Consider the following 62,569-nt stretch of genomic DNA (forward strand, 5'->3'; position numbering starts at 1 on the left):
AAATACCATATGATTCCACTTGTAAGAAGTTCCTAAAGCAATCAAATTTATAGAGATAGAAAGTAGAGTGACAGTTGTCAGGGGTCGGGGGAGTGAAGGGCAAGTGGAGAGTTAATGTTTAATGGGTACAGATTTTCATTTCAAAAAGTTCTGGAGATGGATGCTGGAGATGATTGTACAACAGTATGAATGTGCTTAATGTCACAGAACTGTACATTTAAAAACAGTTAAGGCTAGGTATAGTAGTGGCACACACCTGTAATCCCAGCACTTTAGCAGGCCAAGGTAGGAGGATTGCTTGAGCCCAGGAATTGGAGACTAGTCTGGACAAGATAGTGAGATCTTATTTCTACAAATTTTTTTTTAATGAGCAGGGTGTTAATGGCATGCTCCTGTAGTCCTAGGTACTTGGGAGGCTAAGGTGGAAGGATCACTTGTGCTCAGGAGTTCAAGACAGCAATGAGTTATGATCACATCATTGCACTCCAGCCTGAGCAACAGAATGAGATTCTGACTCTAAAAAAATTTTTAAGTTAAATAATAAAAATAAGCTTTTCAAAAAAGAGTTAAAATGGCTAAAAATGAGTTACAGGCATGGGGGCTCACACCTGTAATCCTAGCACTCTGGGAGCCAAAGAGTTGGAGACCAGCCTGAGCAAGAGCAAGACCGTGTCTCTACTAAAAATTGAAAGGCTGCCTGGGTGTGGTGGCAGATGCCTGGAGTCCCAGCTACTCGGAAGGCTGAGGCAAGAGGATCACTTGAGCTATGATGATGCTATGGCACTCTACCCAAAGTGACAGAGTGAGGCTCTGTCTCAAAAAAAAAAAGTTAAAATGGTAAAATTAGGCTCAGCACAGTGGTTACGGCGCCAGCCACATACACTGACGATGGCAGGTTCAAACACAGCCAGGACCAGCTAAACAATGATAACTGCAACAAAAAATAGCGGGGCTTTGTAGCAGGTGCCTGTAGTCTCAGCTACTTGGGGAGGCTAAGGCAAGAGAATCGCTTAAGCCCAACAGTTTGAGGTTGCTGTGAGCTGTGATGATACAGCACTCTACGAAGGGCAACAAAGTGAGACTCTGTCTCAAAAAAAAAAGGTAAAATTATATTATGTATTTTTAAAACCACAATCAAAAAAAAAAAGGAAAGAAAATTTCAGGGAAAACAGAGTAGAGCGTGTGGGAGAGGCAAACAACAAAACTTGTTTAATGCCTCACTGGTGAACTGTACTATTCTCTTCTCTGAAAGAAGGCAGAGTTTACAAAGAGACTTTCAAGAGTAGTGGTTTCTTTTCTTGTTGTTCACTGTTTGAGAACAGTATCTTCAATTAGTAATTAACACTTTGCCTGTGGCAGGGACTGAAGTCTATTTACAAAGGCAGGGTAAGCACTCGCTCTTCCCATAGTGATCCTGAGTTGTAGGCATCCAACAAATGTTTATGGATTTAAACGGACTGATTAGAGTCACCCTCAGTTATGTGACTTGACAGAGTCTTGAGCCAGCCCCATCCATGTCTAACCAGGGATGCAGTTGTCTTTTAAAAATTGAATTTCAGGGGCGGCGCCTGTGGCTCAAGGAGTAGGGCGCCGGTCCCATATGCCGGAGGTGGCAGGTTCAAACCCAGCTGCGGCCAAAAATGGAAAAAACACACACACACACACAAAAAAAAAGAATTGAATTTCACAGACTCTTACATACCCTTTATAGTGAGCCAGAGACTGAACTACAGGCGTTTGATATAGCAACTCATTTAATCCCAATAAACCTATGAGGAAGGTACTATTATTTCCCATTTTACAGATGAGAAAACTGAGGCACAGAGAAGGAAAGTTATACAGTTGTTAAGTGCTGGACTGGGGTTCTAACTAAAACAGAGGTTGTCCCTAAGCCCACACTACTAATCATTGCACACCTGACTCTCTTTTCTTGAAACAGTAATGTCAGAGATGGGACTTTAATGACCCTGAAGCTGATTTCAAGGTCCAGAATGGAGAATCAGAAGCGGGGGTGAAGATATTCCTTGATTATGATTCTGCCTCTCTATTCCAGCAATGTGGTTGGGCCCTTGACGGCTGTGTAGCCCGAGTAAGGGGTTTGAGGGTTTAAGGTCAAATTTTTTTGAACCGACGGAATTTCCCTCCAATTCTGTAGCAGCCCCTTAGTGACGAATCTGCTGCCTATGCCGCGGATTTTGCTATTAGTGGATTTTCTAGGTGATCAAGGCAGGGGAAATGAAACACCATTAATCTATCACTGAATGGCGCTGAGCCGAATATAAATCTTTTTTTCTAGTCCTTCTTAGATACGACGTGAGACGAATCTGCAACTCTGGAGTTGAAGCCAGGGGGCGGGCTGAGCGGCGACCATTTTTGTTTTGCGGCCGTGCGTTCTCAAAGCATCTTGACTAACAGGACCCCACAGAGAAGGCGGAGCCTATCAGAGAGCAGGGCGGGGCCTGGGAGACGTGATGATTCAAATGGACTAATGAGCTGGGCGTAACGGGCAGAAGTCGCCAATGAGCTGGCGTGTTGGGGCGGAGCGCACAAACACTAGTGGGTTTGGTTGCACGGTGGCTTTGGCGCATTTTCGGCTGGTTTGATTCATCCATTTTGAAGAGACGGGGGAGCGGGGGGCTCGTCTCATCCAGGGGCCCTGAACCAAGGAGCGGCGGAGTTTGAAAAGCCAGCAGCTCGGGGTTCGGTGGCAGCGGCCCCATCGGCCGAAGTTCGGGGGGGGTGGGGCGCCAAGCGCGCGGGGTGGGGGGGGTCCTGGTCTTTGGCTTCTCTACTCGGTCCTGTTTCAACAGCGAACATGTCGCGGCCTGTCAGGTCAGTGCGGAGTCCGAGGCCTGGAGCGGGTTGGAGGGGGTTGGGGGTGAGTGGTGGAGGAGTGGGGGACAGAAGCCTAGAGTAGGCCCTCCTGAGTGCCACGCGCGGCCTCCTCCCTTTCGGGGCCCGCGCGCGCCCTTGAGCGTGGGGGGCCTTGCTAGCGCGCGGGGGTGGCGGCTGCGCGCCCGTGCGCGCTTCCCTCCCCGCCCCGCGCTGCTGCAGGCTCCGGTCTGTTCTGCTGCCTCCCCCACCCGCCTCACTTGGAGCGGGCGGGGTGTCCCTGAACACCCTGGTCGGCCGGAGGGGGAGGGGTGTGAAGTCAGCGCCCCCAAGCAGGCCCCACCTCCTCGGGGCCGGCCCCTCGGAGCCCACAGGGGAGATGGCCGACTACTGCTCCCCACCTTCCGCGGGGAGGGGCGGCAGCATTCGTACTGCCCCTTCCCCCGCGACTTGCGTGGCGGTGGGAGAACTCAGCCGTCTTTCTCAGGCCGATCGCCGTGTTACATGCGAGGGGGGAGGGGCGGTTTTGCCACCCGGCCCCGCCTCTATCCTCCCGGGTCGCTGCAGGCCCCGCCTCCCGGATCGGGCCGGGCGTGGGCGGGACCCGTTCTTTTCCCCTTGGGCTAAAGTGAGAGTTCGGGCTGGATCCTGGAAAATTAAGGATTGCTGCCTCTCCCTTACCTCTGAGTTTTGAGAGAATTAACCCCAAAGTTCGCTTTTTCTCTCCCGACTAGAAAATGTCCTTCTTCGGGGAAATGCCCGTACTCAGGGAGGCGCGGGTTAACAGCACGGCCCAAATCCCGTGTAGTCCTCCTTCCACTCTTAACAGGTCGCGGGATATTTTTGTAACCCTCTCCTTCCCTGATTGTTAACCCTTAGACTTCATTCTCAAAATTTGAACAAGTTTGCTGTTCCCCCCAGCGTTTGGTGGACTCGCCCTTTGCCATCCTCCGGGCTATTGTATGGAATGTGCCATTTATGGAGGGGTGTGGTTTTGTCCAATCTGTTCTTAAAAAGGAGAGCTGTTGCAAATAAATACTTTTAATGTAAGGAATTGCCTACTTTGCATACTGTTTACTGAATAAATAGATAAAGGTTTAGTTTTAAATGTTGTCGTTTAGTTTTAAATGTCGTTTCCCATTCTTCATTACAAGTTTTGTGGGAAACGGAAGCATTTTAGAGTTTTAAGAAGAAGGTTTGGGACCCTGGAAGGGGTATTGTTCTACACGGTTCTCTCTCGACGAGATCATCCTTCTCCAACTGGGGGTGGTGTGGGACTGCATACCCTCCTATGCACGGGGTGGGAATGAGGAGAATGAGCTAGCTCCTTGACAGCGTTTCTGCCGTCCTATTTCAACTCCCATCTCTGATAACCCACAGTCTCTACCGGGAAAGTTTTTCTGGCAAGGAGTCTGAATAGTTACTTCAGATTATACTCTGGGTAAATTTTTTGGCATACAACTTGACCAAAGTATCCCGTTAACTCAACGTAGAATATTTTCTTTAGAATGAGGTAAAATAGGCAACATTATAATAAAGATTTCTTTTTTCTGGATTGGATCTTTTGTCTCTTGGAAGTAATTATTGTGTGATTAAATTAGATTATTTTTCTCTACCTTTCAAACTTCAGTTCACTGAGTTCTGATGACTTTATTATACTGACTTATCTGCGTGAATTTGTTTTCTCAGATAAAGGTATTGAAACACGAACAGAACTTTATTTACCGGAAAACTTGGATTTTTAATTTTACCATGTGGGGATAAATATGTTAAATACACTCTGGGGTTTTTTGTTTGTTTGGATTTTTTTGTTTTTTGGGGTTTTTTTGAGGCATTGGGAATTCTGCACAATTTTTTTTCTTACTCATTATGTTGTTAAAAATAATTTTAACCTTATTGCCCCTAATTAAAGAGTGAAGTTAATATATTGTGGGCTTTTTGTTGTGTCATTTTAAAATTATTTCAGAGTAAGTTTTCTGATGTTTTAGTCATAAAGTTTCTTTGTAACTATATTTTAAAATATGTTGTTAATATGTTTATGACCAATAAAAAAATATATATATTCATGATCAATGGTAAAGCAGAAATAATCAAAGTTGAGTTTGGTGGTTTGTTAAATTTTGCAGTTAAAAAGTCCTGACTTAGGGGAATGCTACGCTTCGGAGTGTAGTTGGAGACCATTACCTTAGGACCTTTAACCAAAAAATAGTGATAGACATTGACCTGATTTCAAAATGACAAGCCTTGTTTAAAAAAAAACATGTTAGAGAAAATATCAGTGTAACAGCTTATCTTCTGGGATATATTTCTGCCCTTAGGCCTGTGTATAATTTGGTTATTTTTCTGGTTCTCATTTTTACTGTAAATATTCATTTTTATTTTATATGAACCTGAACATTTAGAGAACATTTAGAAATGTACTGGTGGTGCCTTGACATTAATTTGCAAATTAATAGTATGAGAGACTTATTGGCATGTCTAGCACATTATATCTAAATAACTTTGTTCATACAAGATTGCTATATTTACTTTATACAGTGTCTGGCTTGTAAATGAGAGCTCAAATATTTTAGACCTTAGCTTCAAATAAGTGGCTTAAAATTACAGTTTTGGAGCTAGAAAGAAGTTTAGGCAAACTCAGTTTACAAGGAGATTTAAATGGGGACCTGGGCAAGTGAAGTGCCTTATATCATACACTAGCAGGTGCCAAGGTTGGGCTAGAATGTAAATTTCTTAAATCTCAGTCCTGGCTCATAGCGTCCCAACCCACCCCAGGTGTCACTTTACCTTCTGCATGATAAATATTAATGTTAATGTCAATCAAAGTACATGGTATATAACATTTTTAACTTTTAAAAGTTTTTTCATGTTTATTAACCTTATGAGGAAGGAAAATGCCATTACTTCCAAAAGATGAGAAAGAAAGCTCAGATTAACTGACTTGCTTAGAAAAGAAACCAGGTTTCTTGAAATTCAGCTTTGGTGTACTCTCCAGAAGTACCCCTCCCTTCTTGAGAACGATCCAGGTAGCTAAGATCAATCTCTTTGCATCTCTTTGAAATGTAAGCATACACAATGTCTTTTTATTAATACTTGTGATTACAAAAATCCTTTACTGTTGAAAGTTTAGATGTAAAAGCACAGGCTCTTACAGGTTGACATAAAATTATTTTGTCATGTTTACTACACATAATTAACATTGAGGATTAGCACCTTTCCCAGAATTCCAGGTTGCTTTCTTTTTTAAAAAGAGTTTGGGATGTGTTTGGATTCTGAATATTAGTATTCTTCCACCAAAATACTAGTTTCAAGAACACAGCGAAAGGAGAAACCTAAAATCCTGAAATTCAAGGTAGCTTGGAATTTGTTACCAAGTATGCACAGAAGGACACTGTGAAGTTTAGTATCCTAGAAAATATGGTTGTAGATGATCCTGGTTCATTATATCCCTTATTCTTTACTCCCAGGCATGTGTGTGGGTGTGTGTGTGTAAGAGGTGTGACTTATTAACCTTGTATAAAATGTATACATTTTATTACATGTCATTTTCCTCTAAAAAGACAATCCATTATGTAGACTTTGCCATCAGAGATATCTAACATAATGTACAGTGCTTGAATAATAGAGAAGTTAATTTTATAAGCACACTACTTTTGCTCAACATACATGTAATTAATTAAGCTAAAAATTATAATGCACTGTTGGCTGTGCACGGTGGCTCACATCTGTAATCCTGGTACTCTGGAAGGCCGAGGCAGGAGGATCACTTGTGCTCAGGAGTTAAGACCAGCCTGAGCAAGAGTAAGACTGTCTCTACTAAAAATAGAAGAAAGTAGCTAAGTATGGTGGCATGTGCCTATAGTCCCAGCTACCCAGGAGGCCGAGGCTGGAGGATGTTTTGAACCCAGGAGGTGGCTGTGAGCTATACTCATGCCACTATACTCAAACCCAGGCAACAAAAATTAGATAAATAAGAAGAAACTTGAGAGACTAAGTCCAGTTCCTTCAGTTTACCAGTGATGGATGGCTTTGAAACTCAAGGAATCAAAGTGTGGAGATTATAGCAGACCTAAATTTAAATTGCATGAATCTTAGCTATACTCTTTCCTACTAAATGCGTGTTTACAGTGTTTGATTCCACAGAGAATGCTTTATAAGTCCACATCCCTAGTTTAAAACCACTGGGGCCATTTTTTTTTTATCGGTTTTGCATGTAATTTTATTTCCCTTCATCCGTAATAACATAATCTAAATTTTGTCTTAACTGGTGGGTCTGTAAACACAGGTTTATCCATCACACTTACAGGCAAGGCAAATGTAAACGCTGCTGCTTGAAAGGGTCCTACTGTGGACCCTCTGGTCATCCAACCAAGGCACTGTGTTGTTCAGCCACTTTGCTGAATCTCATTCCAGACTTTAACTTTTGCATGGCTTCCATGATTTTGCCCTGTTTTCCATATAGAATGTGTCTTACCTTTACTACATTGCCACCACCTTTGGGACCCTGAGCCACCTGTCAGAACTGCCACTCCCAGAGCTGCTTTCCCTTTGTCTTTTCCAGAACTGATTTTTCCTTTGGGTAGCGTCTTTGAAACTTCCCATATGTGTTTGAAAATTTTTAGAAAATTCTAAATTCCCAAAAGGTAATGACACGTGTACTATACAGTGCTATATCATCACTAGTCTAGAGCGGTATTCCTATAATTATACTCATTAACTTGTCTAGTGAGACTTAGGAATTTTCACAATAAAGACTCTTATTATGTCACCCTTGTTAGAGTGCCCTGGCATTGCAGCTCAGCAACCTCAAACTCTTGGGCTTAAGCAATTCTCTTGCCTCAGCCTCCCAAGTACCTGGGACTACAGGCGCCCACCACAACGCCCAGCTATTTTTTTGTTGCAGTTGTTTTTTTTAGCAGGCCTAGGCCAGGTTCGAACCCACCAGCCCCAGTGTATGTGGCCGGCACCCTAACCACTGAGCTACAAGCGCCGAGCAACCACCTCAACCACCTCTTTGACCTAAAATTTCCTAGACTGGATGTGCACCACGTGTACTAAGGCCCAAGTTCCTCTTGTTGACCAGTTCGTTACAGTCGTTTGGATGGTCAACTTACAGGGGTTCTACTGTATTTCAAAATCATGTAAAAATTCTTCAAGCAAGGTATATTTAGTCCCCATTTCATATGTGAGGCCTAAGCTTGGGTAGATAAAATAACTGACATAGTTCATCTAACTACTAAGAGATGAAGCAAGAATTTGACTCCTAGTGTGGACAACCCAACCCAGTGCAGTCTTTCCCATGTGACACTGGCACAGGGTATTACTCTTTCTCATGGTGGTAGCACACTTTGTCTTCTCTGGGGTGGGGTGGGGGGGGGTTATGATTCATGAATTCATAATAGGTCTTTGTGGAGAGGACTAAATTTTAAGGTGAGCTTTTGGGGAGGCAAGGAAATGAGGAAAAGAACAATTTGGGGGAGAGGAATAAAATAACAAAGGGATTAAAGGAAGGTAATCTCTGACAGGAGGAAAAACTAATGGAATATTTACTGTGAGTCTGGGGGGAGGGTGTTGAGAATGTGTGTTTATACATTTTATAAAATGAGGGCATTTTCCCCTAAGTGAAGAGATTCTGAAGCCACCTAAAGGACAATACAAAAAAAATTACGGCTCATTTTACAAGAAAATTGATGCAAAAATGCCAACAAACTTGGCTAACTGAAACCAGTGAGTACAGTTAAGTCCTCAATGTTATGAATAGGTTCTTGGAAACTTAACTTCAAGTGAAATGATGTATAGCAGGTTCCCTAATAAGGCCATTCAGTTGTAACAGTGAGAAATTGATCTCATCATACACTTCATTTAAAGTTGAGATTTCCAAGAGCCTTACTGTATTAAAAGTATATCTTCTCAAGGTTTGTCCCAGGATTAAAAGGCTAAGAGAATCTATGGCATTTTAAAAACATTTGCCTGTCTTAAAGCTTGTTTTTAGATGGAAATTAACATTAAAATTAGGAGTTGATAAAACTTGCTGAAGTTACAGACTAAGGTAAGTTGGTTGAGTTTTTAGTGTTTTAAGTCTCAATTTGTGATAAAACTAATTTTGCAGGGGATGTAGCCTGGCACAGCAGAAGAAACCTAAGGTATCAGGACACTTGGGTTTCAGCCTCCTAAAAGTTTATACTAATAATGGGGACGTTGAACTCCACTAGAGTAATAGTACCTTGTGCTTAACACAAAGCACTTAATAGTTTTCAAAGCTTTTTCTTACTGGTTTCTTCCAGCTCTAAAAAAGACCACTTGTTAAGAAACAAAACTAATTTTGAATAAGTGGTTTGGGTTTTTAGAGTTTTTGATCTGTTTGTCCCAGAATTATAAAACAAGGTCACCGTGCTGCGTGACTAACTCAGGCATATCGTCCACGTTGTAGTCCATGTGAATGTTGTTCCTCTGGAGTTGTATTATTTACAGTCTACATAGCCAAATGAGTTACTTTGCAGTCTTTGATTACTTGAACTTAAAAATAAAGGTATGAGCATTCTGAAAAATGTTACATTTGCCTTTTTAAAAAATAGCTGCTGCAAAGAGAAATGTGACCTCATTTCTCAGTTCAAAAGTAGTTTTTTTGATTGAGACTAGCTAGAGACAGTATCTAAAAAACTCCATGCTGTACACAATGGGAGAAAGAAACCTTTGGTCAAGGTGGGCTTCCTTTTGTGAAAAATTTATTACTATTTAGATTTTAGGATCTAGAACTGATTGTTACAGGATTGTGTTGCCATGTTTTAAAACAACTAGTTATGATTATAGGTCTTTGAAATGCCTTAAATAACAGGACCACAGGCTGCCAAAGAGTGTTTCACTAGGTATCGCAATTTTTCAGGTGCTTAGTGCTTATCTGTTGTTTTTGTTGTTTTTTTTCTTGTAGAGACAGAGTCTCACTGTACCACTTATCTGTTTTTTAATAGTGTGCCTGTTCTGTGTACACTATCTGGGAAGCAAGGTTGATTTTCAGGGAGATTCCCTTTCCAGCTACCTTTGGTTGATGTGTAGGAGCCTTCATCTATCAAGATAAAATGACCTAGAAGATGAACTACTTGAAAAACTAAAAATTTGGGCAGTGCCTGTGGCTCAGTCGGTAAGGCGCTGGCCCCATATATTGAGGGTGGTGGGTTCAAACCTGGCCCCGGCCAAACTGCAACAACAACAACAAAAAAAAGCTGGGCGTTGTGGCGGGCGCCTATAGTCCCAGCTACTCGGGAGGCAGAGGCAAGAGAATCACTTAAGCCCAGGAGTTGGAGGTTGCTGTGAGCTGTGTGAGGCCACGGCACTCTACCGAGGGCCATAAAGTGAGACTCTGTCTCTACAAAAAGAAAAAAAGAAAGAAAAACTAAAAATTTGTTTGCCTGAGAAAGTAAAAGTCCACCCTGCTATTTTGGGGCTAGGATAATACGTGTCTTCCATGGACATGCCACAGCTATAAAGATTCATAACTACCACCACCACCACCACCCAGTGACTGCTGCTTTCCTATAGAGAATTTTGGGTCCCCAAGATCAGAGACTATTAGAAACTTGACTGTTCGGAATTATTTCAATTAGAATGAAGCTCTAAAGTCATTTTGGCACAAAGAACTAGGCTTGATTTACAACTTCAGAGCTTTAGATGAGGGGTTGCTATCCACAAAATTTCTCTACCTTCTTTCCCACTCTGTATCCAAACCTAGTGTTGACCCCTGTAACACAAAGCCAGAGTCTATTAAGACACTGCTTCATTATTATTTTTTTTTTTTTTATTTGTAGAGATAGAGTCTCACTTTATGGCCCTCGGTAGAGTGCCATGGCATCACACAGCCCACAGCAACCTCCAACTCCTGGGCTTAAGCGATTCTCTTGCCTCAGCCTCCCGAGTAGCTGGGACTACAGGCGCCCGCCACAACGCCCGGCTATTTTTTGGTTGCAGTTTGGCCGGGGCCGGGTTTGAACCCGCCACCCTCGGTATATGGGGCCGGCACCTTACCGACTGAGCCACAGGCGCCGCCCTGCTTCATTATTAATACCTTATTTCTAACCTTCTCCAAAATCCTATGATTTTTTTTTCTGTTATGTGAGATTCCTCAAACTTCTATAACGTATTTCTCTGCCGTAAAGAGTCAGTAAACCTAACTTTGTCAGATTCCAGGTTTGTTCCTGGTGATTAGGTACAACCACTGAGATTTCTAAGACCTTTTGTTGCAGACTGGGACTTGACTTGGTAATTGCACAGCTGAGACCCCTTCAGTCTTGCCTGTTTGCGGTTTCTCTGTCCCCATTTGCATAGGTTTTGCCCTAAACTTCTGCCCAGAAAAAAAATCTAGCCAATTTTTTTTTTTTTTAGACAGAGTCGCAGTCTTGTTGCCCTGGGTAGAATGCCGTGGAAGGCATCTGTCACAGCTCACAACAACCTCAAACTCTGGGCTTAAGCAATTCTCTTGCCTCAGCCCCTCAAGTAGCTGAAACTACAGGTGCCCACCATAAATGCCCAGTTATTTTTTTGTTGCAGTTGTCATTGTCATTTAGCTGGCCTGGGCTGGGTTCGAACCCGCCAGCCTGGGTGTACGTGGCCAGCACCCTACTCACTGAGTACAGGCGCCGCTTAATTAGCCGGGCTTTATTTTGTGGTTCTTGTAAATATTTTGTTTGAACAAAAAACTGTTTATCGCTAAAAAGTTTTAAGTACCACTGATTTAAATGAACTCATTTCCTTTTTAAAAAGTTTATTAAAGTAAAATAATTTTGTGAAAATACTACATTTTTATTTCAATAAGAATTTTGACAGAGCTGCACATGAGGTATTTCTGAGTAAGATGGAGAAATACTGGCAGAATAATAGTTCATTGTAATGGACTTTTGCCTCAGTAGCCAGACCTGGGGAGAGCTAATAGATTGATCTCATCCTGTCCTGGAACACTATTTCCACTGGTTCCTTTTTTTTGAGACATAGTCTCACTGCTATCCTCAGTAGAGTGCCATGGTGTCATAGCTTACAGCAACCTCAAACTCTTAGGCTCTAGTGATTCTCTTTGAGTAGCTGGGACTACTGGGCCCTGCCACAATGCCCAGCTATTTTTAGAGATGGAATCTCACTCTGGCTCAGGCTGGTCTTGAACTCCTGAGCTTAAGCAATCCATCTGCCTCAGCCTCACAGTATTCCCACTGGTTCCTTAAAGGGCTGTCTTCTTGACTTTTTTACTAATAACATGGATGAGGATGCTGATGGTGTGCTGATTAAATTTACAGACGACATGAAGTTGGGAAAGATAAATAGTATATTGAGATAACAGGGTTAGGATACCAAAAGTCTTTAGATTATGGAAAAGGAAGTTCTAGTCATTGGAATTGTGGTTTGAATTCTACTGAATGATGATGGAACAGCCCAAAAGGCAACTGAGATCTTGGATTGTATTAGAAGTATAGAGTAGAATAGGAAAAGGAAGGTCATAACTCTGATCTGCTCCCCACTTCCATTTTTTAAAAGCCTTATTACATTTCTGGGCACTGCTTTTATAGACTTGACTAAATCAAAAGCAGTATGGAGGAAAGCAACTAACTCATGAAGAGGGTACTTGAAATATGTCATGAGTAGGGCGGCGCCTGTGGCTAGAGGAGTAGGGTGCCGGTCCCATATGCCAGAGGTGGCAGGTTCAAACCCAGCCCTGGCCAAAAAAAAAAAGAAATATGAGTAAATGTTCAAAGGAACCCTAGTTCCAGGAGGTAGAATAGGTAGAACCAATGAGTAGATATTATAGGAAGGTTCCATGTCATTGTAAAGAACTGTTATTTGAGTTCTTTAGCATAGGCTGCTTTGGAGAGGTTCTCAGTCATTCCCTACTAGGGATATTTGTTGACAGGATACAAACTGAAGGTTGGATTTGATGGTCTATTAGCTCTAGTCCATATAATATTCTTGGTACCACTGAATCTTCTCCCTCCCACTACCATCAAACTTTAATAGTCTCTATGAATGCTTAAACTTGGAAAAGTGATTTTTTTTTTTTAATCGAGACTAAAATAGGAAAGATGTCACTCTTTTGTGACTATGCACAGGTCGTTTTTGTTTTTGTTTTTGGGGGGTTTTTTGCAGTTTTTGGCCGGGGCTGGTTTTGAACCCACCACCTCTGTCATATGGGGCCGGCGCCCTACTCCTTTGAGCCACAGGTGCCGCCCTATGCACAGGTTATTGACTATCATTTTTTGTAAAGGTAAAACCAAAGACTACTTTGGAAATCTGTTTTCAATCTTTTTTAAAGCAAAGGCTCTCAGACTTTTTTGATGGGATTTCAATAAAAAATAACATTTTATAGTCAGGTGCAGTGGTTTGTTCCAGTGTTCTTAGCACTCTGGGAGGCTAAGACAGAAGGATCTCTTGAGCTCAGAAGACCAGCCTAAATAATTGTGCAAGACCCCATCTCTCCCAAAAGTAGAAGAAATTCAGCTGAGCTTTGTGGCTAGAGCTTATAGTCCCAGCTCCTCAGGAAGCTGAGGCAGGAAGATTGCTTGAGCCCAGTAGTATGAGGTTGAAGTGATGACATCAGTATGGTATCACTGTACTCAACCTGGGGTGACAGAATAAGACAGTCTCAAAAAGGGGGCTTGAGTTCAGGAGTTTAAGACTAGCCTGAGCAAGAGCGAGTGCCTGTCTGTACTAAAAAGGAGAGGAAAAAAAAAAAAACTAGCCAGGTGTTGTGACAGGGTGCTTGTAGTCCCAGCTACTCAGGAGGCTAACAAAAGGACTGCTTGAGCCCAAGAATTTGAGTTTGCTGTGAGCTATGACACCAGGGCATTCTACCCAGAGCACAGAGTAAGATTCTGTCTCAAAAAAAAAAAAAGAAGGAAAGAAAGACATTTTACATTGTAATCTGCTGTACACACAAAAACACAAACAACTGGAACAAGTTCAGGATTATTTAGATACAGTTTGCTTGATACTTAACTTTTTCTCAATTAAAATTGCTGGTTATTCATCAATAAATGGATTTAAAAACCCAATGAGTTTTTGTGACTACAGATTGAAAAACAGTGTTCTATAGGATCTCATTTATCTGAAGAATGACATGTTTACTACCTAGGTGATTAGTAAAAACAGCTATGTTGGTTGTTGTGGGTTTCTTAAAGCTCAAAATTTGAAAAGCATTTTTTAAGTGTTTGTTACATTCTAGAAAATAGCAAGATGGGTTTTATTATTTCCCTTCACTGACCAGAACAGTGTAACTTGTTCAGGGTAAAAGTAGCAGTTAGCCCTAATTGGGCTAACCAATGTAGCAGATTGTTTAAAAGTCTTTAGAGTTTGTCTCTGGGCCTGTAGCTCAAGCGGTTAAGCCGCCAGCCACATATATATACCACAGCTGGCGGTTTCGAATCCAGCCCGGGCCCGCCAAACAACGACAACTACAACCAAAACGTAGCCGGGCATTGTGGCGTACACCTGTAGTCCCAGCCGCTTGGGAGGCTGAGACTAGAGGATCACTTGAGCCCAGGAGTTTAAGGTTGCTATGAGCTATGACACCACAGCACTCTACCAAGGGGGACTAAGTGAGACTCTGTCTCAAAAATAAAACAAAAAGAGAGTTTTGAGACATACTGTTATGGTCCATTATTTCACTTCCTAGAAATACAGTCGATGATGTCCTTTCTGATTCACTGTGCAAGTTTCAACTTGCTCAGCTTATTATCAGTTGCTGGAAGGGCTTCATTTGTTTCTGTCTGAGGGGATTTTGTGTTTCTTGATTTTTGTATATCTCACTTTCATAATGACCCATGTAGTTAAATATGTTTGTATCTGACAGCTTCATGATTCAGCTTTCCTTACCTCAAAGTATTGTATGTTACTAAAATGAATGAAAACTTTTGAGTATCTTTTTCAATGGTACAGGAACCAATACTTCTAAGACCTATATAGTCCTACATATTTTTTAATGGAGTGACTTAATCATCACATCCACATAAGAGTGTTAATTATGTGTTAAAAATTGCCGTAGTACTCGGGATGGCACAAATGATTACTTACAAGCAATGATCATTGTTATTTATTGGATAGTACCTGGCACTCATTCTGACAACAGTCTTGAGAGATGGGTATTGTTACTCCTGTTTTACAAGTGAGGAAACTGAAATTCAGAGAGGGGAAGTAACTTGATCAAGGAGGTAAAACTAGTAAGTTGCAGAGTCAGGATTTAATTCCAATTCAGATATAATGTTTTTTGTTGGTTTTTTTGTGTTTTTTTGGCCGGGGCTGGGTTTGAACCCACCACCTCTGGCATATGGGGCTGGCACCTTACTCCTTTGAGCCACAGGGCCACCCGATATAATGTATTTTTAACCTCTGTGCTAGGTTGCAATCTCATGTTGGCCTCCCAGTTCTAGTTGTTGATACCTAATAACCTGAATAGTTATTGGCATATAAGTAATAGTACAGTCACTTGTCACTTAACAAGGATACATTCTAAGAAATGCACTTAAGCAACTGTCATGCAAGCGTTAGAGTGTATACTTCCACAGACCCAGATGGTTTAGTCTGCTGCACACCTAGGCTATGTGGGATAGCCTCTTCACTCCTGGGCTACTAACTATATGTAGTATGTTACTGTATTGAATATTGCATGGAGTTGTAACATAATGGTAGGCGTTTGTGTATCTAGACATAGGAAAGGTACAGTAAAAATTCAGCATTATAATCTTTAACTGTCGTATATGCAGTCCATTTTTTACCAAAATGTCATTATGTAGTACATTGCTATATTTTGAAGAACTAAGAATGTTTATTTTCAGCTAGAAATAGAACCTCCCCATTCTCTGGGACTTAATATTACTCTTAATTGCTGGACTTCTTTCCAGCCTGTCTTCTCTATTTCCAGTTTGTATTGGAACAAGTTCATCACAAATGTATTTCAGGCCTCAACAAAGCAAATTTACAGGTGGTAAAAATAGTATGCTATTTTGAATAAATACCTTTAGAAGGCAAGACATAGTTTGGGAAAGAACCAAATTATTATAAGGAGTTTTGAATGGCCCTTGTTACCACAGATTAAATTTTTTCTTGGTTGAGCACAGTGGCTAGCACTTTGGAAAGCCGAGGCAGGTAGATTGCTTGAGCTCAGGAGTTCGAAACCAGCCTGACCAAGTGTGAAATCCTGTCTCTACTAAGAATAGAAAAAGGAGCCAGGCCCCATGGTGGGTGCCTATAGTCTCAGCTATTCTGGAAGCTGAGGCTGGTGGATCACTTAAAACCAACTAAGATGTTGAGGTTGCTGTGAGCTATGATAATACCACAGCACTCTACCCAGGGCAACAGAGAGAGACTCTGTCTCTCTCTCTCTCTCTCTCTCTCTCTCTCTCTCTCTATATATATATATATATATGAATTATTTTTTTCTTTTCCCTCTTTAAGATGACAATTTGATTTTGACTGGTTATTCTGTGTAATTTCAGTATTTACAGGTCATTTCTGTAGTTCTCTTTGTTGAAAACTAAGATAGAAAAAAATGTACTAAATAGTATCTTTTTTAATTTCTTAGGTTTAATGTTACAAGTAATTTAGTAAGTAGGAAACTTGTTTTCTTTTGTCATGAAAGGCAGTTAATTAAACATCTGATAGGCTGAAAATGCCAGTCTTAGAGACATCCTCTCTACTGGTGTCTTTTCCCATCCTAATGCTTCGCAAGGGTCACATCTACTTACTCATCAAACTTGTATCCTGAATTTGGTGTTCCTAATGAAGAAGAGACAACCTCTGTCCCCAAAAAGCTCACCGTCATTGGGAGAGACAGACATGCAGTATATTACATAGTATAAAAAAGGATGAAGTGTGTTGAAAGGAGGTGAAGCTATGTCTGATATGAGTGGCAATGATGTGAACATTCTAGGATGAGGAGCGAATGGACCGAGTGGTAAAAAACCACAGGATTGAAGGAATTACAAACGCCCTAGATTGTTTGGTTCTTAAATGGCAGGAGATGAGATCTTAAAGAGCTTTATGGAGGCTGGGTGTTACTCTATAAAATACACTGTCAAGCTTCTAACAAAACTCTTAAAATTGGCCCTAAGAGTGGCTCTGCACCTGTAGCTCAGTGGCTAGGGCTCCAGACACATACACCAGAGCTGGTAAGTTCAAACCCAGCCCAGGCCTGCCAAACAACAATGACAACTACAACTAAAAAATAGCTGGGCATTGTGGTGGGCACCTGTAGTCTCAGCTACTTGGGAGGCTGAGGCAAGAGAATCGCTTAAGCCCAACAGTTTGAGGTTGCTGTGAGTGGTGATGCCACATCCCTCTGCTGAGGGCGACATAGTGAGACTCTTGTCTCCCCCGCCCCCCAAAAAAATTAGCCCTAAGAGCAGACAGTTCAAAAATACCAGAAATGTGTATATGAAACATGGTTTTTACCTGTAAATGAAGAAAACAAGTGGTATGTGCACAAGGATAGTTGATTGTTTGCAGTAGAAAAATTAGTCCTTTCCATTAAACTTTAATAATCAATTTTATATCTGTCAAGCAATTTAGGTCATCGTTTCCACCAGGGGAGGAATTGAGGCCCAGAGAAATTAAATGATTTGAAGTTCTAGAACCAGAGCCCAGGATTCCTATTAAGAGAGATCCTGTACTTTTTACTGTGTGTTTAGTGATAGCTTAAGGAAACAGAAAGTTGTTTATGTTCGATCTACACTTAAGTGTGATCACTAAAGCTAAGCAGGTACCTTTCCCCTTTGCAAGTTAAATATTTTTAATGTATTCAGTTCTTCATATGATACACCCTTTCTTTCTTTCTTTCTTTATCTCGTTCTCTCTTTTTCGTTGTTGCCCAGGCTAGAGTGCCCTGGCGTCAGCCTAGGTCACAGCAACTTTAAATTTCTGGGTTCAAGCAGTCCTCCTGCCTCAGCCTCCTGAGTAGCCAGGACTAGGAACCTGCCACAATACCTGGCTTATTTTTTCTATTTTCAGTAGTGATGGGATCTCACTACTGCTCAGTCTGGTGTCAACTTCTGAGCTCAAGGGATCCTCCCAACTTGGCCTCCAAGGTGCTAGGATTACAGGTTGAACACACCTAGCCCCTTTTGCTATTTCGGTTGTCTTCATATAGTTTCATAGGACATATCTATTGCTATGTGATGCCCAGAAAATTGCTTAATAATATTTTGACTGCCATCCCATAAGCATAGGATAAAGTAGAATTACTATGCCTATGAATTCAGAACCTATACTTTATTGGACATTAACATTTAAAACTTCCTCTTATGGATGCTTGCCTTCCTTTGGTTCCATGTCCCATTTTCCTTGATCCTAAATAACACAAACATGGTCACCTTTGCATGATGATCATAATACTGTTTGTTCATGGCATCTGTTGTTTAAAAAATTGCCTTTGCCAGAACATGGTAGATATTTCTATTAGCCCCCAAATACTAGATTTTTAATAACCATTTTTTAACAAAGAAAAGATTTTTATTGTGATAAAGTATGCTTTGCATAAAAGTTACCATCGTAACCATTTTTAAGTGTACAGTTCAGTACTATTAAGTACGTTCATGTTGTCATACAATAAATCTCCAGAACTGTTCATCTTGTAAAACTAAGACTTAGACCCATTGAACAACTCCCCACTCCTGCCCTTTCAGTCCCTGGCAACCACCATTCTACTCTCTCTGAATTTGCCTACTCTAGGTCCCTTTTAAGTGGGATTAATACTCATATTTTTTAAATTAACTTTCCTAATAGTATGATATCTTCTTATAATAAAATACGCAATTAGATTATACTTTATATAGTTTGATGAAAAGAAAAACAGAAGGCAAAACTCCTTGAGTCCTTTTTTCGCCTCTAAAGCTGAGTGTGGCTATATCTACACATAAACCCCAAGCTTTTTTTCCCCTAGAATTCACCCTCACCCGTTATCATTTTTGCATTCTGAACTCAATTGGTATCTTAATCAATACAATCAGGGATATCCCTCTGCTCAGATTTAAGTGTAGTTAGTGGCATAAATTTCCCTTAATCCTGTAAATTCACTTGTATCTATTTAGACTTACAGTTAATAATGATTTATTTATTTTTTTTTTTTGTCTAAGGCTCTTTTGCAAGCTAGGCTCTTTGGGTACTAACATGGAAGCTTTATATCTATACTTTATGTTGAAGTGTTGCTACTTCATGATGTAGCAACAAAAATAATTTTATGTTTGGGGGTCACCATAGCATGAGGAACTGTATAAAGGGTCACAGAATTAGGAAGGTTGAGAACCACTGTTCTAGAGAAATATTAAACTTTTAGCATACAAAATGGGAAACTATAAATTAGGATTTGTCTAAGATGTTAAAAGATGCCTTATTTGGTAGGAAATACTTAAAATTATTTTTGAGTCAAGTAGATAACTGTGTAAATTCTTGTTGGTCTGATTTTATAATAGTCAAGACAGGCTAAACATTCACTTCGTTAAGACCATGTGTGTGTCCCCAAACCCTAGGCTGCTTTTATAAATGGTGATAAACCAGATCTGAAAAGAAAAAAGCAGGGGGGAAAGTATTGTTTTAAAAAAGTGAAATATGGGCGGTGCCTGTGGCTCAAAGTAGGGCTCCGGCCCCATATACCAGGGATGGTGGGTTCAATCCCATCACCAGCCAAAACTTCACAAAAAAAAAAAAAGTGAAATAGATACATAAATTTGTGAGGATTTTTGTGCTTTAGTTAGGGGGCATGGGTGTTTGTTTGTTGTTGTTTTTTTTTTTTTTTTTGAGACAGAGTCTCACTCTGTTGCCCAAGCCAAGGCATCAGTCCAGCTCATGGCAACCTCAAACTCCTGGGTTTAAGCGACCCTCCTGCCTCAGCCTCCCCGTAAGCTGAGATTATAGGCACCCATCACAACACCCAGCTAGTTTTTCTATTTTTTTGTTGTTGTTGCAGTTTGGCCGGGGCTGGGTTTGAACCCGCCACCCTCGGCATATGGGGCTGGCACCCTACTCACTGAGCCACAGGCGCCGCCCCATAGTTTTTCTATTTTTAGTAGAGATATGAGGTCTCACTCTTCCCTCAGGCTGGTCTTAAACTCCTGAGCTCAAGGGCTCCTATTGCCTTGGCCTCCCAAAGTGCTAGGATTACAGGCATGAGCCATCAGGCCTGGCCATGACTTGCATAGTTTTTTTAATTATATAAGTTTAATAAAAAGGATCTGTTGACTGGGCCTATCTGAATTTTTTTTCCTTTCCCTAATACGTAAGGCTTAATTTATTGTTACCATAATTTTTATGCATTATAATGTGACTGTTATGTCTAAAAGTTGCTTTTGCTTTTGCAAGCTTGGTAGTGGCCTTGTTTATCAAGCATACATGTTTTATATGTATAGCAGTAAAAATAAAATAACATTTACAATTTTGGTTTATGAATGTGATGCCTCTGTATAATAAACATGTAGGTATGTGGTAATTTGGCCCGTTTTGCTGTTCTATGTTTGTATGCTGTGTGAAGAGGGAGATTGTTTTGTGGGGAAGGGCGGTATTTGAGCCACTACTGAGATAACCAATATGGAGCAGTATGAGAAATGTAATTTTAAATACTTTTGGTTTAAATTGTACTTCCTTGTAACAAAATGTGAAATATTTTGGCTGAAGTGGAGGCTGTTAAATAATTTTCAAAGAGCTAGTTCAGTTCTGTTTATGGTATAGAAATATATGTTCTGATGTCTTAGAAAAGTCGTACATTTTGGCCAGGCACGGTAGCTCACACAATCCTGGCACTCTGAGAGGCCAAGGTGGGTGGATCTCCTGAGCTCAGGAGTTCAAGACCAACCTGAGCAAGAGCAAGACCCTGTCTCTACTAAAAATAGAAAAACTGGCTCAGTGCCCATAGCATGGTGGTTATGTCCCCAGCCACATCCACCAAGGCTGGCAGGTTTGAGCCTGGCCCAGGCCAGCTAAACAATGACGACAACTGTAACAAAAAAATAGGCAGGTGTTATGGCGGGTGCCTGTAGTCCCAGCTACTTGGGAGGCTGAGGCAAGAGATTGATTAAGCCCAAGAGTTTGAGGTTGCTGTGAGCTGTGATGCCACTGCACTCTACCGAGGGTTATATAGTGAGACTCTGCCTCAAAAAATAAAAAACCTGAGGCAAGAGGATCTCTTGAGCCCAAGAGTTTGAGGTTGCTGTGAGCTATAACGTGAAAGCACTCTACCTAGGGCAACAGAGTAAGACTGTCTCAAAAAAAAAAAAAAGGTCTTATACTTTAATAATATTAATTAGAGTTTCTTCTTTCCACAGAAACAGGAAGGTTGTTGATTATTCACAGTTTCAAGAATCTGATGATGCAGGTAAGTTTTGTGGTTTTGACAAATTGTACGTTTGACTGGTGGAGGTTCGCCAGCATACATCTTTTTATCATACATCTGGAATAAGTTATTTATAAAATATTCATCCAAATTATGTTATGATCTGTGTCAACCAAAGCAAAAGTTGAACTTATATGGATTTTTAATTTTTCCTTAGTAAATCATTGATAATAAACACTTGAGTTTTTTCTAACCTTGTTTTAGAGTCCAGAGTTTAAATGTTCATTGAGTTTGATACAGTTTGTTTTCTACTTAAAATAGCTCCTGCTGTTATCACAATAAAACTTATACCTTGTATTACTGTGTATTTGAGAGTTTTGCATAATAAAACAAGGAAGATGAGAGTCTTGTTTTGTGAAACAACTTTGATTTGTGAACTGATTCATCATAGGATGAGTGGTAAATGTTAAATCATAGCCATAAAGTGTTGTTTTAGAGTTGGCTCCTAATCTTATTATTTTCCAAATGCATTTACTATTCTTTTTTTCTTACTAATTTAACTTTATAAAGATAAGATGTGTCCTTTGGGAAAAATTAATAAAATGCAGAAAGATATAAAGAAAAGTAAAAAAAGTAATATGTAATCTTCCCTCCCAGAGATAATACTAACATTTATTAAATCCTTGCTGCATGCTAATAATTGCTCTAAATGTTTGTATTCGATATTTATTTCTTAGAAAAATACTGTTAATGTAGGGTATATTATTATTATTCCCATTTTACAGTTAAAGAAACTGAGGCAGAGATTACGCTCAAACTCCCTTAGCCAGCAAGTAGCTTTTACCTTTTGTTCATTCTTAGTTTTTTATCTTTTATTTCCTTTTAAAAATATAGTCGAGGTCCTGCTAGGATTGGGATTCTGTTCCCATAGGACCCCTCCTTAAGAATATCCTTCTTACGTAATTATGTTACTAAAAGTTACTTGGGGCTGGCATGCCTGTAATCCTAGCACTCTGGGAGGCCGAGGAGGGTGGATTGCTTAAACTTAGGAGTTCAAAACCAGTCTGAGCAAAAGAGTGAGACCCCCATCTCTACTAAAAATAGAAAAACTGAGGTAAGAGGATCGCTTGAGCCCAGGAATTTGAGGTTGCTGTGAGCTCTAACACCAAGGCACTCTACCGAGGGCAGAAAAGTGAGACTTTGTCTAAAAATATATATATATGTATATTAAAAGTTACTTGAAAATTCCTATTAATGATATAATGTTACATAATGGAATTTATAACATATCCAACCATTTAATGATTACTGAAGCTCCAGACTACTTCGAGCCTCTCATCATACACACACACACTAAAGACTTTTGTAAATAATTGCCTTTTTAGGTAAGTCATTTTCTTTAGTTTTAGAGAGTTTTTGAAATTGAAACCATTTTCTTCAAGGGCCAGAGTGTGTTCTATTTAATACTTTAGTTTAAAAGTAATAGGTAGACTCAGTGTCTATAGCTCAAGTGGCTAAGGCGCCAGCCACATACACCAGAGCTGGTGGGTTCAAATCTGGCCCAGGCCTGCCAAACAACAATGACGACTGCAACCAAAAAAAAAATAAAATAAAATAGCTGGGCATTGTGGCAGGCACCTGTAGTCCCAGCTACTTGGGAGGCTGAGGCAAGAGAATCGTTTAATTCCAGGAGTTGGAAGTTGCTGTGAGCTGTGATGCTATGACACTCTATCCAGGGCGATAGCTTGAGGATCTGTCTCAAAAAAAAAAAATAAAAGTGATTGGTAACAGTAATTGTGTATAATTAAAGGTTCTTTACCTTATAAAATGCTTGTAATACAACTATTACTATAATAATTTTCAAATAAATATGAAGATGCAGAAATATGAAAAAATCTTTTATCAGTCAAAATGGTAAGATATAAAATGATAAGAGATATTTAGGTTCGGCGACCATCGCTCAGTGGTTAGGGTGCCCACAACATAGACCAGAGCTGGCGGGTTCAAACCCAGCCTGGGCCTGCTAAACAACAATGACAACTGCAACAAAAAAATAGCCAGGTGTTGTGGTGGACACCTGTAGTCCCAGCTACTTGGGAGGCTGAGGCAAGAGAATTGCTTGAGTTTGAGGTTGCTGTGAGCTGTGATGCCATGGTACTCTACCCAGAGCAACAGCTTGAGACTGTCTCAAAAAAAAAAAAAAAAGAAGTTAGTTAGGAATTCCTGCCTCTCTTGCTACAGTGTGAGAGGCCAGACACAGTGGCTAATGCCTATAATCCCAACACTCGGGAGTCCAAGGCAGGCAGATTGCCTGCGCCCACAGGTTCGAGACCAGCCTGAGCCAGAGTGAGACCCTGTCTCTAAAAAATAGCAGGGCGTTGTGGCAGGCACCTATAGTCCCAGCTACTTGGGAGGCTGAGGCAAGAGGATCATTTGAACCCAAGAGTTTGAGGTTGCTGAGCTAAGATACCAAGGTACTCTACCAATGGTAACCAAGTGAGACTCTGTCTCAAAAAAAAAAAAAGCATGAGAGATAATCATGTCAGTAAATATAGTGGTATACAGTAAATACATTTTTGACAAGTTAAAAGTATGGTTAATTGAATTTGAAAATATTCTGTTTAGATGAAGATTATGGAAGAGATTCGGGCCCTCCTGCTAAGAAAATTCGATCATCTCCCCGAGAAGCTAAAAATAAGAGGCGATCTGGGAAGAATTCACAAGAAGATAGGTAAGTGGCATTGTCTTTCTGTTCCTGCTTACACTGTCACCACTCTGAGAAGAGGGCAGCGTCTGGTCTCTGAGTTGGTGGAATCTTCATATACTTTTCCAGAAAGTATTGAGGGTCCACTTAATGTTTAGCCTATTTCATATTATCTCAGGCTGTGTTTAAGTATGCAATTTGTTATGTAAGGTTAGGATTGATGAGTCATGTGTCCCATTCAGTCACATGTCAATAGGAGAATTATAACTAAAGCTTATAGAATCTTTAAGTTGTATAGCCTGCTGAGTTTTACTGTATCATAATCAATTTTTCTTTGTTTCTTTTCCCTTAAATTTACAAACTTCATGTGAGTAATAATTTTACCTCTAATTTACCTCATAATACCAGGATATTGTAACTTTTGCATCTTGTTTTTTAAAGGTATACACACATATTTTCACATTCAGTATAGGGTAAGTTAAGACCTCCTTGATGATGATGATAGTGGCTATCATTTATGAATGTTATGTGCCAGTCTCTCTTATGTGTTTTACATATAGTATCATTTAATTCTCACAATTCATCTATTAGGGTAAATAATATTAACTTAGAAAAATTCAGTGATTTAACCAAGGGTTTGTTCATTTACCCAACAAATGAAGAAATAGGTTTTGAGTTTTAAAATCATGTCTGTTGGACTCCAAAGTCCATTGTTTCAATTTAATTTGATTTAATTTTTTGATTTAATTTTGAGACAAGATCTTGCTGTGTACCCCAAGCTGGTCTTGAACTCCTGGGTTCAAACAATCCTCCTGTCTCAGCCTCCCTAGTAGCTGGGATTACAGATGTGCACCACTGTGCCCAACTCCCAAACTCCAATATTTAACTATTAAGCTATACCACTTCCAAATAATACTGTTATGAAAGAGCAGTCCAAAGAAATGAAGTGATATTTCTCACTAGTTCTTCTAAGACCTTTGGAGCACTGAAATCACTATTATCACTATTCAACATGCATTTGCCTCGTGGTTTTCTTTATTTCACAGGGCGTTTGTTTGTTTTAGATAGAGTCTCACTCTGTTGCATCAGCCTAGCTCCCAGCAACCTCTATAACTCCTGGGTTCAAGCAGTCTTCCTGCCTCAGCCTCCCAAGTAGCTGGGACTACTGGTAGAAACAGGGTTTCACTCTTGCTCAGGCTGCTCTTGAACTCCTGAGCTCAAGTGATCCTCCATCTTGATTCCCAGAGTGCTAGGATTACAGGCATGAGCCATCGTGCCCGGCTACCTAGTATTTTTTGTTTGCTTATATTACTAACCTCTAATATTTGCTTTGCTGGAGAATTTTAGAAACATGCTTTTGAAAAAAAATAATACAAAATTATGCTGTTGGAAAACAAGTCTTCTAGAGTTTCATAGCATATCCCTAAAACAGTTTTATATAGCAGCACCAGTACAGAACTATTGCTCATTACATTCCATTATTTTATTTCTCCTAGGAATAAGCTGCTTCATGGAATATCTTTTTTAATATGCCTCATCAATGTAATTAATATCTAGCCTAAATCTTTTGATTTTATTATTCTAAGTATCAAGAATGATTAAGATAGGGGCACCTGTAGCTAATGGTTAGGACGCTGGCCACATAACACTGGGACTGGTGGGTTTGAACCCAGCCTGGGCTTGCTAAACAAACAAAAATAGCAGGGTGTTGTGGCAGGTGCCTGTAGTCCCAGCTACTAGGGAGGCTGAGGCAAGAGAATTGCTTGAGCCCAGGAGTTTGAGGTTGCTGTAAGCTATGACGCTACGGCATTCTACCCAGGGCGACAGCTTGAAGCTCTGCCTCAAAAAGAAAAAGAAAAATTAGCTGGGCATTGTACTGGGCACCTGTGGTCCCATCTACTCGGGAAGCTGAGGCAGGAGGGTTATTGTGAGCTAGGTCAAAGCCAGGGCACTCTAGCCTGGACAACAAAGTGAGACTCTGTCTCGAAAAAAGGAAGGGGCCAGGTGCAGTGGCTCATGCCTATAATCCTAGCACTCTGGGAGGCTGAGGCTGAGGATTGCCTGAGCTCAAGAATTTGAGAACAGCCTGAATAGGAGTGAGACCCATCTCTACTAAAAATGTGAAAACTAGCCAGGCATTGTGACCTGTGCCTATAATCCCAGCAACTCAGGAGGCTGAGAGAAGAGGATCACTTGAGCCCAAGAGTTTGAGGTTTCTGTGCACTGACGCTACGGCACTCTATCCAGAGTGAGACCATGTTTCAAAAAAAAAAAAAAAAAGTCTACTTTTCATTGACTAAAGCTTTCTTCTTAGCCAAGTGATCTTGAGCTCACTTTTATTTTCTCCGTGGTACAAGGCAACAGTCCTATTCAGTGCTTTTCATGCAAAGAAATATTTAAAACAAAAATTATTAAAATAATTAAAATGATGGGCGGCGCCTGTGGCTCAAGGAGTAGGGCACCGGTCCCATATGCCAGAGGTGGCGGGTTCAAACCCAGCCGCGGCCAAAAACCACAAAAAAAAAATAATAATAATAATTAAATTGACTTATTTTCATTTTGTTTTAAATACATTTTTAAGCATATTGTAACTTGTATAACTGAACTCCCAATTCCCTCTCATAATTTTAGGTATTGTAGGTGTTTGTATTATGTCTAGTGATAGTGATATTTCTTTGCCTAATTTGTCACGTCAACACATTGTTAATTTATTTTCAGTATTTTTGTGTTCTATTTCTGTTCATAGAGGAGTTTTGTTTTGTTTTGTTTTTTTGAGACAGAGTCCATTTTGTTGCCTGGGCTAGAGTGCCATGGCATCAAGCCTAGCTGACAGCGACCTCAATGTCCTGGCTTCAAGTGATCTTCCTGCCTCAGCCTCCTGAGTAACTAGGACTACAGGTGCCACAATGCCTGGCTAATTTTTTTTTTTTTTTTCTATTTTTAGTGAAGATGCAATCTCGCTCTTACTCAGGCTTGTCTCAAACCCCTGTGCGCAAGTAGTCCTCCTACCTCAGCCTACCCGAATTTTAGGGTTTTAAAGTTTTGTTTTTTTTTTCAAGACAAGGTCTTGTTCTGTCACACAGGCCTAGAGTGCACGGTGTAATCACCGCTTACCGAAGCCTTAAATACCTGGGCTCAAGCAATCCTGCCTCAACCTCCTGAGTAGCTGGGACTACTGGTGTGCCACTATACCTAGATAATTATTTTATTTTTTGTAGAGATGGGGGTAGAGAGTGTCTCACTATTTTGCCCAGGCTGGTCTCGAATTCCTGGCCTCAAGTGATTTTCCTCCCTCAGCTCCCCAAAGTTCTGGGATTAAAGGCATTAGCCACTACATCGGGCCCACCCTAGCTCACAGCAACCTCAAACTCCTGGGCTCAAGTGATTCTCTTGCCTTAGCCTCCTGAGTAGCCGGGACTCAAAGCGCCCACCACAATGCCTGGCTATTTATTTATTTATTTTTTTTTTAGAGACAGGGTCTTGCTCTGCCTCAAGCTGGTCTCTAACTTATGAGCTCAGTCAGTCCACCCACTTTAGCCTCCCAGAGTGTTACCATTACAGGCAGGAGCCACTGCACCCGGCCTATATATATACCACATTTTGTTTATCCATTCTCTGTCAGTGGGCATTTGGGTTGCTTCCACCTCTTGACTATTTTGAATAAAGCTGCTATGAATATGAGTGTGGAAATATCTTTTCAAGATCCTGCCTTCAGTTTTTTGGCATATGCCCAGAAGTAGGACTATCATATCATAGTTCTATTTTTAATTTTTTGAGGAAGCGCCATACTGTTTTTCATAGTGATTACATCATTTTATGGTCTCATCAGCAGTGCTCAAGAGTTCCAATTTCAAAGCAGTGTATTTTTGTCTTGCATTCATTTGACGACTAATGACGTTGAATACTTGTTCACATGTAAAAACAGATCTCTATTTTATAAGGTGTCTGTTCTGATCTTTTGTCAATTTTTCTAATGGCTTGTTTGGAAGAGCTCTTTATGCATTCTAGTACGAGGTCTTTATTGGTTATATTTGTTCCAGGTATCTTCTCCTACTCTGGTGTCCTGACTTGGGATCACAAAGCTTTCCGTTGGCCATGCAGAGAGGGCCCACAAGGCTAGGTTGTCCAATGCGACTCCATCCTCCTCATCCAAGATATTTTTTTGGTTTTGGAGGCAGAGAATCACTTTGTGTCACAGAGTGCTATGGCGTCATAGCTCACAGCAACCTCAAACTCTTGGATTCAAGTGATCCCCTTGTCTCACCCTCCCAATTAGCTGGGACTACAGGCACCCGCCACAAAGGATATATATTTTTTGATTATGTATATGAGCCAGACCTTATCCATAGGTGAGAAATTTTCAGCCTATGTTGAGAGACCTTTTCCTTTGGGTCTTTGGAAGCAGTGTTTTCCAAAATTTCCAAAATCGTGCTTATTTACCAGCATCCCTGTAAAGTGGGGGAGTTATGGAAGCAGTTTTACTCCTTGGTGTCTGTGTGAACATTTTATATATAAAGAAGGCATTTTCCAATTCTTCCCAAGTCAGAAATCTGTGTTCACTTAGATTTCGATCGAAGACTTTTAAGCACTTTTTCCCCCTTTTGTTTATAGTGAGGACTCAGAAGAGAAAGATGTGAAGACCAAGAAGGATGATTCTCATTCAGCAGGTAGTAAACTATTTTTAATGTTGCAGCTATACTTCTGTTCATTTATTTATTCATCAGACATACTAACAAATGATTTTATGTGCCAGGCGCTATTGCAAATCCAGGATTACAAAGATGTGTCTATCTTCAAAGAACAAATAATGATTTTTCAAAGCTTGGTGGCTTATTACAGTCATCTAAGAAGCTTTTATAAAATGTGTATTCTTTGATGACTTGGGATACAGGAAAAAAAGAAAATAAATAAAATGTGTAATCTGAGTCCCATCTCCACATTTCTGTTTTTTTTTTTTTTTTATTGTTGGGGATTCATTGAGGGTACAATAAGATAGGTTACACTGATTGCAATTGTTAGGTAAAGTCCCTCTTGCAATCATTTTTTGCCCCCATAAAGTGTGACACACACCAAGGCCCCACCCCCTCCCTCCGTCCCTCTTTCTGCTTTTCCTCCCCCCCATCCATCTCCACATTTCTGATTCAGTAGACTTAGTTTGACATTGGTGCTTTGTTTTTTTTTTAAAAAGACATCAAACTAAATAGAATAATACATTTATAATATTCAGTATAATAAAGGTATTAAAAGGGGATAGTGATTGATTATGGGTTGAAAAGCAAACAAAGTTTAGTTTTATTCCTACTCTTTTTAGCTAAGATATAGTCTTTTGAAGCAGTGGCCGTTAGAAAAATCTTTTTTGTAAGAATTTTAGCTTTAAAGAGTTAGTATGAATTAATGAGGAATTTCTATACCAAATGTTCGATCCTGATGACTTGCTGTTGGTATTTATATGACTTTTCTAAGAATTGACAGTTTTGTTCCTTATTACTTCCAGCCACTTTAGTTTTAACCTACATTCCCTTTCTACTATCTTTCTGTATCTCTGTTTGAATGAGAGTGCTGTTTAAGAAGTAAATTCAGTATCCTGAGCTATTTCGCTTTCCCTTTCTATTTAAGTATGTTATCTGGCTGCCTAAGTTGAAAAGAAATCAGATTAACCTTTTGCGTTACCTACTGATCTTATAATGATAAAAATAGACACTTTCATTCATTTGCCCTATAAATTTCAGTTTGAATCTCTTATATTTGTTAGTTTATTGAGCACTTAAAAATGAAAACCTGTAGTAGTTAGAACCCACAGCTTCTACCAGGTGGGTTTAGTTTGGGGTCTGCCAAGGTCCACATTATTCCCTATTTGTCTCTTGATGAGGTTTGTGGAAGTGAAAGTGATAGCTTGAACACTGACCATGGTAAGGCATATAGGACTAATAGTGTTTTCAGAAGAATGACAGCTAAACTTTAACAGAAGCTGGGCATGGTGACTCACACCTGTAATCCTAGAGCTCCTGGAGGCTGAGGCATATGGATGGCTTGAGCTCAGGAGTTAGACCAGCCTGAGCAAATGCAAGACCCCATCTCTACTAAAAATAGAAAAACTAGCTGTACCATGTGGTAGGCTCCTATAGTCCAAGCTACTCAGGAGGCTGAGGCAAGAAGATTGCTTGAACCGGGCGTTGTGGCAGGAACCTGTAGTCCCAGCTACTTAGGAGGCTTGAGGCAAGAGAATCACCTAAGCCCAAGAGCTGGAGGTTGCTGTGAGCTGTGATGCCATGGCACTCTACTGAGGGCAATAAAGTGAGACTCTATCTCTAAAAAAGAAGAAGAAGAAGATTGCTTGAGCCCAAGAGTTTGAGTTTGCTGTGAGCCAAAACACCACAGCACTCTACCCAGGGCAACAGAGTGGAAAAAAATAAAGAAAGAAGGGCGGCGCCTGTGGCTCAAGGAGTAGGGTGCTGGTCCCATATGCTGGAGGTGGCGGGTTCAAACCCAGCCCTGGCCAAAAACCACAAAAAAAAAAAAAAAAAAGAAAGAAAGAAAAATAGACTTTAACAGAATAAGGGAACCTAAAAGTCCAAGAAAAGATCTCTGTAGGTAGAGAGTAATACAAATACATTTTTTTTTTTTGAGACAGAGTTTTACTCCGTTGCCCAGGCTGTAGTGCCATGGCATCAGCCTAACTCACAGCAACCTCAAACTCTTGGGTTCACGTAATCTCCCGCCTTGGCCTCCCCGAGTACTAGGATTACAGGTGTGAGCCTCTGTGCCTGGCAGTGTATCTTGGCTTAGACCCAATAGGCTGGCAGCCTTCTCTTTAACATTTAATTACAAACACACTGTTTATTGAAAAGATTTCTAATTAATAGATTGTATGTAAAAGCAAAATTTTAGAGTCTTGTCCAAAGGTCTTTAGCTAATTGATCTAAATATGTATTTGAAGATTCCTTCAATCCCATCTAAATTCAGTTGTTTACTACCCATTTATTATGAAGGGTAATAGACATTATTTTAGGGTATATGTGTTTTATATTTTAGAATAAAGATCATTGGAAGACATTCTTCCCTTCCGACTTACTATACTAACTTTAGCTTCTAAAAACAATAAACAGATTGAATGTAATTGAGAATTTTAGGACAAAGCAATAACTTTAAAGTATATTATAGGAAGCACGTGATCACACTTTAATTCAGCTTTGTGCTTTAAACTATATGCTAAAGTTATTTTACATGTCATAGTGGGTAGTCTTCTTCAAACTCACTTTTTATGAATTTTAGCTCCCATTTATATATTTTATAGAAATTTTTAAGGATAGCATTTTCCCTTTTAGAATTAAATCTACAGGTTTATCCTGTATTGGCCACTGTGGTGGCTTTTTTATAGTCAGCTGTCAAATATAACATTCTTTAATCATTGTATCATGATGACTTTGATATTATAGAGGACAGTGATGATGAAAAAGAAGATCATAAAAATGTGCGCCAGCAACGGCAGGCAGCATCCAAAGCAGCTTCTAAACAGAGAGAGATGCTCATGGAAGATGTGGGCAGTGAGGAGGAACAAGAAGAAGAGGATGAGGCACCATTCCAGGAAAGTACGTGAAGTTGGCTTGTGCACTTTAGTTGTTTGCTTGTGATTGTAGTTTGTGACCCTGATTATTTTGGCTTTTTCTGCAATGCTAACTGTTAAAACCATTCCTTACAGTAGGTGGATGGATAACTCCCTATTAAAAGAAATGCCTGTGTTTATTAATTTTTTAAAGTGCAGAGAGATTCTGGTTAGGCACTATAGCTCACCTGTAATTCTAGCACTCTGGGAGGCCGAGGAGAGTGGATCACCTGAGCTCACAGGTTCAATACCAGCCGAGCAAGAACGAGACCCCGTCTCTAAAAAAGAAAAAAAAAAAATAGCTGGGCGTTGTGGCGGGCTCCTGTAGTCCCAGCTACTTGGGACACTAAGGCAAGAGAATCGCTTAAGCCCAAAGTTTGAGGTTACTGTAAGCTGTGACACTACGGTACTCTACGGAGGGCAACAAAGTGAGACTCTGTCGCCAGAAAAAAAAAGTTCAGAGATTCTTATGATTATCCACTATTTGTAATGGTTGCATTCTTTATTTAATGATGTTTGTGTTCAATCATTGAATAAACATGTATTAAATAGCAGTTAGGTTGGATGCTATGATTGACATTTGCATTTTGGCCTGGTGGCCTGGTTGTAGACCTCCTCCCCCCACAAAAATGTTGATAATAGGATTCAGGTATTTCACAGGTTATTCAGATTAGTTAATTATTATCTTTGTAATTGGACCAAAACACCAGGCTAGTACAGTTTTCCTTTTTTTTTTTTTTTTACTTGTTGCAGCCTAAGTGTATGTGGCTAATGCTGTAACCACTGTGCTACAGGCGCCGAGCCCGGTTCAGTTTTCATTTCCCTAATCTCAGCCAGTAGTACTACTACATAGGAATGCTGGAACTACCAAAAGTCGTTTGATCATTTCAGTTTTCTTCAAACCAGTCAGTCATGTAGCTTTCATGTGAGGTGCGTGCTGAATCCATTTTACAGATGAGGCCAATGGTAGTATAGCTACAAATACAATCCAAGAGTGTTTGACTCCCAAATCCCATCCTCCAGTCTTCTTAGCACTTTCTTCCTTTGTTCACTTAGAAGGATGTGTACATTAAGTTGGACGTTGAAATTCTTCTTTCCTCTCAGAAGATTCCGGTAGTGATGAAGATTTCCTAATGGAAGACGATGATGATAGTGACTATGGCAGTTCAAAAAAGAAAAACAAAAAGATGGTTAAGAAGTCAAAACCTGAGAGAAAAGAAAAGAAAATGCCCAAACCCAGGCTAAAGGCTACAGGTAAATTCAGCACAACTGAAATTAAAAATGTTGAGAACCAATACTTTTCCCTACAGAAATTTTTTTTTTTTTTTTTTTTTTTTTTTCAGTTTTTGGCCGGGGCTGGGTTTGAACCCACCACCTCCGGTATATGGGACTGGCACCCTACTCCTTGGAGCCACAGGTGCCGTTCCCTACAGAAATTCTTTATGACGTCTTGGCATTGGCTTGACATTTAACCAGAATGTAAAAAATGTGAAGGGATCTTGTCTTCCATATCTGAAGTATCACTTACTTATTAATAGGAACTCTAGTTCCTTCGAGAGTCTGGTGTGCTTAACTCTTTTTAAACTATTGCCATACATAAGCAAGATTCAGGGATGACCGTTTTGTTTCAGGCACAATGATAGATACTGTATCAGCATAGCTGTTACTGCCTTTTTTCCCTCACATATGTCGCAGTCCCATTAGCTAGCAAAGACTTGAAACTGAAAATGTACAAACCTGTGGTAATATACTTCAATTCTGTGTTCTGATCTCTACCCCGTCCTCTGTGCTGTCCTCTATGTACTTGATGAGATGAGTTCATTTCCTCTGGTTTCTGCCACGTATTCTCCTAGTTGGAGCTAGTTTGTTACTTAAATCAAAAATTGATTTGCTTCTTACACAAGTGATTTTATTCTGGCAAAGAAAACTAGTGATTTTTAAACTTGTGCTTATTACTTCTTACTGTTGGGAATGATGGAACTATCAAATTATTTGGTGGCTTCAATTTCTACTCAGATTAAGGGCTTATCATTCCTTCTTTTTTACCTCCTTTTTAAAAATAAATAACTTTATCTTTTAGATAAGTTGAGTTTTCTTTTAGATTCACAAAATCTAAAAGTTATTTATCTTTAAAAATTAAAAATTAATGTACATTTTCTGTAGCATCTTGTTCTTCATTATAAGTGTTACTCAGCTAATATAACGTTAGAGTATTGGTAAAACCTGATAGGAAACTACTACAACATATTGCAGTAATTTATCATGACCAGTTCAGACATTCAGATATATTTATCTGGGGATATATGTGGACCCTCGTGCCCACTTTGACTGTTAGTATGTTGAGATGTTGTCTTTACAGATTTTATTCTTCCAGATTATTTTGTTTTATAGCTGATTTTTATTAAAGACATTTTTTTCTCCCTCTCCAAATCTCTATTTCCCTTTCAGTGACACCAAGTCCAGTGAAAGGCAAAGGGAAAGTGGGTCGCCCCACAGCTTCAAAGGCATCAAAGGAAAAGACTCCTTCTCCCAAAGAAGATGATGAGGAACCGGAAAGCCCTCCAGAAAAGAAAACATCTGCAAGCCCCCCACCTGAGAAGTCTGGGGATGAAGGGTCTGAAGATGAAGCCCAGTCTGGGGAGGATTAAAAGTGATGATGGTTTGGGGAAAGATTTTATTAAAAAAAAGGAAAAAAAAAAAGAAAAAAGAGGGAGAAAAAAAGAACCTACTTACGATAGAACATGGTTTTGGCTATGGCTTGACTCGTGGGCTTTCATTGCTTTTTTTCATTTGTTAAAAGTAACATTTTCTCTCTCGCTTGCTTTCTCTCTCTTTTTTAAAGAGAACCATTGTATGTTTAAGTTACCTTTTTGTCTGTTGGTCTCTTTGCCGCCACCATCCCTTTCCCAATGAAAGCCATGTCAAATTAATCACTGGATTAACTGCTTCATCTTTTAATTTTAATGGAAGGTATACCACAATTGTAAAGCAATAAGATTTGAGGTGAACTCTATGGAAACTGCTTTTTGCTAAATGATAGCAAGTTGAATAGTAATCCAAAAATGTAGAAAGGTTTTGATTGCTTCTTTCTCTACCTGGACTTTTAAAAATTAATTGTCATCTAATATTGAGTTTATATGTCTAAGTACACAAGTATAAATGTCTAAAAAATTTCACGACTTTAAACTTCCACTGATGAAGCAGGTAGGAGATAAAAGATGAATTCTGAATTGTTACTAAAAGTACTCATATTTTTTACCTTGAGGGGAGGGTGGGAAATGGGGTTACGTGACCTTATTTGAGGGTGTGAGTTTCTTTTTTTATTTCATCATTTGTTATCTCAAAGAGACTCGGAGCCAGTGATCCTTTTATTCTCCAACAGTCTTTAAGGAGCTTAAAAACAAAAAACAAACAAAAAAACGCAGGGGGCCGCCAAAACCGAAATCACTCTTGATTTCATATTTCTTTCTCTGATGGTTCATGTTTTAAAAATACATATGTATCCTGGTTTTTAATTTTTTTGATAAAATTTTACCAAGGATCCCTCCAAAATAAAACCATCCTAGAATTTAATTGGCAAGATCAATCTACACACCGCAATGGATTTTTTTCTCAAACTAACAATGTTTAGGTTTTAAGCAAATAAAGTTCCAGTTAATGTGAAACTCAGTCACAAGGAGTTGAGATTTTTCCTTTATGATAAAAGAATTGAGATTCTTTTATGCTATAGATGCGTGTTCAGATTCCAAGAACCATGCTCTGCCTTTATTCAGGGATAGAACGTTTTCCTTTCTATATTCTAATCTTCCCATTTCTTTGTAGAAACACAGTAGGAAGTACATCTTTCCCCTTCCTGCTGCTACGTAGGACACCACTGCGCACTCTACCCCCAGTGCCTGCCAGCTCTACTGTAGGACACTATTTTCCTGGCTCTCATTCTTCACTTCCCATCCTGTCCTTCACTGGGAGTATGTTAAGTGCTGCTCCCATACTAGTTTGCTCTTGTTTTAGTTGTTCCCAACTCCCTGCTTACTGCTCATGTTGCTTAAAGCAGGAGACTGGGACTCAGCAGGACTAGAGAATTCATGCATTTTAGAGGCCTGTGTGCAGTTGATAACAGACATCTTACTTGCCTTATGAAAGCAGTCAGGAGATAGATCTGTAGGCTCGAACCTCTGCATCCTGACACCAGGAGATAATGGGAGCAAGGTTCTAGGGTTCTAGTATGCTCATAAATTGAAAAATTAGTGAAATTTAACTTATGCCTTTTTCCTGCCTTTTAATCTAGATTTACATCCTTAACATCCTACTTCATGAGTTTTTTTCTGCCTTTTAAGGAACAACTTATTTTTCTTAGACAACATGGTTTCCTTGCAAGTGTTGCTAGGACTAAAGATTGTTTAGGGAATATTTCTACTCTTGATTTTTAAGACACTTTAAGGAACATTCTTACTGAATTTTTAAACACCCTGTGGCAGAGTCATTTCACTGTTGCACTGTGTGTTAAAGCATGAATAAGGAGTTTTTAGAACTTGGCCAAAAAGACAGGGCTTGAACATAAGTAGCAACTGGATTCTCTTTCATAATGGTTAAATTCATAGTTGTGAACTTTGTAATAAGGGTGTTAAAGATTAATCTATTTGCTCAAGTGGGGTTTTTCAGGTATCCATTTTTAACAAAAGATTTAAGTTCATATAGTAAAAGACCTATCAGTGTTTCCACCATGCACTTCTATTTTTTAGGAGTTTATAATTTTGTCTTACATTCCTAGTAACATTTGGGCTTTTCTTAGGTTATATTTCATGAAGATTGGGGAAGGGAGACTTAAAACTTCAGTCAGTCTCAAGTTTTTTCGTGTAACATTAATCGGCACTAACACCTCTGTGATATATGCACTTCTTTGAAAGGTCATCATGTCTTGTAGATTACTTGCGTGCATTTAATTGAGTTTCTTGTTTAGGGTCCCTTTTAAAATTCATTAGATTGAAGTATGTATTCTGTATTTCTAATAGACTAGATAGGAGGATCAGAATAACCTTTGTTTTCTCCGCTTTTTATTGATTTAAAACACTCTAATCTTCCCTACAAATCATGCATGCAAGTAGGTGGATGGTTGTGATGACTCAAACTGGAAACAGGTGCTCAATAGTCAGGCTTGATAGTGATGTCAGGACAGATTAGGAGCTGCAAGCCAATAGTGACTGGCCATTGGCACCACCTTTGACTAAACTTGCTCTTTTTTTCTAGCGTGCCTATGGTGAAATGGCAATAGCGTTCACTGTCTTATTTTGCAGTGCTCAGGAAGTGGGACGTTAACTTTGAAGGTGCTTGTTTGTGTTATTTGAATTCTCTACTTTGGCTCTGCTAGGTTTACCTCTACAACATAGATTTCGGCAGTTATGCTGAATGACACTACAGCCTAAAACTTAAGTTTGCTTTACCAGACACCTCCCTGCCCCCCCCCCCCAGCTAGACATGGCTAGTTGACAAATTACTTAATCTGTCAGCTTGTTGCTGCTGTTAGTCCTCCACCTCAAATCAGAGTCAGTGGAGTGGGCCCAAAGAATACATTTTCATTTCAGTAAACGTAGGTCAGTTTCTCCTGCTTTCTCAAACATCTCCCCCTTGATAGTTCCACTCCATACTGATTCCATAAGGGAAAATAAGGGTGTTTCTTCCTTTAGGGGGGTAATGAGTGGAAATATTTTAATATTGAGGAATAGTAGTTGATTTCCCTTGAAGGAGCTTGGATGATGTTTTTTTGTTTTCACAATAACTGGTTTGCCCCAGTTCAACCCTCCATTTAATGCTTATTCTTGGTACTGGTTCAAATAGCATTTTCTTACAGACAACAAATCAAGAATGGAATTGGAGGTTATGCTCCAGTGAAGTTTGTGACACTTGTGAATATGGTCAGTGAGACTGAACTTGACACATTTTCTTAATTGTTCATTTCGTATCCATGAACATTCAAGTAACAAGTGGATTTTAGAGTACTGTTTGGGGACGGGGATAGTACTTTTTGTTAAACAGTTTAGGAGTTGTTCTGAGAGTGTTAGAAAGGCAAGGGCAGAATTTAATACCAGGAGCAACGGGGAAAGCGTTACAAAAGGTCATGTGGCCATTGTTGCTGTTTTGAAGAATGAGGGCCAGTTTTGAACAGTTATTTCTTTGCTTGTGTCACCAACAACTGCGCTGAAAAGAAAAAAACTAACCTTAGAAGTTAGGAAAGGAAGAAACCTGACCTCTGGTTTTAATGGCATTTAGGCTGATACAGTACACATTTCTTGCTGCAAGATAGGGAAAATGTAACAAGCTGATTGCTCTCGAGGTTAGAAAATTGTCCATTTCTCTGTGGATGAATTCGAGTTTACTTGAAAATAGAGAATTGGCTTATTATTTGAATATTGGGACATCAAGCTATTTACAGTGAAGTTTCAGTTTCAACTCATTTTCTCTTTGTCTTGGATGAACTCAATACAACATGATTCCTTTTGAATCCTGAATCCATAAGTTACGTTTTTTTTTCAAAGCCTAATTCACAAAATTCGCAGTGGTGCTGACTGTGTAATAACCACTATTGGGAAAAATCCCGTAAACCTGCCTGTTGCCATGCCAGTGGAGTGACTGAACTGGTGACATCTGTTTGAGCATGCTTTGTGTGGCTGGTAGGATGCCACAGTGTGCATACACTTTGTACATCAGGGGTGAAGGGAGGGTTTTCTAGATTATTGGGGGAGGGTAAAATTGGGATTTTTTTTTTTGTTGTTGTTCCTTTTTTGATGGGTGTGGGGGTATAGTACTCAGCTTATGCCCTAAAATAACATGTATAAAAACCCCTGAATATTGTGTGCGTGTGTGTGTGAGTGTGTGTTTGTATACGTCTGGCAATTAAACCTTTGTCTTCTGGAACTTAGTGAATTCTTTTCTTTTTTTCCTCCAGAAGTATTTGTTACAAGATTTGTAAATAAGAGCTCTACTTAGTTTGTTTACCATGAACGTGTTGCAGCAAACCTTATACACCTAATCCCTGCAAGATTTACAGAAAGACTTTAAGACTTGCCAGGTTAAGCAACAGCCAGGTTCTCAGTAATTGTTTGCCTTGATTTATCTTTTATTTTGCCAGCTCTAAAATTCCCAGTCTTCCTTGAATTTCATTCTTGATCTTTTATATTCTGAGCAGGAAGGGTAAAAGAGAGGAACCTGCTTCCATGTATTAGTTCATAGGCTAAGACCGGGGCATCTCTTTCTTCATCCTGCAATGTTGCTAGATACATGATCAGACACCAGAGGGTTGGGCATCCTTGCAATACCTTAACAGTGCTGAAACCTGCAGCATGGTACTAAGGAAGTTAAAGTTTGAATGTAACCACTTTATTTAAAAGGTTTTTTTCTTTAATTTAAATAAGATGGGGTTGAAGTGAACATGATTTTGTTGACCATGTTCGTGAATTATAGATGCAACATGCATTGGTAGAATCGTGTGATGGTCTTTTGTGATACATAATTTTTACATATCCCAGTCTCTGTATGTATCTGCATAGACAAAGAAAAAAACTCCTGCTTTGCTTTCATTGAAGGGTTTCCAGGACTGCGTGTCTGCTCCTGAGCTCTGTTTTAAGTATGTGTATCCTTTGCTTGTATTTTGTATTAAAAAAATAAGAAAAAGAACCCTTTATCGTTGAGCATGTTGGCATTGTCCCCTTTATTTTTTTCTCTTTTTGGGACATATGAAGCAAGTAATTCTTTTTCTGTATCTTTTTTCTTTTGTAAACCTTTTTTTTTGTTTTGTTTTGTTTTGTTTAAAATGGCTTTATAAAAGGGCTTTTATAACCCAGATGTGTGCTCTGTGTACTTCTTGTAATACTTTAAGGCAAATATACTGACTTATACAGCTGATTACCTTTGCCCATCAGCTCCCAGTCCAGCCTGACTTTGGGGGGAACATACTTCCCAAATAAATTATTTAAAAACTTCAACAGTGACTGTCCCTGTTGTTGGTTAAAAAAAAAAAGTGTGTCTTGTCTCAAAAGTTAATTCTTCAGAACATGGAATCAAGAGCTTATAGATTCACTGGGTTTTAAGGAAGCAGTGGACTGGGTGCCAGAGGTTTCCAAATTAACATTTTTCCTCATGTGCATGTAAGAGGTTATGCAAATATTGTGGAGGGCAAAGTTCGTTTCAGCCATACATAGTCATATATACAGTCATATGATGAAAGTATTTATATTCACAAAACATTTGCATTCAATTTCAAATACCCGTAAGAACTACAACAAACCATCTTACAATTTTGAATTAAATGTTACTTCTTACATGGGGAACATGGTATGAAATCCCTCTTTAGAACTGAGCTGATATTGTAGTTGTTTGGGCTTTTTTCCTTTTTAACTTTTCTCCTTATTTACATACTTGCTTACTCAAATATTGTAATTGACATGAAGACACACCTTGACTTTGAAATTAAATGCTTTGTGTTAGTGACTAGCAAACTTCATATTTATTTCTTAATAGTTGTCTCAGGTCAAAGGTGACTGGAAAAAATGTAGAGTGCAGTGGCATCACAGCTCACAGCAACCTCAAACTGTTGGGCATAAGCAATCATCTTGCCTCAGCCTCCCAAAGTAGCTGGGACTACAGGCGCCCAGCACAATGCCCAGCTATTTTCTTGTTGCATTTGTCATTGTTTTAGCTAGCCCGGGCTGGGCTCAAACCCGTCAGCCTCAGTGCATGTGGCTGGTGCCATAACCACTGTGCTACAGGCGCCAAGCCAACATACCAAATCTTGTTTCATGACTCCTATCCGTGAGTTAGTATACAGTACTACACCGTAGTGGTACACTGCTAATTACCTCATTTAATTTTCCCAACAACTGTGAGATAGGCAAGATGTTTGTTCCTCCAATATTATAGAAGATAACCTGGTTCAAGTAGGATGAGGTTTGATGTGGCACTGACCTGGCTAGTGTGTAGTATAGCAGGGTTTGGATCAGGTCACTGTACTTTTAAGTTGTCACAGCTGTCGGTTCTAACGTCGGCTCCCATTATCTTGGATAAATGGATGGATCCCTTGAGCCTTCTTCCCGGTATGGAGGTTTTGAACTTGTTGCTGTTCTTTAGCATCTCCAAGTAGCAGAGGTACTTGAATCAGTCCAATGAATTACTGGGGAAATTTTGAAACTTCTTTTCCATGAGATATGAAGATTTCTCATTAAATACTTCAATTAGCTTGAAAATCCTTGTGACCCCTAGACACAAAGCTTCAAATGATTCAAAAGCTTTTATTTTCTGGTTATGTCTCAAGATAGTGACTGTATTGAGGAAAAGTATTGATCATCTTGACTATATTAGCAGTTACCTTCTGCCAGTAGAGGGCAGTGTTTGTCCCCCATTTACTTAGTGGAATTCTTGCACTCTCCAGCTCATTTTTAGGTACTAGCCTCCGCGCTCAGCATCCACAGTGTCGCCACACCCTACCGCCTACGTGGGTTACAGAGGTTCTGTGATTTAATATCCTAGTATATGGAGCAGAAATCTTTTCTGGATTTCAAGTGGAAAATAGGGCCTCTTGATTTATGCACTCTGTTCTCTTAAGCTGTTCCCTTTTTACACCTCTTAAGCCTATGTGGATGACACACCAAAATGGAAGGGTATATTGAGATTTCAAAATGCAGCTGTGAACTCTGGGACCTATTTTGAAACAGGTGTTGCCTTTTGAAATAGCCTCCCAGCTCAAAAGCCTTGTGTCTTGCACAAGCAGCACAGATGGGTGTTTGCACACAATGAATACTGAAACTTGTTTTCAAGGTAATGTGGTACCTTGTGATCCTTTATCTTGATGGCATGCTTCTATTTCCTTCTATTATCTTAATGGAATAGACAGGTATACATTTTGACATGCTTTGGCTGGGTCACCACCAAGAGAAATCAGCATTACTCATGGGTGTGCCCCTGTTTCAATAGTAAAGTCCTGGACAAATATTGTGAAATAAATGTGTTGATTCTGGGGTCAGGGAGTGAGAGGGGACAGCGAGAGTTTCCGTCCTAGTAGAGCAAATAATTACCTTAAAATATGATCACATAAAATGTTGTAAATAATATTATAGTTTGCCTTGATTGAGCTCTAAGGTGGGACCCAGAAGTGATTTGTTTAGAAATCTAACGTTGGGCGGCACCTGTGGCTCAGTCGGTAAGGCGCCGGCCCCATATACCGAGGGTGGCGGGTTCAGACCCGCCCCGGCCAAACTGCAACCAAAAAAAAAAAATGGCCGGGCGTTGTGGCGGGCGCCTGTAGTCCCAGCTACTTGGGAGGCTGAGGCAAGAGAATCGCTTAAGCCCAGGAGTTGGAGGTTGCTGTGAGCTGTGTGAGGCCACGGCACTCTACCGAGGGCCATAAAGTGAGACTCTGTCTCTACAAAAAAAAAAAAAAAAAAAAGAAATCTAACGTTAAGGAACAGGTAGATCAAGAAAAAGTACATATATATTACTATCATTCGTAAAGTTTTATCTATTAAACTGACTATAAACACAAAAGCTCTTCTATTAGAATGTGCAAGGCTACCTCCTTGTCTCATATGCAATGCAATGTTTTTACTAGTTATGCTTTTTCCATCTTTGGTAGAAACAGGAATACATAGTTGTTGCTGTTGTTGTTGTTTTGAGACAGAGCCTCAAGCTGTCACCCTGGGTAGAGTACCGTAACATCACAGCTCACAGCAATCTCCAACTCCTGGGCTCAAGCGATTCTCCTGCCTCAGCCTCCCAAGTAGCCAGCACTACAGGCGCCCGCCACTACGCCTGGCTATTTTTTGGTTGCAGCCATCATTGTCGTTTGGCAGGCCCAGGCTGGATTTGAACCCGCCAGCTCAGGTGTACGTGTCTGGTGCCTTAGCTGCTTGAGCCACGCGGGCACCAAACCAGAAATACATAGTTTTTATGTAGTCAGGGCTCTCCCGAGTACAAGAGATGATGGTGGATGGATTAAGTTCAACTCCGAAAGAGGTAGAAAGTAATTGATCCAAGAAAAACAGTGGCCTAAATTTTAGGGTATGATAATTACCAATTTGGTAACTCTAGCTGATTAGTTATATGGTAAGAAGTGATTCTCATCTACAATGAACTGAATATGTTGTAGTGATATAATTATCAAAATATGGAACACTAGTCTTTAACAAAAAATATATAGAGACAATAACATACACAGTATGTATCCTCATGTAGCTACAAACCGGCTCTCTTATAGTTCAGTAATTCAGCCTAATGGAATAAAAACCCAAAGCATTTATAAAATATGGTTTTACTCCTAAAGCAATTAGGAATAATGATACAGTGAAGCTCTTTCATAAGGCATTTATGTATAGGAATCAAGAAAGACTCAACTGATATTCAGCTTAGATCTTGGAACATCATCTGGGGCTTCAGTACCTACATTCCTATCTAATGCATGCCACATCTCAATTACAAACTCCAAGATCCCCGTGTTTTGTCTTTTCCTCCTGCCTTTGACCTAATTTACCACTATCTCTCTTTTCCTCCTCTTCCTCTCTGTTTTTTGCAGGTGTGAATGAACAGTTGGTTTCATTAGTTGGGGTTAGTGATTTTGAGGCAAATATATTATTTATACATGAACCAGGTAGATCTAAAGGTCAATGGAGAACCAGCTGTTTTGTAGAGACCCACACAATTGGCCTGAGTACAAGATAAATAGCATTTCCTGGTAAACCTGGAACAACACAGAGCTTAGATTCCAAAGCTTCTTTGTAGGGAATGCTGCTATGACTTCAGGTACGCAGGATACACACAGTCTCTAGTTCAAGAGGATGGTTGTTGTCCTAGACCTCACACAATGGGCCAGTCTTGGCCGCCATTACAAAGCATGTCATTCCTTCCCTTGCCCTGCTTTCATTCATTCTCTTCCCACACACTCAAGTGAAGCAATAAGACCTAATATTTGTTTTTTGTGTGTTTTGTTTTGTGTTTGTTTTTTTGAGACAGAGTCTCACTTATCACCCTCTACAAAAAAATTCAAAAATCAGCTGAAAATGGTGGTAGTAGCTGTAGTCCCAGCTACTTTGAAGGCTGGGCCATGAGGATCACTTGAGCCCAGGAGTTTGAGGTAAGATATGATGTCGCTACCATCATACCTTAGAGTACTGAGGAGTCTTAGCTCACAGCAACCTCAAACTCTTGGGCTCAAGCGATTCTCTTGCCTTGCATCCTGAGTAGCTGGGACTACAGGCACCTGCCACAACACCAGGCCATTTTTTGGTTGTAGTTGTCATGTCATGATTCGAACCCGCCAGCTCTGCTGTATGTGGCTGGCGCCTTAGCCGCTTGAGCTACAGGCGCCGAGCCTAAAACTAGATGATTCTAGGGAATTCATGTGAATAGTAAGGGCACAGCAGATGTTACACAGCCAAGTTGAGAATAGCACATACTGCTCACTATAGCTTGAGGAGTCAGTCTCTTGTATTTATTTGCACCCTCAGTCACCTTTCCTCTTCTGGTTACCTGCTTGGGAGAAGCTTTGTGGCTAGTGGTGGATGAAGTCAAAAGATTAGTTTACAGGTTGATCTTGGGCAAGTCACTGACCCACCCACCCATCACCCTGTACACGTTTCCTTTTATAAGATGGGGATCATGGGCGGCGCCTGTGGCTCAATCGGTAGGGCGCCAGCCCCATATACTGAGGGTGGTGGGTTCAAACCCGGCCCCGGCCAAACTGCAACCAAAAAAAATAGCCGGGTGTTGTGGCGGGCACCTGTAGTCCCAGCTACTCGGGAGGCTGAGGCAAGAGAATAGCCTAAGCCCAGGAGTTGGAGGTTGCTGTGAGCCGTGTGAGGCCACAGCACTCTACCGAGGGCCATAAAGTGAGACTCTGTCTCTACAAAAAAAAAAAAAAAAAAAGATGGGGATCATAAGGGACTGATTCTCTTCTCTTCAAAGGGACATTGTGAGGGCCAGTAAGGTTATGTGTCCTGGATGCCTGGAAAACAAGTTCTCCATGCACATAAGTTGGTGTTGGCATCGTAGACCAACTAGCCTCAAACAAAAGCAGCAATGTACCTCCAGGCAAGGCACATGGCTGTGAAAACCTCATTCCTGCAGAACTGAAATCCTTTTAGCCTTGTTTATGAAGTACAAATGAGTTATTTATTAGTAAGATCATTCTGGCAAAAAAGGTAAACTTTAACCAGCCCACAGTATAGGATGATTTTAAAGAGAAGGGGAGAGTGACAGTAGCTCCCAAGTCACTTCCACTGGTAAAGTTTGTGTGTGAGAGATAGAGGAGACAATTATAAGACAGCATAGTAAAAGTTTTTTTCTAGCGTACGGACACAGAACTGTTGATTGGAATTTGCTTGTTTCCTTAGCTTCTCATAGGAACAAAAGAATTTAATTCAATGGTTTCAAGCTGTATTACTCATTATGGGATATATATTACAAGTAAGAGAACATTCACTGGAATGCTGATTAGAAATACTTGTCAGAAGCTTTTTTTCCATATATGAAGTCACCATATTTTTGTGTCCTTGGTCTTTCAAGTTTAATACCAGAAAGGAAGCAACAAAACTATTTATTGAAGCCATGACCAGCTCAGCTGAACTGTCTTACTGATGAAATGTGATATCCTGTGTTCTCACAATACTGAAGCTTTTAGGTGGGGGCTCCTATCATGAAACTCTTTTGTGAACTAATAGCATTTTGGCAGCTGAACCCCAGAAACACCTCCCTTCTCCCCTGCAAATTTTCTTAAATCTTTGGGGAAGAAAGACCCAATTTCAACATACTAAAGAGGCTTTTTTTTTTTTAAGTTTGATTTATGTGAGTTGAGTAACAGACAGTATAAATAACAAAATGTTGGTCAGGAGTCTGTTATCTTGTAATACCCTCTTCCGACAGATTGTGAAGAACGTCATTTGTGCTTCTTGGATAGATAAGATAACTCCCAGAAATCTAAAGTTCCTCTTGTCATGTTATCATGCTGAAAGAGACAGAACTGGTCATTTGGCTTTAGTAAAATTTTCACTTGTCTCAACCCAATTACCATCACTGAGTTCTGTTAATGTGCATGACGCATGCTTCCCCTCATTAGGCACTTTGGACAAGTGTCAGCGTTGAAGGTCGTGAGAACTGGATTTTTTTTTTTCTCCCTCTTAAGAGTATGGTATTAAGAAAACTTAACTGAAAACTAGGGTAGCATTCTTCCCCCAAGCTTAGCTTTCATGACATTCTTGTAGAGTCAGAATGCGAGCTAGATCGGAGGGAAACATACATATCCAAGGCAGATTCTTGGTATAAAAGCATCCGGGGGTGAAAGGGAGAGTGAGAAGGAGCTCTGCTTCCTGAACCCCCTTTCTCTACCCACTTGACAATCTAAGTCAGTTCTTTATATGTCAATCAGACATTCAAAAGAGACTTCTTTGGGGATTTGGGGGTGTTTTTCTGTTGTTAGTATAAAATTCTTAGTTGAAAATGCACATCTTCATTTTCTAATCAATGTGATACATGAGGATAGAGAGGCTAATCACTAAATACTATGGTTATATGCACTTATGTTTTTTATTATTTATTTATTTATTTATTTTGAGACAGAGCCTCAAGCTGTAGCCCTAGGTAGAGTGCTATGGCATCACAGCTCACAGCAACCTCCAACTCCTGGGTGTAAGTGATTCTCTTGCCTGAGCCTCCCAAGTAGCTGGGATCACAGGTACCCGCCGAAACACCCAGCTATTTTTTGGTTGTAGTTGTCATTGTTGTTTGGCGGGCCTGGGATGGATTCAAACCCGCCAGCTCTGGTGTATGTGGCTGGTGCCTTAGCCACTTGAGCTATAGACGCTGAGCCGGTTATATGCATTTAAAATAAAGGTATTGCAACTCAGCCCCGGCCAAACTGCAACAAAAAATAAATAAATAAATAAAATAAAGGTATTAAGAATTCTGCAATTCAGGCCAGACACCAAGGCTCGCTCCTGTAATCCTAGCACTTTGAGAGGCCCAGAACAGATTACTTGAGGCCAGGTGTTTGAGACAACAAAGTACAACCTTACCTCTACAAAAAAATTCAAAAATTAGCTGAAAATGGTGGTAGTAGCTGTAGTCCCAGCTACTTGGAAGGCTGAGCCAAGAGGATCACTTGAGCCCAGGAGTTTGAGGTAAGGTATGATGTTGCTACTGCATTCTAGCCTAGGCAACACAGTGAGACCTTGTCTCAAAAAAAAAAAAAAGAAGAAGAAGAAAAAAGAATTTTGCAATTTGATACTCTTTGGCTTCTCATAGAAAAATGCTTTAAATTGGTAGTTTTCAAAATGTGGTCCTTGAACCATCAGCTGGGAACTAGTTAGAAATACTGAATATTAGGCACCACCCCAAATCTATTAAATCAAAAATTCTGGGCTCGGTGCCTGTAGCACAGTGGTTATGGAGCCAGCCACATACACCGAAGGTGGCAGGTGCAAGCCCAGCCCAGTCCTACTAAACAGCAATGACAACTGCAACAAAAAATATCTGGGCAATTGTAGTCCAATCACTTAAGCTCAAGAGTTTTTTTGTTTTGTTTTGGTTTTTTTGAGACGGAGTCTCACTTTATCACCCTGGTAGAGTGCCATGGCATCACAGCTCACAGCAACCTCCAGCTCTTGGGCTTAGGCAATTCTCTTGCCTCAGCCTCCATAGTAGCTGGGACTACAGGTGCCTACCACAGCGTCTGGCTATTTTTTGTTGCAGTTTGGCCGGGGCTGGGTTCGAACCCACCACCCTCTGTATATGGGGCCTGTGCCCTACTCACTGAGCCACAGGTGCTGCCCCTAAGCCCAAGAGTTTAAGGTTGCTGTGAGCTGTGACTCTACCCAGGGCAATATAGTGAGACTCTGTCAAAAAAAAAGAAAGAAAGAAAAAGAAAGAAAAGAAAGAAAGAAAGAAAGAAAGAAAGAAAGAAAGAAAGAAAGAAAGAAAGAAAGAAAGAAAGAAAGAAAGAAAGAAAGAAAGAAAGAAAGAAAGAAAGAAAGAAAGAAAGAAAGAAAGAAAGAAAGAAAGAAAGAAAGAAAGAAAGAAAAGAAAAGAAAAGAAAAGAAAAGAAAAGAAAAGAAAAGAAAAGAAAAGAAAAGAAAAGAAAAGAAAAGAAAAGAAAAGAAAAGAAAAGAAAAGAAAAGAAAAGAAAAGAAAAGAAAGAAAGAAAAGAAAAAAAGAAAAAATAAAATTCTGGGGATAGGGCCTAGCAGTTTGGATTTAACAAGCCCTCCAGTTGATTCGGATATACACTAAAGTTTGACAACTACTACTAGTTTAAATCATGCCAAAGTATCGTCTGGACTTATTTTTATCTGTTATTATTGGAAAAGGCACCTTGGCCTGAGCGATGTTATGGAGATAGACTAGTTTTTGTACCACCTGCATTTGGTTCAACAGTACCAAATAAATCCTGGAGTTGCGGTCTCATTTGCCATTCCTGGAAATAATTGTCTTTATTCTGGGATGTTTCATCCTTCTGTTGGAGTCACCAGAGAAAGGACTGACTCTTTTCTCTTGGATGAATCTCACTATCATTTACCTCCTCTGACTCCTCTGCTTTTTATCCTATGACTTAAGAATCCTGACTACCAGCCAAGCGCGGTGGCTCACACCTATAATCCTAGCACTCTATAATCCTCACTCTGGGAGGCGAAGGCAGGTGAATTACTTGAGTTCACAAGTTTGAGACCAGCCTGAGCAAGAGTGAGACCCTGCCTCTACTAAAAATGAAAAACTAAGGCCAGAGGATCTCTTGAGCTCAAGAGTTTGAGGTTGCTGTGAGCTATGATGCCAAGGGGTTCTACCCAAGGCAACAAGTGAGACTCTGTGCCCCCTAAAAAAAAAAAAAAAAAAATTAAATTGGATGGCACCTGTGGCTCTGTGAGTAGGGCCCTGGCCCTATATGCCCAGGGTGGTGGGTTCAAACCCAGCCCCGGCCCAACTGCAACAACAAAAAATAAATAAATAAATAAAATAGCTGGGCATTGTGGTGGGCGCCTGTAGTCCCAGCAACTTGGGAGGCTGAAGCAAGAGAATGGCCTAAGCCCAATAGTTGGAGATGGCTGTGAGCTGTGACGCCACAGCACTCTACCAAGGGTGACAAAGTGAAACTCTGTCTCTAAAAAAAAAAAACTTAAACTTCCTCCAACACTGCCTTAATAATAACAACAGAAGCTTCAGTCTATTGAGGACTTACTATGTTCAAGGCATCATCTTGAGCACTTACCATGCCTTGTATCATTAAATCCTCACCACACTCCTATGAGGTACAAGTACACATAATATTACTATCCCAAATTTACAGAGGAAGAATCTGAGGTCTAGAGATGGTTAAACAATAAAGCCTAAACAGGCAGAACAGTCTACAACCTTTTTGTTTACTAAGATCAACACTGTTCAATTGCATTTTGGTTCCCTTCAATTGTTTCCCAGAATATCCAGCCTCTAGAAAAAGCTTCAGGGAGCAGTAAATTGACCAAAATAGATGAAAAGAGAGATAGAGTGGGACAACCTCTACACAGAAAGTCAGGGACCTAGGTCCAAGTTCTGGTTCTCCACTAACCAAATGCGTCCTTGGCAAGACCCATGACCTCCCTGAGTCTCAGTTTCTGAGACTCTTAACTAACTTGGTAACATCTACTTCTTGGGGTTGTTGTAAGGATCATAGGTGAAACTGTGTAGCAAGAGACCTCTCAGAAATATTTTCTCCCTGGGGGATAAGAAGTTAACCATGCATCAGTGGGTGGAAAAAGGAGCATGCTTGGTTGCCAAAGCACTGCGCCTTTCATTCTTGTTGCAGAGGAAAGTTACCTTTCTCTGATTGTACTTTCTCCTGAGGGTGCGATGATGGCGCAATCTGTGTAAATAAGGGAAGGGAGGGAGGTTAGGGAATCATCCAGCGTTCCTGACTGCCTCCCTGTGTGCCTCCTTGTGTGTCTTGCTTCAGATGCTATCTGTTTATCTATTCTTGTTATGTGAACTATCTGGTAAACAACATGCTTCTTATGCACACCTTGATACTTATGGATGGAGCCAGACAGGTCCCTGGCCAGGCCTGCCTCATGACAGTTCTCTCTTGGCTGGTCAGATCTCTCTGGGTAGGTGGTAGGTAGGAGTGCCTGATGGAAGTGGTAGGTGACTAGTACACTTCACTTGAAAAGTTTAATAAGGGATCTCTGCCTAGGAAATAAGACTATAATAAGGGGTGTCAGGTAGGGATGGGTTGGGAGTGGTGTGAGATCCTACCAAACCTTCTCTTTCTAATGTTATAGTGGATTCCTAAAAAGGAAGGAGGGGCAAGGAGGCAGGCAGTGAGAGGCAGAATAATCCCACACGGCTCTCTTGTTCTTTTTCCCTCTCTCCCTTGGAGCAAATGACTTGAGTCCATCTGAGCCGTGGCCACAGGAAGACACAGAGGTGGTTCCCATCAGTCCAGCTTTTAGCAAGCCTCCTCCTCTCTAGAGGGGCCTAACGGAGTGTTGGGGGAGGCTGGAAATTACATGCACACCTAGGTGGATACGTGTAGACTGATTGTCAGCTTAGTAGAGCTATAGGGTCTCAGTCTTGGGGGTAGGGTGGGAAGAACCCATGATAAATGGAAAGTTAACAAGAAACAAGAAGCAGGAAGAAAAGGACCACGAGGTAGAAGTACCTCCCTCCAGGAACTCAAGTTGCTCATGGCTGGGGTGGTCCTATGCCTGCTCTTCTGAAAGGAAATGGTGGACGCTGAGGTCTGAAGAAGAACCTTGCACCATGCTGGCCTAGAGACCCCTCCCCTTCAGCCTCACTGCCAGACTCACACTATTTGCTCAGTGCAAACTTTCGGAAGAAGCATTGGTGACCAGGTAAGCAGGGCTGGGCTCTACTTACAGGATATATTGTCTTATTGTTTGACTATGTTTCTCCTTAATGTGTAGAGCATGCCAGCTAGTTTGATGACAAATTTCTTTTTTTTTTTTTTTTTTTTTGAGACAGAGCCTCAAGCTGTCGCACTAGGCAGAGTGCTGTGGCATCAACTCCTGGGCTCAAGCGATTCTCCTGCCTCCACCTCCCAAGTAGCTGGGACTACAGGCGCCCGCCACAACCCCCGGCTATTTTTTGGTTGCAGCCGTCATTGTTGTTTGGCAGGCCTGGGCTGGATTTGAACCTGCCAGCTCAGGTGTATGTGGCTGGCGCCTTAGCCACTTGAGCCACAGGCGCCGAGGCAATGACAAATTTCTTATTAGTGGGGAGTTTTGCTTTCATATTTTTCTTTTCTTTTTTTTTTTTTTTTTGCAATTTTTGGCCGGGGTTGGGCTTGAACCCACCACCTCTGGCATATGGGGCCAGCGCCCTACCCCTTTGAGCCACAGGCGCCACCCATTGCTTTCATATTTTTCTTTGAGAGAAGAAAAGTTGACCCAAAGCAATCAGGATGTGCTATTGTTTTTTTTATTTTAGAGACAGAGTCTCACTTTATCACCCTCGGTAGAGTGCTATGGCATCACAGCTCACAGCAACCTCCAACTCCTGGGTTTAGGTGATTCTCTTGCCTCAGCCTCCGGAGTAGCTGGGACTACAGGCACCTGCCACAACACCCTGCTAAGGATGTGCTATTGTGTTAATACAGAGTTAGATAGGTTTCTTTTTTTTTTTTCCTAGGAGGGAAAGTGTTTTGATCCTAAAGACTCAGGGAAGTGTTAGTTTATCTAAATTGAGATTTCTCCACCTTAGTATTGACATTTTGGATCAGATTCTTGTGTGGGGGGGGTTGTCCCATGCTCTGTAGCATATTAGCAGCATCCCTGATTTCTACCCACCAGATACCAATAGCACCTTCTCCCCCAGTAGTGACAGTCAAAAATTATTTGCTGGCAAGGCACAGTGGCTCACACCTATAATCCTAGAACTTTGGGAGGCTGAGTTGGGAGGCTCACTTGAGGCCAGGAGTTCAAGACGAGCCTGAGTGATGTAGGGACACCTTATCTCTAAAAAGAAATTTCTTTAAATTAGCAGGGTGTGGCAGTGTGTGCCTATAGTCTCAGCTATGGCTACTCAGGATGTTGAAGCAGGAGGATCACTGAATCTAGGAGTTCCAGGCTGCAGTGAGCTATGATGATGCCACTGCACCCCAGCCTGCGTGCCAGAGCCCATCTCTTAAAATAGAAAAAAGAAAATGTCCCCCCAGAGGGAAAAATTGCCTCCATCTGAGAACTACTGATCTCAATGTTTCCTACAATGTTTTTCCTAGTGATTTGGTTTTAAGCTTTTTGTTCCATGAGTCTTAATCTAAGAGGTGAGGGATAAAACTGCCTGCATCTGAAGACGCGCAAGCCTCAGCCTCCACTTGCCCTGGCCAGCCTAGAGAATCTCGAAGAAGAGATTCTTACCCCTGGAGCACTGCTGCCATTTCTGCAAAGCTCTGGGCTTTGAAGCAATCAGGGGGAGGAGTAGCCCCTCTAGGAACACAGGCTGGGACTCAGGCTAGGGGTGGTCTTGCATCTGCCTGCCTTCTGCCACAGAGTGCTCCTACATCTAAGCCCCCCACATCTAAGAATCATCTGCCTCCTGAGTAGCCGTAGCTGAGACTATAGGCGCACGCACTGCCACACCCTGCTAATTAAATTGATTTTAAAATCAATGTAATTTGTGTGTGTGTGTGTGTGGCCATGCACGAATATAAGAGAAAAACAGAGAGGCAGAGTAGGGAACATGTGTGTGTTTGGGATTGTTGGGGCCCAAAAAGGGGGCTTCTCACCTCTCTGGAGCCCCTCTCTTGCCATCGTACCGAAAGTTGTGTTCACTCTCCAGGGTCCTCCCATTTCCCCAGGCTAATTACATGCCCTTTTAATGAAAGGAAACGGTTTTTCAGCTGAGCTGAGAAACCCAAGTCCCCTGGTGCCCCGTCATCATGGGTATCATAAGAAGGACAAGAAAGGAAGCAGCTGCCGCACTCCTTGCCCTCTGCGCCCTCGCCAGGGGTGCCAGCCCAACCTGGAGACAGGGACTGTATCCTGCCAGGGAGGCCTCCAAACCTACCACAGGGCAACACCCCGACATGCAAAGGATGAGATTAGGTAGTAGATACCAGCTGGATGTCAAAAAGCACCACCACCACCCCCCCACCCCCCGTCAAGGTTTTTATTCGCAGGCCCTCAGCTGCTGCCGGGAAGGAGAGGGAGTAGGGCCGTCCCTTGCTCCTGCTGTGTACAGCTGCTGCGGACAGAGCCGGCTGCTGCAAGCTTGGCTGGGGGTGGGGGCGGGGCAGGAACACAGCGGGGAGGCAGGAGGGATTGGCAGAAGTCCCAGGACAGGGCTGCAAGATCTTTCATTCCCTCCTCCCCAAGGGCCTCCCTCAGTTAGAACCATCCATAGGAGGTGGTTTTACAAAACAGTCCGTTGAGACTACAGGTGAGGGGTGGGAAGGAGCAGTTATGGGGCAGGAAACAGCTGGGCTGCTGCTTCCCTAGAGAGATGGCTCTTAAAGCAGATTCCAGCATGTGAGCGTTAGGCTACCTTTCCTCTTTCCACTGAGAGAGAGAAGGCGAGGGAGGAAGGGAGGCTCACAGCAGTTCAGCAGTCTCTTCCTTCAGTGAGAAGGAAGCTGATCAGCTGGGAGTTCGGGCATGTGGGACCACACAGGCGAAAAACTCAACCTCTAGGGCCTTTTCTCTTTCACCTTTCTCTGATCCTGAAGCTTCAAGTACCTTCCATTTCCCAATTCTCCTTTAAGAAAACAAAATCTGCCTTGCGCAGCATGGTAGCTGATACCTGTGATCCCAGCCCTTTTGGATGTCAAGGTGGGAGGATCAGGATTGCTTGAGCCTAGAAGTTCCAGGCTGCTGTGAGTTATGATTGTGCACTGTACTCCAGCCCGTGTGACATAGTAAGACCCTATCTTTAAAAAAGTACCAAAGACTGGTGGGATGTGGCTCATGGCTGTAATCCTAGCACTCTGGGAAGCCAAGGTGGGAGGATTGCTTGAGCTCAGGAGTTTGAGACCAGCCTAAGCAAGAGGGAGACCCCCATCTCTACCAAAAAAAGAAAAAATTAACTGAGCACTGTGGTGGGCACTTGTAGTCCCAGCTACTCGGGAGGTTGAGACGGGAGGATAGCTTGAGCTCAGGAGTTAGAGGCAGCCATGAGCTGGATTGACACCATAGCACTCTAGCCTGGGTAACAGAGCGAGACTCTGTCTCAAAAAAAAAAAAAAAGTATCACTCTGTCACCCACGCTAGAGTATTGTGGTATCAGCCCAGCTCATGGCAGCCTCAAACTCCTAAGCTCAAGGATCCTCCTGCCTCAGCCTCTGGAGTAGCCGTGACTTTGGGGGAATTGGCTTTCCTTTCAGTGTTATTCCCTGCAGACTCATCCAGATTAGTGCATGAGTAGTTTGTTCCTTTTTATTGCTGACTAGTAATCCATGGTATGTTAATACCAGAGTTCGTTTCGCCACTTATCTGTTGAAAGATGTTTGGGTTGTTCTCAGTTTGGGATTATACAAATAAGGTTGCTATGGGCATTCATATACAGGTGTTTCTGTGAACATCAAGTTTTCAAGTGTTTTTCTATTCAGTGACAGCATTAGGCTAGGCATATAGTAGACGCTCAGCCAATGCTTCTGGGTAACACCTGCGGATAGTCTGCTCTAGTACTTCAGTCCAGATGAGGGTAGGGAGAAAGCAAGAATGATGGTGGATGATGGTAGTCACCAAGGACGACAAACCAAAATCAAGCCTTGGTCTGAAGAAAGGATTGCTCATAGGTCCTCAATGACATTAAGACCAATCAAGCTTTGTTCTAAAGAAAGGATTGCTCACATGGTCAATGACATTAAGACATTAGGGCTACAGGATGCCAGAATTACATAAAGGGAACACAAGGTGAAATTGACCAGGCTTGGTAGCTCACACCTGTAATCCCAGCACTTTGGGAGGCGAAGGCAGGAGAATCACTTGAAGCCAGGAGTTCAAGAACAGCCTCGACATCATAGCGAGACCCCCATCTCTAAAAAAAAAAAAGAAAAAGGAAAGAAAAACCAGTCAGGTGTGGTGTCACCCACCTGTAGTCCCAACTATATGGGTGGCTGAGGTGGGAAGATTGGGAGTTTGAGGCTTTGAGCTACAATTGAACCATTGCACTTCAGCCTGGGTGACAGAGTATGACCCTGTCTCTTAAAAACAAAAAAGTCTAAAAACAATACACAGGTGAAAGGGAATGACAGTTGACAAGTATCACGTGACAGCGTGTGAAATTATATACAAGGATGTTACTGGAATGCTGACCAAACTCTAATAATGATGAGAACAGAAGCTCTGAGAACACACCTGATTCAAATCCTGTCTCCACCACTTTTTAGCTGTGTGTTCCGGGCAAGGCACTTGATCTCACTGAGACCCTACTTCCTAATCTGTAAAATGAAGGCAATGTCTTTCTCCTGAGTCATAAGGAATAAATAAAATAGTATATATAAAGCTCTTGACTCACCATATTCCCTGAATGAATGTTAGTTTCCTTTCTCCTTCCCCTCTCTAAGGGGAAGTAAAGAAGTAACAGATATTGGCGCTGGCAAATCAGGAAAGATCTTTGAAAAAAAGTTTGGTGTAAAAGAAACCTGCAGGGGGACATAAGAGCAACAGGGAGGACAGACTGAACTCAGGTGGGGAGAATGAACTTGGCAGCCGGCTGGATTAGATGCAGGCCGCCTCTCTGGAGCACAGGGGGTTGTCTCAAAGACAGCAGGAATCCCCAGTTTCAGCCCTCAGGGGTCACTGATTCAGCTACCACTCTGCTGGGTATCCATACTCTATTTTTCCTATTTTCTTTTTTTCTCTCTCTTTTTTTTTTTTTTGTGGTTTTTGGCCAGGGCTGGGTTTGAACCCGCCACGTCCGGCCTATGGGGCCGGTGCCCTATTCCTTTGAGCCACAGGCGCGGCCCTATTTTTCCTACTTTCAAGATGAGCTTCTCCTTACTTTATTAAAGGCCTGAGATGGTGGTGGGCCTCCTTTTGGAACAGCTAGTGGGATATGCTGGACAGAAGGCTGCCTCCTCTCGAGCATGTGCAAACTGTCCACCAAACCACCCTCCTTTTAGATTCCAAACCGCAAGCAGCCAAAATTTTTGGTGCCTCCAATGCCTTCCAGAAAGTCCCTGGCCCTGAACAGCCCTCCTCCGTGGGCGCCCTTTGATCTGACAAAGATGCTTAACCTTTTGATCCCATCATGCAACTGTCCCCAGCCCCAAGCTCCTGAAAAGGGAGAAAGAACCCTCCTTTCCTGTTTCCACTCTCATTTCTTTTGAACAAGCAGTACCTCCCTTTGGGGTCTTCTGGAAGAGAGGGGGTTCACAGGCTCTTGACTCGGTACCCTGGTCTCCTCTACTCTTCCTGCCTCTGGCACCTCCCAGCTCCAGACTTCCTCCCCCTGGACCCCCTGGCCTTTGTAGCCAACGGTGGTGCTGGCCACTGCCCTCCCAAATGCAATCTTTTCCCTCTGCCAGTTCTCTTTCCCATTGCCTTTGGGTCTCTGGTCTTGCCTCCTCAAATGTGGGGGCAAAGCAGGGGATCTAGGAGAAGGATGGAGATAAATGAGGCCAGTCAGGGCCGGCCCTGCCTTGTTCACGGTCATAGCACATTTCCTGTTGTGTTCCAAGCTCCTCAGTGCCCTTCATCACTTCATCACTGTGTTTATTAATCCCTGCCAAATTCATACCTCCCAAAGCAATCTTTAAAAATGTAAATGACATCATTACTCCTCTGCTTGACTCCTTCTAATGTCTTCCTTTTGCTGGAGAATAAAATTCCCATGGTCTGGGGCGCCTGTAGTCCCAGCTACTCGGGAGGCTGAGGCAAGAGAATCGCTTAAGCCCAGGAGTTGGAGGTTGCTGTGAGCTGTGTGAGGCCACGGCACTCTACCGAGAGCCATAAAGTGAGACTCTGTCTCTACAAAAAAAAAAAAAAATTCCCATGGTCTGGATCCTCCCCACTATTGGTCCCCATTTCTGCCTCCCTCTTTTGCTCTGGCTTTCTCTCCTCCTGGCACTCACTCACCTTGAGAGCTGAACCTGTCTCAGGGCCTTTGCATTTATTGTTCTGTCCTAGTGCTTTCCTCTCAGATCTTCCTGGGACAGGCTCTTTCTTAACTCCCAGGACCAGATCAAATGTCACCCCCTTTGAGAGCCCTCCATCTTTGATCCCACCCACCTAGCCCTCTAACCCATCATCTTGTTCTGCTTCCTTCTTAGCCACCTGAAATTATAGTTGTGAGTCATAATTTCCCCATTGTGTCAAGTGAGGACTCCAAGGCAGTAGGGACTTTGCTTTTCCTGTTTTCCTGAGTGTCCCCAGGATCTAGAAGGGGCTTAACAAATCTTTCATTGGGTGATAAAGGAATGCCCCTGAGCTTGGCAGAGAGACGGGGATAGGCCCACATGTGGGGAGAACACCAGCCTTGGAGACTAAAAACCCAAATATAGGGCAAAAAAGTGGAGGTTTGCATACCAGCTTGGGTGATATTAGCCATGCAAGTTGCTTTACTTCTTTGAATTTAATTTTTCTCATCTGTAGAACAGAAGGACTACCACTTGGCTTTATAAGATTGTGGTGTGGATGAGAGAATTATATAAAAGCATAAAATAGATATAGATTAAAAATAATCCGCATGGTTATCCAAAGATAATAAAATAGAGCCTGGGTGCTGTTACACACTAATCTTATCTCCCTTCCCTTAATCAACTTTATCATGCTTTCCATGTAAGGAGGCTGAGATAGAAGGCAAGCCGGATAGAGGCATAAACAAAAACCCACCATCCACAGGCCATATCCAGGCCACTGCTGGTTTTTATACAGCCTAAAAGTGATGAATGGTTTTTATATTTTTCAAGTGGTTGAAAAAGATCAAAAGAAGAATATTTCATAATACGTGAAAATTGTATGAAATTCAAATTTCAGCGTCCATATACAAAGTTTCATTAGAACACAGCAACAGCCATTCATTTATGTATTATCTGTGGCTGCAGAGAGTTGAGTAGTTGTGACAGAGCCCGTGTAGCCTATAAAATATTTACTCTGGCCCTTTATAGATTCTAATAAGTAAAGGAGCTTGTTTAAGACACTGCATAGTGACAAGGAGAAGACAGAGTAACCTCCGAGGACTGTTCCTTTTCCAGGGCTCTCTGCTGCATGCTTTTTCAGAGCCTATTTCAGCTCTGGCTTCAGGGGCAGTGCCAACCTCCTAGTGCCCGGGAGTGCCTGAGGGAGCTGTCCACCTCATGGGGCTTTTTCAGAAAGGATCCCAGAGTGCTGCTGTGCAGGAACCCCTTGCCCTGGCAGCTCCTTTGACCTCCCTTCTCCGTGAGCTTAGTTTCCTCTGTAAGGTGTGGAGTTAAAGTGGCTAGACTTCAGGACATCAACTCTCAAAGAAAAGGTGACCGGGGCGGCGCCTGTGGCTCAGTGAGTAGGGCGCCGGCCCCATATGCCGAGGGTGGCGGGTTCAAACCCAGCCCCGGCCAAACTGCAACAAAAAAAAATAGCCGGGTGCTGTGGCGGGCACCTGTAGTCCCAGCTACTCGGGAGGCTGAGGCAAGAGAATCGCTTAAGCCCAGGAGCTGGAGGTTGCTGTGAGCTGTGTGATGCCACGGCACTCTACCGAGGGGCATAAAGTGAGACTCTGTCTCTACAAAAAAAAAAAAAAAAGAAAAGGTGACCCACCCAAGATAGGGGCTCCAGGTACCCTCTCTCCTCCCAGAGGCTGTTCCATATTTACACCACAGGCCCCATGGAGTCGGGCAGTCTTCAAGAGCCCTGCTAGATTATTCTTAGGAAAAGCAGGAGAGCTGGCTGCTTCAGGGAGGTGGAAAGTCTGCTCATAATGACAGGCCTCTCTCTCTAGGGAACTTATAATCACCTTGGGAGGCTCCGTTACATGCAGCAGAGACTCCGGGGCTGATAGAGCCCATGACATTGAGGGAGGCTGCTGTGTGACCTTTGCGGGGTTGGGGATATGTGTGCACATTCATGGGGCTGTGGAGGAAAGACAAAAGCAAAATGCAAATGCAAAGATCCTTGCAAAAGCCAGGGTGCTGGAGATGATCAGGAAGCTGGCGGAAGAAGGGAATGCTGCCTGATGTCCTGAGAGCAGAGGTAAGGGCACAGCACAGAAGGGTGTCCGCTTGAATGCATCTTTCTTTCCTCCTGTCCTTCCTCCAACACCTCTAGGGAATCTGGGGGGCTAGGCCAAGACTCCACCCAGGCCCTGCTCCCTCTAAGGAAGAAAAGGCCCATTTTGCCAAAGACTTCTCAGGGAGCAGAGATAGACAGAACATTGTCCTTTCTCGCCATCCCCAGTTCCAAGCATCCAGCAGCCTCTTCCCCGTTGGGTCACCTTCCTTGGAAGTAGATCTGGTTATACGAATAGAAGTCAAAGACACACTCCAGCACTTAGTGGCTTTGTGGCCCTGGCAAGTCACTTTCTACTTCTCTAAGTTTACATTTCCCTTTCTTTCTTTTTTTTTTTTTTTTGTAGAGACAGAGTCCCACTGTACCACCCTCGGGTAGAGTGCCGTGGCGTCACACGGCTCACAGTAACCTCTAGCTCTTGGGCTTACGTGATTCTCTTGCCTCAGCCTCCCAAGCAGCTGGGACTACAGGCGCCCGCCACAATGCCCGGCTATTTACATTTCCCTTTCATAATAATGTCTCCCAAGGTCATTATGAGGTCCCAGTGACATAAAGCACTGGCAACCACTTTGAAAACTGTAAAACCCAAGAAGGAATAATCATAGGAACAAGCCATGATCTTTGTGTCCAGGCTATCCCAGTGGACAAAGGGAGCCTATCCATCATATTAAAGGTGACACAAGTCTAAAGTGGCTGAGTGACTTGGAAGCAACAAAGCATTAGCATACCCTCAAGCAAAGTCAAGGGATAAGGCCTCTATCATCAAGACTGTATTCAATCTAGGAGGTGTGAGTGAGGAGAGGAAGGCCCTTCCCACAGCTAGAAGACCTTGGATCACACCGTGGTCTGATCACTGTGGTCTGATCACGCTGTGGTCTGATCACTGCATCTCTGGCAGGGCCCAGCCTTCCTGTTTCAGCCCTGGCAGTTAGACTGAGATAGTGGTCTGCTTCCCACTCGGTCTGGTGCTACAGCTTCTCCAGGGTCTTGACCCTCCTCTGCAGCTTATCTGCTCAGGGCTGCAGAGGGTAGAGAGGAGGTTTGGCTTTCAGGTGGCACCCCTCCCCTCCTTTATCCTTGGAAGGGGAGCAGACTCAAATTCTAGTCCAGCCTGCCACTCTGTGGCCATGCAGCCCTTAGTGAGTCACCTACTTTCCAAAGCTTTATCCTCATCCGATAAATCTCAGAATTGACACCCTTCCTATCCCCCTCCCTGAGTGGTGAGGGACAAATGGGAATGGGAAGTGCTGATGAAGGTATTTTGGAAATGCTACTACCATTTACATGCGAGGGCTGCTATTTTTCTGGACTGGGGAAGCAGACATAGACTGGAAGGATAATGGGAGTGGACTGAGGCAACATTCCTGAGCCACGGGTGGGAGTGACAGAGGGAAAAAGGGGTGAGGGGGTAGGGAGACAGTGGGGAAAAATAATTATTTAGTGTTCCGTTCTCTGATCCTCACCCAGGCCCATGATGGGGTACTATAATCTACATTTTACAGAGGAAGCAAGCTAGGCTCAGCAAAGTTAAGAATTTGCCCGAAGTTTATGGCTAATAAGGGCAGAGTTGACTAGCAAGCCCAAGCTGCCTGAGTCCAGAGTCCATGTCCTTTGCACCCCATCAAGTCTCTTACAAACTGATGTTGGGTGCAGGCGTAAGATTGAAATGGGGATAGAAGAAGAAGAGTCAGTGGGAGTGGAGGAAGTGAGACACAGGAAGTATTTCTAAGTGCTTGGCATGGTTCCTGGCCCACTGAAGGTGCTAGGGTTACTGCTGGCCCATGCGGTGCTTTTATGCAAATTAGAAAAAGATAGTTACAACCAAGAGCCATGCCTAGTTATGCTAGTGAAGTGAATACCATGCAAATGGACATGGCACCCTCGGGAGGGACTCTGAAATGAACTTATTTATTTTTATTATATATATATTTCTATATTTACTATATATATATTTATTTGTATTTATTTTGAGACAGTCTCACTTTGTCACCCTTGGTAGAGTGCTGAAGCGTCATAGCTCATAGTAACCTCAAATTCTTGGGCTCAAGCAATCCCCTTGCCTCAGCCTCCCCAGTAGCTGAGACTACAGGCACCTGCCACAATGCCTGGCTAATTTTTGGAGATGGGGTCTTGCTCTTGCTCAGGCTAGTCTGGAACTCCTAAGCTCAAGCAAGCCACCTGCCTTGGCCTCCCAGAGCGCTAGGATTACAGACATGAGCCACTGCATCCAGCCCAAAAGTTCATTCATTAATTAACTAATTAATGAAAGGAGAAAAGAAAAAACAAAGTCCAGGAAAAGATGGAGTTAAATACTAAAGAATAAGTAAGGATGGAGAAGAAGAAGGAAAAAAACGTGGGAAAGAAATATGTACACCAGGCTCGGTGCCCATAGCATAGTGGTTACAGCACTGGCCACATACACCAAAGCTGGTGGGTTCAAAACCAGCCCGGGCCAGCTAAACAATGACAACTGCAACAAAAAATAGCTGGGTGTTGTGGTGGGCTCCTGTAGTTCCAGCTATTTGGGAGGCTGAGGCAAGAGAATCACTTGAACCCAAGAGTTGGAGGTTGCTGTGAGCTGTGATGCTACAGCACTCTACCAAGAGTGACAAAGTGAGACTCTGTCTAGAAAGAAAGAAAGAAGGAAAGAAAGAGGGAAGGAGGGAGGGAGAGAGAGAAAGAGAGAGAGGAAGGAAGGAAGACAGGAAGACAGACATGGGAAGAAAGGCAAAGAAGCATGGTAGAGGGCGGGCATTCTCTGCTCCGAATCCAGACCAGGTCCTTCAGCGTCCTCTGGTCTCTGTGCTGCCCTCTCAGTCTGCCTGTTAAGCTTACCTTGGTGTGGATGCTTGTTAAGTGCTGTCTCATCTGTTGGACCATCAGCTCTGGACAGGCAGAGATGGATGAATGCTCTAGAATTCTATCTTTTCACTTCTCGCTGAGTGAAGGAGACATCTTTTGGCCAACATGGCTGGATGGTGCTCAGCCACTACTTGTGGCCTGCTCCCTCTCCCTTTCCTGGCCCTAGAACCCAGTACAGGGCCCCTCTCCACCAATTCCCTGGGGATTCAGAGTCTGGAGCTGGTGTCCCTGCCCAGGCTCCTAGACCCAAGCCAGTGCCTTTCCTTCTCTTGAGCCTAGGGAAGGATTGTGTAAAAGTGGTACTATATCCTGAGGCGAGACATTAGTTCACAACCTAGTTATTAATTACTCACTTGCTTATTATCTTGAGCATTGCATCAGGACCGTGAGAATGGCTTTATAGCCACTTGAAGTAGTATCAGCTCCCCCTTGTTCCCCCCGACACACACACAGACCAGGTACAGTATTAAGTCCTGCCAAAAGTCACTCCAGTCCCAGCCTAGCTCCTACAACTGGTACATCCAAGCCATTCCTTCCAGAATGGAAAAAAGTGCTCAGCCAGCAGGGTTCCCAACACCATCAGACCCTTGAGATAGGGCCTGCCATAGGCCATCTCCATCTGTTATCCTCAGGCTTGTACTGAACTCAGAAGGTTTGGGAGGACACTTAGGGGAGTGAGGTTGAGGATTTCATACCTTGCCTAGTAAGTTTCAGAAAGTCCTTCCTCTAGTCTGACTCCTACTCTGCTTGCTGCAGTTCTACTGATTTCCCCTTGTTTGGCTCTCCTTGCCACTGGTTGAGTAAATACTGTGAGGGCACTTAATGGTGGGTGTAGCAGTCTCCTCCTCCTTTTATTCCTGCCTTGCAGTCAAAAAGTCAGCCCTACAGGAGAAAATGGGAGTGAGACCTCAGGGCCTCTCCCCTTGCGCCCTCCTGCCCCTTGCTTGACCCCTCTATTCTCTCCCTCTGAAGACTGTGGAGTCACAGCCGACTACCAAATCCCTTTTGAGCTCCTCAGCCTCCTGATCTGAGCTCTGTCTAAGCTGGCTGCTGCCGTAACAACACATAGCCTAGGTGCTGGACTGATTTTAGTGAGAGCCAGCCCCTCCCTCTGC

The 62,569-nt window shown here is 41.9% G+C and overlaps 1 protein-coding gene and 1 pseudogene across 2 annotated transcripts; both read left to right on the forward strand.

Annotated features, from left to right (window-relative positions):
* The first annotated feature begins 2,544 nt into the window (after positions 1-2,544).
* Positions 2,545-39,265, forward strand: NUCKS1 (nuclear casein kinase and cyclin dependent kinase substrate 1). 2 transcript variants are annotated; one of them, XM_053604410.1, is made up of 7 exons: positions 2,545-2,832; positions 21,114-21,163; positions 23,747-23,852; positions 28,437-28,492; positions 31,262-31,414; positions 32,533-32,682; positions 33,877-39,265. In XM_053604410.1, the coding sequence occupies exons 1-7, from the start codon at positions 2,816-2,818 to the stop codon at positions 34,074-34,076; spliced, it is 732 nt and encodes a 243-aa protein (XP_053460385.1). In that variant the 5' UTR covers positions 2,545-2,815; the 3' UTR covers positions 34,077-39,265. The 2 variants fall into 2 exon arrangements, with proteins under 2 accessions (XP_053460385.1, XP_053460387.1); XM_053604412.1 differs by having other exon boundaries at positions 2,576-2,832; positions 32,536-32,682.
* On the forward strand, positions 19,234-19,350 carry LOC128597947 (uncharacterized; annotated as a pseudogene).
* Positions 39,266-62,569: the final 23,304 nt, after the last annotated feature.

The sequence above is a fragment of the Nycticebus coucang genome, chromosome 10 (assembly GCF_027406575.1).
Source record: "Nycticebus coucang isolate mNycCou1 chromosome 10, mNycCou1.pri, whole genome shotgun sequence".
In the NCBI taxonomy this organism is placed as follows: Eukaryota; Metazoa; Chordata; class Mammalia; order Primates; family Lorisidae; genus Nycticebus; species Nycticebus coucang.

Coding starts and splice junctions, on each gene's coding strand:
- NUCKS1 (XM_053604410.1), top strand. Junction 28,493..31,261: donor GGATGATTCTCATTCAGCAG/GTAGTAAACTAT, acceptor TTGATATTATAG/AGGACAGTGATGATGAAAAA. Junction 32,683..33,876: donor ACCCAGGCTAAAGGCTACAG/GTAAATTCAGCA, acceptor TTTCCCTTTCAG/TGACACCAAGTCCAGTGAAA.